We start from the raw sequence: 71,314 nt of genomic DNA on the forward strand, positions 1-71,314 counted from the left end.
CGTACCCCGGCCACCAGCTCTGCACCCTCCGCTGCAACTTGCCCATCCTTCCAGTTCTGCCAATAACTGGAACTAACTGCAAATATCTCTGAAGCTGGAGACACTTATCTCCCTCACTATCAGTTGTCAGAGCAGCTTACCGATCACTGCACCTGTACACAGCCCATCTGTAATTAGCCCACCCAACTACCTCATCCCCAAATTGTTATTTACATTGTTATTTATTTTTCTCATCTGCACCCCAGTATCTCTATTTGCACATCATCTTCTGCACATCTATCACTCCAGTGTTAATACTAAATTGTAATTATTTTGCACTATGGCCTATTTATTGCATTACCTCCATAACTTACTACATTTGCACACACTGTATATTGATTTTCTATTGTGTTATTGACTGTACGTTTTGTTTATTCCATATGTAACTCTGTGTTGTTGTTGTTTTTATCGCACTGATTTGCTTTATCTTGGCCAGGTCGCAGTTGTAAATGAGAACTTGTTCTCAACTGGTTTACCTGGTTAAATAAAGGTTGAATAAAAAAAATACCATACAGAGAATTAGACAATGTAGGCTACCCCTCTGCATATTGGCTTATTTGCACATTCAAGCCTGTCTCAAAATACAACACTGCCCCTTTTAATTAAGAGATACGCTTTTTACCTGACTGGCTTTTCAAAGACAGCTTGAAATGTAGCCTACACGTTTTGTGCTCTTGTAGGAAGCTCGGCTCTGATCTGATCTGAAAAGCGCCTTCACTCGCGGGTGATTGACCACTGGTGGGCTACTCCTGCCAATAGAATTCTACTCCGTTGCGCTCTGGCTCTGCCTACAACAAAATCACCTGACTCAATCTTGCAAAGTTAGATTTGTTTTGGTTTGTTGCATTGAAAAGGGGCTGATATAATGTTGATTTGATCACAGAAATAATGTTGGTCTTTATAGTGCAAACTAATGGGGCGAACTCAGTGAAGTTCAATGTTGCGTTTTATTGCAAAGTAAAAAGTAGGCTCTGTTTTTTTGGATATTATTTGGCAAAAGACCCTGGAAAACTTCACAGAACAAGCACAATAACATGTTACCATGGCATGGATTCCTGAAAGAAAAGGCATTTGTTGTGTGGTGTTTTTATTGTGGGAACAGAAACAGCATGCTGTTGAGCAGCAAAGCACAGCTCAGAGCCAGCTACTGGCAGGCAGGGACACAGCTGGGCTGCTGACAAGGTCACCTCTCTCTCCCACTGGCCCATTGTTGATAAAGGTCAAGCAGCAGTCATTCAAAAGCCTTGCAGCTCTGACCTTCCCTCCCCTGCACAGCACACCACAACCACTACTATTATCAGCCCTGTGGAACAACCACTGCTATTGTCAGCCCTGTGGAACAACCACTGCTATTGTCAGCCCTGTGGAACAACCACTGCTATTGTCAGCCCTGTGGAACAACCACTGCTATTGTCAGCACCGTGGAACAACCACTGCTGTTGTCAGCCCTGTGGAACAACTACTGCTATTGTCAGCCCCGTGGAACAACCACTGCTGTTGTCAGCCCCGTGGAACAACCACTGCTGTTGTCAGCCCTGTGGAACAACTACTGCTATTGTCAGCCCCGTGGAACAACCACTGCTGTTGTCAGCCCCGTGGAACAACCACTGCTGTTGTCAGCCCCGTGGAACAACCACTGCTATTGTCAGCCCCGTGGAACAACCACTGCTGTTGTCAGCCCCGTGGAACAACCACTGCTGTTGTCAGCCCCGTGGAACAACCACTGCTGTTGTCAGCCCTGTGGAACAACCACTGCTGTTGTCAGCCCTGTGGAACAACCACTGCTGTTGTCAGCCCTGTGGAACAACCACTGCTGTTGTCAGCCCTGTGGAACAACCACTGCTGTTGTCAGCCCTGTGGAACAACTACTGCTGTTGTCAGCCCTGTGGAACAACTACTGCTATTGTCAGCCCTGTGGAACAACCACTGCTGTTGTCAGCCCTGTGGAACAACTACTGCTGTTGTCAGCCCTGTGGAACAACTACTGCTATTGTCAGCCCTGTGGAACAACCACTGCTATTGTCAGCCCTGTGGATCACTTAAAGCTTGTTTATTATTTTTGTGTATGTAGGCGGCTGTGTCCTTGGCAGAGATTCAATCTGATTGCGTTTTGTCAGCTATGCACCTTTTTAAAAGCAATTTTATTTCAGCATCCGCGGAGACCACATTCATGGTAAATGTGCCATGTCTGCTCAATCAGAAATTACCTTTTAAATGTCAAGCGTGCTATAACGCAGATATACTGCTGATCAGATTGAATCCAAGCCCTTGTCTTTTTATTTTCTTGTGCTGGTGGATGTTGTAGTTTCCACGGTAACAACTGACATGGAGAAAGTTTAAAAAAGGGTCTTCAGTTCTAACCTCCTCAATCTTCAGGTGGACACTGACGTCCACTGACGTCCATTTCATTGCGCTCAACTACTTTCAATGTACAGATCAGTGCAGATGAAAGACAGGGAGCATCTTCAGACTATTGAGAAGCACCTTCAGTCTGCTCTGGGCATTTCTACTATGGCTTTTACTTTGAGGACATCTACTCATGCTATATGCTTCTTTCATATAGCCCTTCACTTGCCAACATTCTAAAATGCAACCGCGTGACAGCTAACAGCCATTCAGAGTGACTTGTGGTTGAGGCCTGTAGTTCTGGTGTTTCATTTCTCATCCTATAGGACCACAATAAGCAATTTTGTATTTGAGGGCCTTTGTCAATTGAAATGTAGTGACTTATCAGACCACAAGATGGCATTAAATGTCAACTGTTTTACCCATAGACTATAAACCACACACTGCATTTAGGATAAAAAAATATGTAATAAAGAACTTTATTTCTCCAGAGGGAACTTCATTTGTAGTGCCAGATACGAGCACATAAAAATACAGTTCTGGACCAGTTGGTTAGCCAGTTCTTGTGACACTTCTATAGGGCCTGGCTCTTGGGTTAGGTTAGGACATAGAAGGCCAGCCGTGGCCCGGTGGGCTGCTCTGGAGGGTGGCGGGGCGGGCAGCCAGCAGCAGCAGCAGGCAAGTGAGGACCTCCAGGCAGAAGGAGAGCCAGGCCAGGCCCAGGGACCAGCCGAAAGAAGTGCTGACCACCTGGGCCAGATGCTCAGCCCCCACCAGCCTCTCAGTCTCTGCCAGCGCCTGCTGGGAGTAGCTGATGTACAGGCTGACACCGGAGAGGGTCAGGACACCTGAGGAAACACACACACACACCAGCTGGGAGTCATTGATGTAGATGGGGCTCACTTTGAAGTGTGTCAGCAATACCAGGTGTCGCAGGAGGGCCAAGAAGATCATCTGTAACCCCAGCCACCCAAGCCATGCCCTGTTCTCCCCGCTTCAATCACTCAGACACGGGCAGTATTTATTTGTATTTATTAAGGATCCCCATTGGGTCCTGCAACATTAAGGCAGTTATATACAATTTAAAATATTACATGACATGACATAACACTTTTCACAACACATTAAGTGTGTCCCCTCAGGCCACTACTCTACTACCACATACAGTTGAAGACGGAAGTTTACATACACCTTAGCCAAATACATTTAAACTCAGTTTTTCACAATTCCTGACATTTATTCCTAGTAAAAATTCCCTGTCTTAGGTCAGTTAGGATCACCACTTTATTTTAAGAATGTGAAATGTCAGAATAATAGTAGAGTGTGATTTATTTCACTTTGTTGTCCTTAAGCCATTTTGCCACAACTTTGGAAGTATGCTTGTGTCATTGTCCATTTGGAAGACCCATTTGCGACCAAGCTTTAACTTCCTGACTGATGTCTTGAGATGTTGCTTCAATATATCCACATAATTTTCCTTCCTCATGATGCCATCTATTTTGTGAAGTGCACCAGTCCCTCGTGCAGCAAAGCACCCCCACAGCATGATGCTGCCACCCCCGTGCTTCACGGTTGGGATGTGTTCTTCGGCTTGCAAGCCTTCCCCTTTTTCCTCCAAACATAACGATGGTCATTATGGCAAACAGTTCTATTTTTGTTTCATCAGACCAGAGGAAATTTCTCAAAAAAGTACGATCTTTGTCCCCATGTGCAGTTGCAAACCATAGTCTGGCTTTTTTATGGCGGTTTTGGAGCAGTGGCTTCTTCCTTGCTGAGTGGCCTTTCAGGTTATGTCGATATAGGACTCATTTTACTGTGGCTATAAATACTTTTGTACCTGTTTCCTCCAACATCTTCACAACGTCCTTTGCTGTTATTCTGGGATTGATTTGCACTTTTTGCACCAAAGTACGTTAATCTCTAGGAGACAGAACGCGTCTCCTTCCTCAGCGGTATGATGGCTGCGTGGTCCCATGGTGTTTATACTTGCGTACTATTGTTTGTACAGATGAACGCGGTACCTTCAGGCGTTTGGAAATTGCTCCCAAGGATGAACCAGACTTGTGGAGGTCTACAATCTTTTTTCTGAGGTCTTGGCTGATTTCCTTTGATTTTCCCATGATGTCAAGCAAAGAGGCACTGAGTTTGAAGGTAGGCCTTGAAATACATCTACAGGTACACCTCCAATTGACTCAAATGATGTCAATTAGCCTATCAGAAGCTTCTAAAGCCATGACATAATTTTCTGGAATTTTCCAAGCTGTTTAAAGGCACAGTCAACTTAGTGTATGTAAACTTCTGACCCACTGGAATTGTGATACATTGCACTATAAGTGAAATAATCTGTCTGTAAACAATTGTTGGCAAAATTACTTGTGTCATGCACAAAGTAGATGTCCTAACCGACTTGCCAAAACTATAGTTTGTTAACAAGGCATTTGTGGAGTGGTTGAAAAACGAGTTTGAATGACTCCCACCTAAGTGTATATAAACTTCGGACTTCAACTGTATCTACAATACAAAATCCATGTGTACGTGTGTATAAAGTACGTGTCTTATCATGTGTATGTCTGTCTGTGTCTGTCTCTTCACAGTCCCCGCTGTTCCATAAGGTGTATTTTTATGTTTTTAAAAATCTGATTCTACTGCTTGCATCAGTTACTTGATGTGGAATAGAGTTCCATGTAGTCATGGCTCTATGTAGTACTGTGGGCCTCCCATAGTCCGTTCTGGACTGTGAAGAGACCTTTGGTGGCATGTCTTGTGGGGAATGCATGGGTGTCTGAGCTGTGTGCTAGTAGTTTAAACAGACACCTCGGTGCATTCAGCATGACAACACTTCTTACAAAAACAAGTAGTGATGAAGTCAATCTCTCCTCCACTTTGAGCCATGAGAGATTTACATGCATATTATTAATGTTAGCTCTCCGTGTACATTTACGGGCCAGCCGTGCTGCCCTGTTCTGAGCCAATTGTAATTTTCCCAGGTCCCCCTTTGTGGCACCTGACCACACTACTGAACAGTAGTCCAGGTGCAACAAAATTAGGGCCTGTAGGACCTGCCTTGTTGAGAGTGCTGTTAAGAATGCAGAGCAACGCTTTATTATGGACAGACTTCTCCCCATCCTAGCTACTGTTGCATCAAGATGTTTTGACCATGACAGTTTACAATCCAGGGTTACTCCAAGCAGTTTAGTCACCTCAACTTGCTCAATGGCTACATTATTTATTACAAGATTTAGTTGAGATTTAGGGTTTAGTGAATGATTTGTCCCAAATCCAATGCTTTTAGTTTTTGAAATATTTAGTACTAACATATTCCTTGCCACCCATTCTGAAACTAACTGCAGCTGTTAAGTGTTGCAGTGATTTCACTCGCTGTAGTAGCTGACGTGTATAGTATTGAGTAATCCGCATACATAGACACACTGGCTTTACTCAAAGACAGTGGAATGTCATTAGTAAAGATTGAAAAAAGTAATGGGCCTAGACAGCTACCCTGGGGAATTCTACCTGGATTATGTTGGAGAGGCTTCAATTAAAGATCACCCTCTGTGTTCTGTTAGACAGGTAACTCTTTATCCACAATATTCAATGTAAATAGTCCGGGTAGCCATTTGATTAATTGTTCAGCAGTCTTATGGCTTGGGGGTAGAAGCTGTTAAGGAGCCTTTTGGACCTAGACTTGGCGCTCTCCGGAAACCGCTTGCCGTGCGGTAGCTGAGAGAACAGTCTATGACTTTGGTGGCTGGAGTCTTAGAAAAATGTTTGGGCCTTCCACTGACACCACCTAGTATATAGGTCCTGGATGGCAGGAAGCTTGGCTCCAGTGATGTACTGGGCCGTACACACTACCCTCTGTAGCGCCTTACGGTCGGATGCCAAGCAGTTGCCATACCAGGCAGTGACGCAACCGGTCAGGATGCTCTCGATGGTGCAGCTGTAGAACTTTTAGAGGATCTGGGGACCCATGCCAAGTCTTTTCAGTCTCCTGAGGGGGAAAAGGTGTTGTCGTGCCTTCTTCACGACTGTCTTGGTGTGTTTGGACCATGATATCTTTAAAAAATATATATATATATTTTTTGATAGTTTGTTGGTGATGTGGACACCAAGGAACTTGAAACTCTCGACCCGCTCCACTACAGCCCCATCGATGTTAATGGGGGCCTGTTCGGCCCTCCTTTTCCTTTAGTCCACGATCATCTCCTTTATCTTGCTCACATTGAGGGAGAGGTTGTTGTCCTGGCACCACACTGCCAGGTCTCTGACCTCCTCCCTATAGGCTGTCTCATCGTTGTCGGTGATCAGGCCTACCACTGTTACATCGTCAGCAAACTTAATGATGGTGTTGGAGTCGTGCTTGGCCACACAGTTGTGGGTGAAGAGGGAGTACAGGAGGGGACTAAGCACACACCCCTGAGGGAACCTGGTGTTGAGGATCAGCGTGGCATATGTGTTTTTGCCTACCCTTACCACCTGGGGGCGGCCCGTCAGGAAGTCCAGGATCCAGTTGCAGTTGCAGAGGAGGTGTTTAGTCCCAGGGTCGCCAATACCTCACGGAATTCAAAATTACAATACTTGTCTTTCATAATTTTATCAGTTATACTTTGATGTGTAGTGTCAATGTTTGTTGCTGCCATGTAATGCCTAATTGAGCTAATCTTGCCAGTGAAAAAATAATTAAAGTAATTGGCTATATCAGTAGGTTTTGTGATGAATGAGCCATCTGATTCAATGAATGATGGAGCTGAATTCGCCTTTTTGCCCAAAATTTAATTTACGGTGATCCAAAGCTTTTTACTATCATTCTTTATATCATTTATCTTTGTTTCATAGTATAGTTTATGTTTAGTCACATGATTTCTCAATTTGCAGTACGTTTGCCAATCGGTTGTGCAGCAAAACTTATTTGCCATTTATTTTGCATCATCCTTCTCAACCATACCATTTTTCAATTCCTCATCAATCCACTGGGATTTAACAGTTTTTTCAGCCATTGCGTTAATGGGTGCATGCTTATTAGTAACTGGAATAAGCAATTTCATAAATGTGTCAAATGCAGCGTCTGGTTAATCCTCATTACACAGCACAGCACAATTTTATTTAAATCAACAACACCGGAATCACTACAACATTTCTTGTATGACCTCTTATACACTATATTAGGCCCAGCCTTTGGAACTTTGGTTTTCCTAGATATGGCTACTATATTGTGATCATTACATCCAGTGGATTTGGATACTACTTTAAAGCAGCATTAGTCAAGATGTGATCAATACATGTTGATGATTTAATTCCTGTGCTGTTTGTAACTATCCTGGTAGGTTGACTGATAACCAGGTTGCAGGCACTGGTTACAGTTTGTAGCTTTTTCTTGAGTGGGCAAATTGATGAAAGCCAGTCAAATCACCCAGAAAATATACCTCTCTATTGATATCACATATCACCTGCTGCTCCCCCTATGGACATTCTCTCTCCTGCTGCCCCCCCCCAACAGACTTTTACTCTGCCCCCACCCCAACAACGTTCATCACTGTTGCAGTTGTTAGTATGTATACTACATTTTTATTTTCTATAGCTCCTGCTATGGTCAGTGGTGGAAAAAGTACCCAATTGTCATACTTCAGTAAAGGTAAAGATACGTTAACCTCTATGGGATCGGTGTCCCGTATATGGGACGGTTGATCTAACGTGCGCTAATGTGATTAGCATGACTGTTGTAAGTAACAGCAAACTTTCCAGGACATAGACATGTCTTATATGGGCAGAAAGTGCTTAGATTAAAAAAGACTAATTGCACTGTCCAATTTACAGTAGCTATTACAGTGAAAAAGTACCATGCTATTGTTTGAGGAGAGTGCACAACAACAAAAAACGTATCACGGCAACTGGTTTAATACATTCACCTCTGAAGGTAAATAATGTACTTATATTCAGTAATCTTGCTCTGATTTGTCATCCTAAGGGTCCCAGAGATAAAATGTAGCATAGTTTTGTTTAATAAAATCAATTTTTCTATTCAAATGTAGGAACTGGGTTCTATAGGATCAATCTGAAACTTCTCACACACATTGCTGACATCTAGTGGCCAATATCTAAATTGCACCTAAACTGCAATATTATATTGTCTCCTTTCTCTAGCATTTCAAAGACGATTAAAAAAAATAAAAAATCATCGAAAACACGTTTTTTTTGTTTGTATTATCTTTTACCAGATCTAATGTGTTATATTCTCCTACCTTAATTTCACATTTCCACAAACTTCAAAGTGTTTCCTTTCAAATGGTATCAAGAATATGCATATCCTTGCTTCAGGTCCTGAGCTACAGGCAGTTAGATTTGGGTATGTCATTTTAGGCTAAAATTTTAAAAAAGGGTCCGATCCTTAAGCGTTTAATAGAAAATGAGTCAAGTAAAAGTGAAAGTCTCCCAGTAAAATACTACTTGAGTAAAAGTCTAAAAGTATTTGGTTTTAAATATACTTAAGTATCAAAAGTAAAAGTATAAATCAAGGCCTCCCTTGTGGTGCAGCGGGGATGTCCTCGTTCCATTGCGTTCTAGTGACTCCTTATGAAGGCCAGGCGCATGCACGCTGACTTCGGTCGCCGGCTGTATGGTGTTTCCTCCGACACATTGGTGCGGCTGGCTTCCGGGTTAAGCGAGCAGTGCGGCTTGACAGGGTCGTGTTTTGGCGGACGCACAGCTCTCGACCTTTGCCTCTCCTGAGTCCGTACGGGAGTTGCAGCGATGGGACAAGACTAACTACCAATTGGATATCACGAAATTGGGGGTAAAAGTACAAAATAAATAGATAAATCATTTCAAATTCCTTACATTAAGCAAAGCAGACGGCACCATTTTCTAGTTTTTATTTATTTACGGATTGCCAGGGGCACACTCCAACACTCTTTACAAACTATGCATTTGTGTTTAGTGAGTCCGGCAGTTCAGAGGCATTAGGGATGACCAGGGATGTTCTCTTGATAAGTGCGTGAATTTGACAATTGTCCTGTCCTGCTAAGTATTCAAAATGTAACAAGTACTTTTGGGTGTCAAGGAAAATATATGTAAAAAGTACATTATTTTGGTCAGAAATATAAATAGTAAAGTACAGATACCCCAAAAAACAAGTAGTACTTTAAAGTATTTTTACTTAAGTACTTTATGCCACTGCCTATGGTCATCACCCTCACCCCCTCAATCAATCAATAAAATGTATTTATAGAGCCATTTTTACAACTGTTGTTACAAAGTGCTTATACAGAAACTGAGCCTAAAACCCCAAAACAGCAAGCAATGCAGGTGTAGAGGCATGGTGTCTAGGAAAAATTCCCTAGAAAGGCAGGAACCTAGGAAGACACATAGAGAGGAACCAGGCTTTGAGGGGTGGCCAGTCCTCTTCTGGCTGTGTCAGGTGGCGATTATAAGAGTACATGGCCATTAAGACCAGATTGTTCTTCAAGATGTTCATAGAAGACCAGCAGGGTCAAATAATAATCACAGTGGTTGTAGAGGGTGCAAGAGGTCAGCACTCGGGAGTTAATGTCAGTTTGCTTTTCATAGCCGAGCATTCAGAGGTCTAGACACCATGTGCGGGGGAGGGGGGTCCGGTGACTAGGTCAGGGTTCCATGGCCGCAGGCAGAACAGCAGAAACTGGGTCAGCAGCACGACCAGGTGGACTGGGGTCAGTCAGGAGTCATCAGGCCAGGTAGTCCTGAGGCATGGTCAACAGTCTTTACTCTGCCTCCACCCCAATGGACATGTATTTATTAAATCACTGCTATAGTTACAGTGGGGAGAACAAGTATTTAATACACTGCCGATTTTGCAGGTTTTCCTACTTACAAAGCATGTAGAGGTCTGTAATTTTTATCATAGGTACACTTCAACTGTGAGAGACGGAAAATCACATTGTATGATTTTTAAGTAATTAATTTGCATTTTATTGCATGACATAAGTATTTGATACATCAGAAAAGCAGAACTTAATATTTGGTACAGAAACCTTTGTTTGCAATTACAGAGATCATACGTTTCCTGTAGGTCTTGACCAGGTTTGCACACACTGCAGCAGGGATTTTGGCCCACTCCTCCATACAGACCTTCTCCAGATCCTTCAGGTTTCGGGGCTGTCGCTGGGCAATACAGACTTTCAGCTCCCTCCAAAGATTTTCTATTGGGTTCAGGTCTGGAGACTGGCTAGGCCACTCCAGGACCTTGAGATGCTTCTTACGGAGCCACTCCTTAGTTGCCCTGGCTGTGTGTTTTGGGTCGTTGTCATGCTGGAAGACCCAGCCACAACCCATCTTCAATGCTCTTACTGAGGGAAGGAGGTTGTTGGCCAAGATCTCGCGATACATGGCCCCATCCATCCTCCCCTCAATACGGTGCAGTCGTCCTGTCCCCTTTGCAGAAAAGCATCCCCAAAGAATGATGTTTCCACCTCCATGCTTCACGGTTGGGATGGTGTTCTTGGGGTTGTACTCATCCTTCTTCTTCCTCCAAACACGGCGAGTGGAGTTTAGACCAAAAAGCTATATTTTTGTCTCATCAGACCACATGACCTTCTCCCATTCCTCCTCTGGATCATCCACATGGTCATTGGCAAACTTCAGACGGGCCTGGACATGCGCTGGCTTGAGCAGGGGGACTTTGCGTGCGCTGCAGGATCTTAATCCATGACGGCGTAGTGTGTTACTAATGGTTTTCTTTGAGACTGTGGTCCCAGCTCTCTTCAGGTCATTGACCAGGTCCTGCCGTGTAGTTCTGGGCTGATCCCTCACCTTCCTCATGATCATTGATACCCCACGAGGTGAGATCTTGCATGGAGCCCCAGACCGAGGGTGATTGACCGTCATATTGAACTTCTTCCATTTTCTAATAATTGCGCCAACAGTTGTTGCCTTCTCACCAAGCTGCTTGCCTATTGTCATGTAGCACATACCAGCCTTGTGCAGGTCTACAATTTTATCCCTGATGTCCTTACGCAGCTCTGGTCTTGGCCATTGTGAAGAGGTTGGAGTCTGTTTGATTGAGTGTGTGGACAGGTGTCATTTATACAGGTAACGGGTTCAAACAGGTGCAGTTATTACAGGTAATGAGTGGAGAACAGGAGGGCTTCTTAAAGAAAAACTAACAGGTCTGTGAGAGCCAGAATTGTTACTGGTTGGTAGGTGATCAAATACTTATGTCATGCAATAAAATGCAAATGAATTACTTAAAAATCATACAATGTGATTTTCTCGATTTTTGTTTTAGATTCCGTCTCTCACAGTTGAAGTGTACCTATGATAAAAATTACAGACCTCTACATGCTTTGTAAGTAGGAAAACCTGCAAAATTGGCAGTGTATCAAATACTTGTTCTCCCCACTATATGTATATAGTGCTATTTCTATCGTTTTTTTTTATTTCACTTAGTCCTGCATGTTGGAGCTCGAAGCTTAAGATTTTCACTGTACCTTGCAATCACAACTGCAACCCTGTACATGTGACTATTAAACACTGAATCGGACACACACGAACAGTAAGGCATTGCTAATATACCAAATGTGCACAAAAGGAGTTGGACAGGGAGATTAAACATTCTGGTTCACGTAAGCACAAAGTAGGTATACGCGCTCACGCAGTACACCTGGCATGGAGAGCACTTTACAGGATCACCTCAATGAAGGACAAAGATGCCACAGCCACTTAGACAGCATCAATCAAAAAGGACAGTCAGGGAAAGAGGAACCTTTTGATGTTGTATTTTGTTTAATCTTTAATGGACTCCAGGCAGACTAGAGATATGAATACAACAGCATCAAAACTATAAAACCCACATATCACAATGGGAGAAACAAGAAGTAGGTGTCATCTGATGACATCAGAGTTTAAGAGCCCTCAGAGTCCCGTTACGTTGCCATGGAGAAACCTGTCTTTGGTTCCGGCTGAGAGGAATAGGCAAAGTCAATAAACTAGACATTTTTTGTATCCGGCTCCCTGCACCCAGCAGCACAAATCACCACATATTGCTGGCAGGGGGGCATAGTCTTCGTTTATCACTATATCATCCAAGGGTATCATGAGAGGAAGGAGTGGAAGGTGTGTGTGCGTGTAATTACACAGATGGTTTATTCATACAGGACTGAAATATTAAGAAGTGATCAGAATTACTTCCAATGAGGAGAAATCACCAGACAGCACCACAGGGAGTATAATCAACTGCTTATCAGCCTGTACAATGACTGGTGGAGATGATTTCGGGCTGAGACGTTAGTTCGTTAGCAGAAATGAACAGGACATTCAAATAAACAAGTTCTGGATATTCCCTGGTCTCTCAGGCATTTATTGCTTCCGAAGCATCACCCAGGTGGGTGCTACACTTTCGGTGGTGGATGTTCCAGTCTACCTACAGTGGAGTAGCTGTGCACATCAGAGACAGCCTGACGAAGAGCTCCGGGCAGGCCTGTCTGACTGAAGTTTCTCCCTCCCTGGCTGGACCATCAACGCCACCTCCACTCAAGCTCCTCCAGTCCTGAACTACATCATCATCATCATGTCTTCACTGACATTTTCAACCTCTCCCTGACAGTCTGTAATACCTACACGTTTCAAGCAGACCACCATAGTCCCTGTGCCCAAGAAAGCGAAGGTAACCTGCCTAAATGACTACTGTCCCGTAGCACTCACGTCGGTAGCCATGAAGTGCTTTGAAAGGCTGGTCATGGCTCAGATCAACACCATCATCCCGGAAACCCTAGACCCACTCCAATTCGCATGCCGCCCCAACAGATCCACAGATGATGCAATCTCAATTATACTCCACACTGCCCTTTCCCACCTGGACAAAAGGAACACCTATGTGAGAATGCTGTTCATTGACTACAGCTCAGCGTTCAACACCATAGCATCCACAAAGCTCATCACTAAGCTAAGGACCCTGGGACTCAACACCTCCCTCTGCAACTGGATCCTGGACTTCCTGACGGGCCGCCCCCAGGTGGTAAGGGTAACCAACAACACATCTTCCACGATGATCCTCAACACGAGGGCCCCTCAGGGGTGCGTGCTTAGTCCCCTCCTGTACTCAGTGTTCACCCATGACTGCGTGGCCAGGCACTACTCAAACACCATCATTAAGTTTGCTGACAACACAACAGTGGTAGTCCTGATTACCGACAATGATGAGACAGCCTATATGGAGGAGGTCAGAGACCTGGCAGTGTGGTGCCAGGACAACCACCTCTCCCTCAATGTGAGCAAGACAAAGGAGCTGATCGTGGACTACAGAAAAAGGAGGGCCGAACACGCCCCCATTCACATCGACTGGGCTGTAGTGGAGCGGGTCGAGAGTTTCAAGTTCCTTGGTGTCCACATCACCAACAAACTATCATGGTCCAAACACACCAAGACAGTCGTAAAGATGGCACGACAACACCTTTTCCCCCTCAGAACACTGAAAAGATTTGGCATGGGTCCCCAGATACTCAAAACGTTCTACAGCTGCACCATCGAGAGCATCCTGACCAGTTACATCACTGCCTGGTATGGCAACTGCTCGGATTCTGACCGAAAGGCGCAGAGGAAGGCCCAAAAAAAGGTCAAACTCCAGTCACCCAAGTCATAGACTGTTCTCTCTGCTACCGCACGGAAAGCGGTATCGGAGAGCCAAGTCTAGGTCCAAAAGGATCCTAAACAGCTTCTACCCCCAAGCCAAATCTTGTCGTGATGTGGGTTTTGTCCTATATTTTTATTTTATTTTTAATCCCAGCCCCCGTCTCCACAGGAGGCCTTTTGGTAGGCCTTCATTGTCAATAAGAATTTGTTCTTAACTGACTTGCCTAGTTAAAAAGGTTAAATAAATAATAGACTGGTGAACTATTAATCAAAACCAAACTATTTACATAGACAACCCCCCTTTGTTTTTACACTGCTGCTACTCGCTGTTTATTATCTATGCATAGTCACTTTACTGCTACCTACATGTACAAATTACCTCGACTAACCTGTACCCCTGCACATTGATTTGGTATCGGTACCCCCTGTATATAGCCTCGCTATTGTTATTTTATTGTGTTACTTTTTATTGTTTTTTTACTTTAGTTTATTTATTGAGCTGCATTGTTGGTTAAGGGCTTGTAAGTAAGCATTTCACGGTAAGGTCTACACCTGTTGTATTCGGCACATGTGACAAATACATTTTGATTTGATCTAGGTGTGGAAGACCATCTCATCAAATGCCAGCTCCCTGACTTTGTTTGTTTGTTTTTTAAAGTGATTGAGAGTCTGTGTGATAGAGAGAGAGAAGACAGAAGAACGATAGAGAATACAGAAGAGCGATAGAGAGAGAAGACAGCGATAGAGAGAGAGAGAAGACAGCGATAGAGAGAGAGAGAAGACAGAAGAGATATAAAGAGAGAGAAGAAATAGAGAGAGAGCAAGAAGAGCGAGAGAGAGAAGACAGAAGAACATTAGAGAGAGCAGACAGAAGAGCGATAGAGAGAGAGAAGACAGAAGAGAGAGATAAATATATAGAGAGAGAAGACAGAAGAGCGATAGAGAGAGAGAAGACAGAAGAGCGATAGAGAGAGAGAAGACAGAAGAGCGATAGAGAGAGAGAAGACAGAAGAGCGATAGAGAGAGAGAAGACAGAAGAGCGATCGAGAGAGCGAGTAGACAGAAGAGCGATATATATAGAGAGAGAGAAGGATGAGAGAAGTCACAATAGTGACATAGTGACCACAGCTGAGAGAGAACGATACCGGGCACACAAACCAAGTCCACAGAGATAGAAAGTCAAATCTAAATCTAAATCATTTTTCACACTTTGCCATGTGCTGTTGATTAGGGCTAAAGGTATGAAGAGTCTTGTTCGTTAACTCTGTTCTCCTGCATCACAAGGCTTTCTTTATCAGGGTTATTCTAGGCCTGACTGGCGGGGTCACGGGAAGAGAAGGGCAGTAGTTGGGAGGGACATGCCATAGTTAGAATTAATAGAATCTAGAATGTCCGCTCCACTAATTCTAAGGCGACGCCCATTGGTCAGGAGCTGAGCATTTGCCGGGCTGGAGCCGCTGCATTGGTCACTCTTAATTGGATAAAAACAGGGAATCCATCTCTCTCCCTACCCTCATCTCTCCCTACCCTCATCTCTCTCCCTACCCTCATCTCTCTCCCTACCCTCATCTCTCCCTACCCTCATCTCTCGCCCTACCTTCATCTCGCCCTACCTTCATCTCTCCCTACCCTCATCTCTCACCCTACCCTCATCTCTCTCTACCTTCATCTCTCTCCCTACCCTCATCTCTCTCCCTACCCTCATCTCTCTCCCTACCCTCATCTCTCTCCCTACCCGCATCTCTCTCCCTACCCTCATCTCTCTCCCTACCCTCATCTCTCTCCCTACCTTCATCTCTCCCTACCCTCATCTCTCTCCCTACCCTCATCTCTCTCCCTACCCTCATCTCTCTCCCTACCTTAATCTCTCCCTACCTTCATCTCTCTCCCTACCTTCATCTCTCCCTACCCTCATCTCTCTCCCTACCTTAATCTCTCTCCCTACCCTCATCGGATGAAGAAGTGACGCACGACAGACGCCTAGTTTCCTGAAATCTCAGTCACTCTCTCAAAGCCCATAACCCCATCTCTCTCCCTACCCTCATCTCTCTCCCTACCTTCATCTCTCTCTACCTTCATCTCTCTCTACCTTCATCTCTCTCCCTACCCTCATCTCTCTCCCTACCCTCATCTCTCTCCCTACCCTCATCTCTCTCCCTACCCTCATCTCTCTCCCTACCCTCATCTCTCTCCCACAGCTGAGAGAGAACGATACAGGGCACACAGACACAAACCAAGTCCACAGAGATAGAAAGTCAAATCTAATTCCAGTCTTGATCCCATTTTTCACACTTTGCCATGTGCTGTTGATTAGGGCTAAAGGTATGAAGAGTCTTGTTCGTTAACTCTGTTCTCCTGCATCACAAGGCTTTCTTTATCAGGGTTATTCTAGGCCTGACTGGCGGGGTCACGGGAAGAGAAGGGCAGTAGTTGGGAGGGACATGCCATAGTTAGAATTAATAGAATCTAGAATGTCCGCTCCACTAATTCTAAGGCGACGCCCATTGGTCAGGAGCTGAGCATTTGCCGGGCTGGAGCCGCTGCATTGGTCACTCTTAATTGGATAAAAACAGGGAATCCATCTCTCTCCCTACCCTCATCTCTCGCCCTACCCTCATCTCTCGCCCTACCCTCATCTCTCTCCCTACCCTCATCTCTCGCCCTACCCTCATCTCTCTCCCTACCTTCATCTCTCCCTACCCTCATCTCTCTCCCTACCCTCATCTCTCTCCCTACCTTAATCTCTCTCCCTACCCTCATCTCTCGCCCTACCCTCATCTCTCGCCCTACCCTCATCTCTCGCCCTACCTTCATCTCTCTCCCTACCCTCATCTCTCCTTACCCTCATCTCTCCTTACCCTCATCTCTCTCCCTACCTTCATCTCTCCCTACCCTCATCTCTCCCTACCTGCATCTCTCTCCCTACCTTCATCTCTCTCCCTACCCTCATCTCTCTTCCTACCCTCATCTCTCTTCCTACCCTCATCTCTCTTCCTACCCTCATCTCTCTCCCTACCCTCATCTCTCTCCCTACCCTCATCTCTCTTCCTACCTTCATCTCTCTCCCTACCCTCATCGGATGAAGAAGTGACGCACGACAGACGCCTAGTTTCCTGAAATCTCAGTCACTCTCTCAAAGCCCATAACCCCATCTCTCTCCCTACCTTCATCTCTCCCTACCCTCATCTCTCTCCCTACCTTCATCTCTCTTCCTACCCTCATCTCTCTCCCTACCCTCATCTCTCTCCCTACCCTCATCTCTCCCTACCCTCATCTCTCCCTACCCTCATCTCTCCCTACCCTCATCTCTCACCCTACCCTCATCTCTCTCCCTACCCTCATCTCTCTCCCTACCCTCATCTCTCTCCCTACCTTAATCTATCTCTACCCTCATCTCTCTCCCTACCCTCATCTCTCTCTACCTTCATCTCTCTCCCTACCCTCATCTCTCTCCCTACCCTCATCTCTCTCCCTACCCGCATCTCTCTCCCTACCCTCATCTCTCTCCCTACCCTCATCTCTCTCCCTACCTTCATCTCACCCTACCCTCATCTCTCTCCCTACCTTAATCTCTCTCCCTACCCTCATCTCTCTCCCTACCTTAATCTCTCTCTACCCTCATCTCTCTCCCTACCTTCATCTCTCCCTACCCTCATCTCTCTCCCTACCCTCATCGGATGAAGAAGTGACGCACGACAGACGCCTAGTTTCCTGAAATCTCAGTCACTCTCTCAAAGCCCATAACCCCATCTCTCTCCCTACCCTCATCTCTCTCCCTACCTTCATCTCTCTCTACCTTCATCTCTCTCTACCTTCATCTCTCTCCCTACCCTCATCTCTCTCCCTACCCTCATCTCTCTTCCCTACCCTCATCTCTCTCCCTACCCTCATCTCTCTCCCTACCCGCATCTCTCTCCCTACCCTCATCTCTCTCCCTACCCTCATCTCTCTCCCACAGCTGAGAGAGAACGATACAGGGCACACAGACACAAACCAAGTCCACAGAGATAAAGTCAAATCTAATTCCAGTCTTGATCCCATTTTTCACACTTTGCCATGTGCTGTTGATTAGGGCTAAAGGTATGAAGAGTCTTGTTCGTTAACTCTGTTCTCCTGCATCACAAGGCTTTCTTTATCAGGGTTATTCTAGGCCTGACTGGCAGGGTCACGGGAAGAGAAGGGCAGTAGTTGGGAGGGACATGCCATAGTTAGAATTAATAGAATCTAGAATGTCCGCTCCACTAATTCTAAGGCGACGCCCATTGGTCAGGAGCTGAGCATTTGCCGGGCTGGAGCCGCTGCATTGGTCACTCTTAATTGGATAAAAACAGGGAATCCATCTCTCTCCCTACCCTCATCTCTCGCCCTACCCTCATCTCTCGCCCTACCCTCATCTCTCTCCCTACCCTCATCTCTCGCCCTACCCTCATCTCTCTCCCTACCCTCATCTCTCCCTACCCTCATCTCTCTCCCTACCTTAATCTCTCTCCCTACCCTCATCTCTCGCCCTACCCTCATCTCTCGCCCTACCCTCATCTCTCGCCCTACCTTCATCTCTCTCCCTACCCTCATCTCTCCTTACCCTCATCTCTCTCCCTACCTTCATCTCTCCCTACCCTCATCTCTCCCTACCTGCATCTCTCTCCCTACCTTCATCTCTCCCTACCTTCATCTCTCTCCCTACCCTCATCTCTCTTCCTACCCTCATCTCTCTTCCTACCCTCATCTCTCTCCCTACCCTCATCTCTCTCCCTACCCTCATCTCTCTTCCTACCTTCATCTCTCTCCCTACCCTCATCGGATGAAGAAGTGACGCACGACAGACGCCTAGTTTCCTGAAATCTCAGTCACTCTCTCAAAGCCCATAACCCCATCTCTCTCCCTACCTTCATCTCTCCCTACCCTCATCTCTCTCCCTACCTTCATCTCTCTCCCTACCTTCATCTCTCTCCCTACCCTCATCTCTCTCCCTACCCTCATCTCTCCCTACCCTCATCGGATGAAGAAGTGACGCACGACAGACGCCTAGTTTCCTGAAATCTCAGTCACTCTCTCAAAGCCCATAACCCCATCTCTCACACTCTCCTTAAGGCAAATAACCTTCAAATAACCCTTTCTCCTCCTCTGAAGCTGGCTGAAGCCTTTTCCCGCCATGATTATTGTCCAGTCATATGGCAGAGTGCTGCAAAGAAAGACCTAGTTAAGCTGCAGCTGGCCCAGAACAGAGCGGCACGTCTTGCTCTTCATTGTAATCAGTGGGCTAATATTAATACTATGCATGCCAGTCTCTCTTGGCTAAGAGTTGAGGAAAGACTGACTGCGTCACTTCTTGTTTTTATAGAAACATTAATGTTGGAAATTCCAAATTATTACACACATCATTGACACACACACTTACCCCACCAGACATGCCATCAGAGGTCTTTCACAGTCCCCAGGTCCAGAACAAATTCAAGGAAACGTACAGTATTATACAGAGCTATGAGTGCAAGGAACTCCCATCTTATATAGCGCAAGTGAACAGCAGACCTGGTTTCAAAAAACAAATAACGCAACACCTCACGGCACAACGTCTCTCCCCCATGTGACCTACTTGTTGTGTGTATGTACTGACATGTATGTGGAACTGAGATGCACACACACTACATGTTAATGTTTTTACATGTATGTAAATTGTAAAGTATTTTGTCTGTCTTTTTCGTTACATGTCGGACCCCAGTAAGACTAGCTGTCTCCATTGGCGTCGGCTAATGGGGATCCTAATAAATCTAATCAAGTCAAATCATTTATTGCGCTCCAGTACCTTCCCACATCCTCTTCTCTCCACTCCCCCCCACCCTCATGCTATTACTCAAATTACTTTTATTTCTTTCAGTGAATAGAACAGAATCATTACTCAGCAGTTCCCTTTCATCAAAATGAAATTAGGTGGTGAAAGTGTGTGAAGAGTTGGGTGTGTGTGCATGCATGTATGTGAAGCCAGAGTGATATTGCAGTGTTGGCTGTCCCCAAAGAACAGTAACAGATATACTAATACTGGTAATCCATCCACTATCTGGGAGATATACAAACCAACATTTCCAGTAAGTACGTGAGAGAAATGGACAGGCAGCAGTGAAGGAGAGAACATCTTCATCCATCTTAAAGTCTTCTTTCCTCTGTGGTCAAATCAAACCCATTATCATCAGCCTAGCTCTAGCCACAATAACAAGACCTTTCCCGGTTGTTCTATGATGCTGAGCCAGATGGTGCGAGACCTGCTGTATCTGTGCTCTAACCACATCACCACCCTCTCACTTGAGCTGTGAAACTACAGGGGTGCATCTCAATCATCTAAAATGTAATTACCTTGGCACTTCATCTAGTCTCCTTTGTAAGATTGAGATGCACATTACTTAAAGTGTCTGGGCTCTAATGCAGCGTTTCCCAACTCCAGTCCTCAAGTAGCCCAACAGCACACTTTTTGGTTGTAGCCCAAGACAAACTCACCTGATTCAACTCATTGAGGGATTGATGATTAGTTGAATCAGGTGAGTTTGTCAAGGGCTACAACAAAAATGTGTGTTGTTGAGGGTACTGGAGAACTGGAGCTGGGCTGTTGGGGTACTGGAGGACTGGAGCTGGGGTTACTGGAGGACTGGAGCTGGGGGTAGTGGAGGACTGGAGCTGGGGGTTTCCAATGTTTCCAATGTTATTTCACACTTAAGAGTACCTGTAATTATGCCAGCTAGCTACCTACCATTCAGCTGTTTTTCTAACCTCATTATCTGAAGCGTTAACATTAGGTAGTTAGTAGCTACTGTACTCAAAATGTAGCTAGCTTGTTGCTACCTGGATAGCTAACTAGACAATAGCTGGAACGACCTAGCTGTAATGTTTGGAGACGCTTTCTCTCCGTTGGGACAGACGCGAACTGGCTAAATCGATTCAGTAGCTAGCTTTACACTTAACTAGCTAACAGTAGCTACTATGGGTAAGTTATAACCTACATTTATTTTAATTTAATTTTTACATACTGGTAACCAGAGTCGTTCAAAAGGAATTCAAGACATAGGTGACCAGTTAACATTAGCTTGGTTCTCTCTGTGTGTTTCATACCGTGGGAGGAGGGGTTGGTTCGTTGACAGAGAGCAATGGCTAGCTAATATGCTAACTATTCTAGCTAGCTAACTAACTGGCTGAATAAGATGACGACGTTCTCACTCAAACTGTCAAAACTAACCCCAAAACTTTACACAACGTTAGACACGGACACGAATGATCTGTTTAGCGTGTTAACACACTATTAGTAGTTTGTTGTAACCAAGTATTGGTGTTAAACCGTGTTATTGGAAGCTAGCATGCTAGTTAGCTATGGCGTCATAGGATACGGTGCCCTGGGTGGTTTTCACGGAAGAATACTGCACCAAGTTAGCTAGCTGAATAAACAAAGTTAGAGTCTATTCCTAGAAAATATTGAACCACTGTAGTTTACAACAATTATAATTTCTAAAATGGAAGTTGGGAGTTATATTTGAGTGTTTCAGTGAAACGTAAGTGAGAGAGGCCCCGCTCTCTCGCTTTCCCAGATGTTTAGTTAATTTCATTCCGATCTCCTTTGCATTATTGTAGCCTGTCAACTATGTGTCTGTCTATCACTGTTCTCTCCTCTCTGCACAGGCCATACAAATGCTTCACACCGCGTGGCTGCTGCCACTCTAATCTGGTGGTCCCTGCGCGCATGACCCACGTGGAGTTCCAGGTCTCCGGCAGCCTCTGGAACTGCCGTTCTGCGGCCAACAAGGCAGAGTTCATCTCAGCCTATGCTACCCTCCAGTCCTTCGACTTCTTGGCGTTGACGGAAACATGGATTACCACAGAAAACACTGCTACTCCTACTGCTCTTTCCTCGTCTAATCATGTGTTCTCGCATACCCCGAGAGCATCTGGTCAGTGCAGCGGTGGCACAGGAATCCTCATCTCTCCCAAGTGGACATTCTCTCTTTTTCCCCTGACCCATCTGTCTATCTCCTCATTTGAATTCCTGTTGAGGGTACTGGAGAACTGGAGCTGGGCTGTTGAGGGTACTGGAGGACTGGAGCTGGGGATACTGGAGTTGGGCTGTTGGGGTACTGGAGGACTGGAGTTGGGGCTGTTGGGGTACTGGAGGACTGGAGTTGGGGCTGTTGGGGTACTGGAGGACTGGAGTTGGGGCTGTTGGGGTACTGGAGGACTGGAGTTGGGGCTGTTGGGGTACTGGAGGACTGGAGTTGGGGCTGTTGGGGTACTGGAGGACTGGAGTTGGGGTACTGGAGGACTGGAGTTGGGGTACTGGAGGACTGGAGTTGGGGCTGTTGGGGTACTGGAGGACTGGAGTTGGGGCTGTTGGGGTACTGGAGGACTGGAGTTGGGGCTGTTGGGGTACTGGAGTTGGGGCTGTTGGGGTACTGGAGTTGGGGCTGTTGGGGTACTGGAGGACTGGAGTTGGGGCTGTTGGGGTACTGGAGGACTGGAGTTGGGGTACTGGAGGACTGGAGTTGGGGCTGTTGGGGTACTGGAGGACTGGAGTTGGGGCTGTTGGGGTACTGGAGGACTGGAGTTGGGGCTGTTGGGGTACTGGAGGACTGGAGTTGGGGCTGTTGGGGTACTGGAGGACTGGAGTTGGGGTACTGGAGGACTGGAGTTGGGGTACTGGAGGACTGGAGTTGGGGGCACTGGAGGACTGGAGTTGAGGGCACTGGAGGACTGGAGTTGGGGGCACTGGAGGACTGGAGTTGGGAGCACTGGAGTTGGGCTGTTGAGGGTACTGGAGAACTGGAACTGGGCTGTTGAGGGTACTGGAGGACTGGAGTTGAGGGTACTGGAGGACTGGAGTTGAGGGTACTGGAGGACTGGAGCTGGGGTTACTGGAGGACTGGAGCTGGGGGTACTGGAGCTGGGGATACTGGAGTTGGGGATATGGGAGTACTGGAGTTGGGGATATGGGAGTACTGGAGTTGGGGATATGGGAGTACTGGAGTTGGGGGCACTGCAGGACTGGAACTGGGGGTACTGGAGGACTGGAGCTGGGGGTACTGGAGCTGGGGATACTGGAGTTGGGGATACAGGAGTACTGGAGCTGGGGGCACTGGAGGACTGGAGCTGGGGGCACTGGAGGACTGGAGCTGGGGGCACTGGAGGACTGGAGCTGGGGACACTAGAGGACTGGAGCTGGGGACACTAGAGGACTGGAGCTGGGGACACTAGAGGACTGGAGCTGGGGACACTAGAGGACTGGAGCTGGGGACACTAGAGGACTGGAGCTGGGGGTACTGGGGGACTGGAGCTGGGGATACTGGGGGACTGGAGCTGGGTGTAGTGGAGGACTGGAGCTGGGGGTAGTGGAGGACTGGAGCTGGGGGTAGTGGAGGACTAGAGCTGGGGGTAGTGGAGGACTAGAGCTGGGGGTAGTGGAGGACTAGAGCTGGGGGTAGTGGAGGAATGGAGCTGGGGGTAGTGGAGGAATGGAGCTGGGGGTAGTGGAGGAATGGAGCTGGGGGTAGTGGAGGAATGGAGCTGGGGGTAGTGGAGGAATGGAGCTGGGGGTACTGGAGGAATGGAGCTGGGGGTACTGGAGGACTGGAGATGGGCTGTTGGGGTACTGAGGACTGGAGTTGGGGGTACTGGAGGACTGGAATTGGGGGTACTGGAGGACTGGAATTGGGCTGTTGGGGTACTGGAGGACTGGAATTGGGGGTACTGGAGGACTGGAATTGGGGGTACTGGAGGACTGGAGTTGGGGGTACTGGAGTTGGGCTGTTGGAGGAGTTGGGCTGTTGGGATACTGGACGAAGTGGAGGACTGGAACTGGGGATAGTGGAGGACTGGAGGTGGGGATAGTGGAGGACTGGAGCTGGGGTATTGGGGGACTAGAGTTGGGGGTACTGGAGGACTGGAGCTGGGTTACTGGAGGACTGGAGCTGGGTGTACTGGAGGACTAGAGCTGGGTGTACTGGAGGACTAGAGTTGGGGATACTGGAGTTGGGGCTGTTGGGGTACTGGAGGACTGGAGCTGGGGTATTGGGGGACTAGAGTTGGGGGTACTGGAGGACTGGAGCTGGGTTACTGGAGGACTGGACCTGGGGGTAGTGGAGGACTGGACCTGGGGGTAGTGGAGGACTAGAGTTGGGGGTAGTGGAGGACTAGAGTTGGGGATACTGGAGTTGGGCTGTTGGGGTACTGGAGGACTGGAATTGGGGCTGTTGGGGTACTGGAGGACAGGAGTTGGGCTGTTGGTGTAGTGGAGGACTGGACCTGGGGGTACTGGAGGACTGGACCTGGGGGTACTGGAGTTGGGCTGTTGGGGGTACTGGAGGACTGGAGTTGGGAACCACTGCTTTAAAAGGCTATATGGATGGAAGTATGTTGCATTGGAGTGAATTTTGGACTTGGGCCTGTAGGTGTTAGGTTGCCTTGCCCTTGTCCCAGATCTACTTGTGTGCCATAATGTCAACTTCTTGTCATGCCAAACATGACAATGAGTAACAAGGAGCTGGCATGGCAGCACAATCAGACTGGCTGTAAGACCGAGAGATGGAGGCCACACTTACTGCAGAGGAAGAGATAGGAGGCGGTGACAGTGAGGAGAACGGTACTCCGGGCCAGGGAACTGATCAATCCACAGATGCCTCCGAACAGTATAAGGACCAGGCTAAGAGGCAGTAGGACCACGATCGCACTGTGCATGTCTAGGGAAACACAGACACAACATTCCAGCTATAGGAGCACCAACTATAGGAGCACACTTGACACACAGATAGAGGCTTCATCAATAACAGAATCTATTCAAAATGTCCCAAAATAACAACAGCTCTAAAGTGTTTTATTCTACAATGGTTATTTATTAAGGTGATAATGGACAGGGAACTCACTCAACATGCGCATCTCAGGTTCAGAGTAGTTGGAGGAGTTAAATGTGAAAGAATACACCTTTTGACCTGGAAAGATGGATGATTATTCAGTTTGTGACAATAAAACAGTGTCTTGCTACAGGAAAGATGTCGGATAACAAATAGGCCTAGCCTACCTGATACTATAAAGTCATCCATCTAAGCAAGGCATTGATTTCATATTACAAAATTCACATGCATAGGAATACATACACACCTTCGTAAGTTATCCATAGTCCGGAATGGGAATCCAAAACCTTTGTATTGGTCCGGTTGGTTCTGTTCACCTTAATAATGTACCAATAGTCGCTCCCGATAGCTGCCGCCAGGAACGCAAAGCTGAGGATACCGAAGATGCCCGCGATGATCACCAGAGAACGGAAGGACTGCTTCATCTCGCCTGATTGATGTAAGGTATTTGCTCAGAGATAAATAAATAAAAAACGTGCGCCTCGATTAAACTCCCCACCGATATAATGCCAGTAAAAGGCTAAAGTATTTCAGATTAAATTTAGTTAGTAGTAAAATATCACAACTAATAAAAATCATCTGCACTGCGAGGTCGCACTGGTTATCGTTATTCCCATATCTCCAGGATGACGCGTTCACGGTGTATCCTGTTCACGGCTCAAGAGCTTCAACAACGTTACGAGGTTGAGGCGTGAAGCAGGATTGACCACTAAGGCTGAGTTATAAAATCGTTTTTTCCAAGCAGTGGCAGAGTACATAGCAGGCGGGTCCTTTTCTTGCATGGGCACCAGGCGCACAAGTGTCTCTCTCTCCCCCTTTACGCATGGCTATTACACACAACTGGTGCCAAACACTAAAATATTGTAGCGATCCGCGATGCATAGTTGTTTGCCTTTCAAGCCAGCGACCCGGGTTAGCTTCCCTACCCCGCAATATGTTAGCAGGTTTACCAGTAGATCCTCACATACCCAGTTTATATAATCTTATATCAAATGAACACAATATATGACAAATAGAACATGAGTCAAATTGGGAAATAAAATATTTATTGATAATAACACACCTACCTAATGCTGAGAGACAGAATATGTACACTAGGCTACTGCACTACCAGTGATTACTCGAGCAGAAAAACATTTGTAAAGTACTCAAACAGGTCCACAGTCTCTTCCCCATCACTCTTCATCCATGGCAGTCTTGATGATCTCACCTCTTCTGCTTTTTGCCGCCTCCTCAAACTTAGTGATGGCCTCATTGCATGCCTTTTTCTGTGAGTGGAAAATAGAAAACATTTCAATCTGGTGTTCATCATAACTTTCCACACACACACGTTTCTCCCAGATACAGTCTACCTGTATTTTCCACTCAGCGATATGCCTGTATTTATAAGAGACATTTGACCGCAACGTCACCTGATGCATGGTCTGCTGCATTATTATTTTCACATAAGATTCTCAGCACTAGTGGAGACCTGGGATTGAGTGTTTTATCTGCATCTAAACTATATGTACTCCTGTTAGTTTTAATGCGCATCACTGCATCAAAAGGTTGGCTGGTCCTCATTAAAGTCCTGTAGATCACTTCCTTCCTTTTTTTTTTTTACAAAGCTCTACTATACAAGCTTCCGACTTACCTAACTTTGTTGTTAAAGTATAAAAAAACATGATACCAAACCTGTTCAGAGGGTTGGTTAACTCTTGAGATACCTCGGGTCTCCACCAAACTAGGTAAATCCGCTTTTAGTTTTAACGCTCCACATTTTTGCAATAACTTACAAAATTCACTACATTTGGATTCCCTGGTGCCACTAGGGCAGTTTAAAACCCTGATAAATTAGTTCACCAAGGTGTGCAATTGTTTTGATTGACTTTAATCATTTGTTTATGATGCCTTTGATGTTCTAATGTACTTGTTATTGTATCTTGTAGTTTAATATTTTATTTGATGTCCTCAGGGCACCATTGAAAATGAGACCCTGGTCTCAATTGGGCTCCCCTGATTAAATTAAAGTTAATAGAATATGTAGTTGTTGATATTCTTGTTCTACCCATATACAGTAAAATCACACAATAGGAGGAGCACTAAACCTACTTAGTTAACATAATTATACCCATTGACAATATTAATATTGGGATTTCCAAAGACCTAGTCCTAGCTCAACTTACAATGTGGAATTTCTGCTTCTCTTTCTGGAGTTTGAGGAACTCTTCCACAGTCAGGTCGTTCACGCTCTTCTTCAGGGAGATGAAGTTGCAGCTGGGTGAATGGGACTTATGCTCCTTCCTGAAACAAGAGTCATGCCATGATGAGAAGAAAACATTAGCAATGGGATCAATAGAAACAACAATACTAAATTGTATCCCGTTTCTAGTGTAGCAATTGAAGAGGAACAGCAAGAACAGAGATTGAACTAGCCTCGGCTCCCAGGTCTTCACTCACTGGGCAGAGGCTAAACATTCACTACCGGTAGCCCGATTCATTATCTGGTGATAGCTAGGTGGTAGTGTGTTCAGATTTCTAGCACCTGAGGCATGCGAACATGTAAATACATGCACGCGATGCATGCATACCAGCCGAGGCCGTGCATGTTTACATGGTTTTGCGCATGCTTCAGGTGACATTTTATCTACAATTTCCAGCTACACAAATAACCCACTAGACAACCAGTAGAGTTCAATTTTTTTTTATTTTAATCAACATTCTGTCTCGCACAGGTCCTAAAAAGGACCCTTCTCAAATGATTGTATTGCTATATCTCAGACAGTATGTTAGTGTTACCTAGCCATCACCAGTTGATGAAGCAGGCTTTAACAAGCAACCTTGTAGTTACACACAAACCTCTTCAGAGTATGTAGCTAGCTAGCCCAAGAATGTACTCTTAATGAGCGTAGGCACGCTGCCATTACTCCTTAAGGTCGGGGTCTAAGGACCTTGTGTTATTTTCAGAGGTAAACTGGCTCTGGCAGCCAAAACAGCCAATTCTCAACTGCCGACTCTCTCCATTGACCGGAACACCCTGGAAGTCTGACAGTCAGAGTCCTGGGGGTCACCATCCAGAACAACTTACAATAGGACAGTCAAGTGGACCACATGCGGACATCTGCCAATAGGAAGCTGTTTGCTCTGCAGTGTCTGAAGAAATGTGGCTATATGCACCCTGTACTGGCAGTTCTCTGCCTACAGACCAGGCCGAAACGCACACAGAAACAGCCTGTAAGATCATCCTTGGCCAGAGGTACTCAGGGTACACAGAGGCACTCCGTCCCCTCAGCTTGTGAACCCTATCTGACAGACACACTAAACTGTGCCTTGACTTTGCCAGAAAGCTGCTAAAGACCAACTTCAGGGCCTGGTTACCCCTGCCCGGAGGAGCTCACAGGTCGTCATTAAAGGAACTCAACAAACTGGCCATCCCAAGATGTATAACAGGGAGATAAAGGAGATCACCAATACCTTATCTGAGCAGGCTCCTAAATGAAAACGGATTTGAGATTTTAGCGGAGACATTTTTGTTACACACAGGTGTTCGGAGTACACTAGATGGCTTATTAGTAAAGGTGGTCGCCTCTTTCTTCCAATCTGGCTTCCGAAAGCGCTGTAATGGAGATATGGCCTTGTGGGAACGCTAACCCTAGAAGGTGTATAGTAATTTAACCTTTTGTTTTCGGAAAATAATCTCTCGCTGATATGAAAGTGAACTACGTTCGCAAAGACGTACCGCAAGCGATGCGTGTTCACTTTCAGACCGAGCGTCGGGGCTCTTAAGAAAAGCCCTGGAAGAAGATATCTTCATCATTAGGCGCTAAAGGCAGTTAGCGTCTATGCATGGGGTAGTAGCTAGCTAATTAGCTTAAACCCTTGCCATGCGAGGAGGCTAGTAAATAATAATAAAATGACAAATAACCAATCTAGGCTTCTTTAGCCATGAACATTGTCCTACAACTCACTCTGGGTCATCGTCTGGCTCCCAACCCTCCAGTTCTTTGAGACAGAAGAAGCACTTGGCTATGTCCGGGCTGTTCTCTGTTGGGGTGTGGATGAATCCAGCTTTGGCCATCTGGAATGCACAGCAGGGAAGTAACGTTAATGGTGGTAACGTTATCGCTAGTAGATTAGACCAGAGTGAAACAATAGCATAATTTAGTGTAACCTAACTGAGATAAAAGTTTATCACCAAATAATGGACAACTTTGTGCAGTTAGCTAGTTACTACGTGCATTTCTGAAAGTCATGGTCGAGCTAGTTAACGTTAGCCAGTTTGTTTTGCTAGCTAGTTAACTACGTTCGCAATGCTAGACACTTACGTTCTCTGGAGTGCAAGCGCACCCCTCTTCGAACGGCCACCCCACGTAGGTATTCAATCTGGTTTCATAAAAGTACATTTTTGTATGGTCTTCACTAAAGGGATTCATAACGCTTTCAACCAAGAGTTTAAAATAGCTAGCTAAAAACAAAAAAGCTCACGATATCTACACACGAAGCGAACAAAAATGGTTTTGAAATTTTGGCGGACGTTTGCCTGCGATGTTATGATTGGTGGGTGGCTAGGCGCGTCATGAGGTTATAGGTCGGTCTTAGTGCTTGGGTAATGTAGTTTTGAACGCTGATTGGTCAGAAATGTTCGCGTTTTTTGCACCGTTAATAACTGGCTGATGCATTTTCAAGCAAGCTACAGCACCTAAACTACCTACAAATAGTTATTATGGGCATAACTATGTAGAAAATAAGTTACTTGAAAAGTGTCGTACTGCTACCAGAATCTTCCTTGGCTCTGGCCAGTTATTTTTTTCCAGTTCTCGGCTATGGAGGCTAGATGTGCTTTTGAGACTTGGGCTGAGTTCGGATGCTGGTCTGGAGCAGATGTGTTGATTTGTACTGGGCGCGAGGAGGTGTACGACTTCAACACAAGAGCTGAAACTGACGGTAGGCTGAATCTCAAACCAAAAACTTTGCCCACTTCAATTTACTAAAGGTGACAAGGAACTGATTATTGATGAACGCTGTTTACACTTGGGTGAATAGCAGGTGAACTGATTATGATAAACACTGAGGTGAATAGGTAATACAATTAACGGATTATTGATGAACACTGACCTGAATAGCAGCAGGTAAAAAATGACAAGGAACTGATTATTGATTAACACTGAGGTGAATAGCAGGTGAACTGATTATTGATGAACACTGAGGTGAATAGCAGGTGAACTGATTATTGATTTTATCGGAACCTTTTTTTTTTCCCGGAACCCAGGGACTGGGCTTGAGACAGGCCCTACAGCGGGCACAGGTGAGACCAGGCTTACAACCAACTTTTGGGGCCTCAAATTTTTTTTATTTAACCTTTATTTAACCAGGTAAGCCAGTTGAGAACAAGTTCTCATTTACAACTGCGACCTGGCCAAGATAAAGCAAAGCAGTGCGATTAAAAACAACAACACATAGTTACATATGGGGTAAACAAAACATAAAGTCAAAAATACAACAGAAAATATATATACAGTGTATGCAAATGTAGCAAGTTATGGAGGTAAGGCAATAAATAGGCCATAGTGCAAAATAATTTAATTTAGTATTAACACTGGAATGATAGATGTGCAAGAGAAGATGTGCAAATAGAGATACTGGGGTGCAAATGAGCAAAATAAATAACAATATGGGGATGAGGTAGTTGGGTGGGCTAATTTCAGATGGGCTGTGTACAGGTGCAGTGATCGGTAAGGTGCTCTGACAACTGATGCTTAAAGTTAGTGAGGGAGATAAGAGTCTCCAGCTTCAGAGATTTTTGCAGTTCGTTCCAGTCATTGGCAGCAGAGAACTGGAAGGAATGGCGGCCAACGGAGGTGTTGGCTTTGGGGATGACCAGTGAGATATACCTGCTGGAGTGCATACTACGGGTGGCTGTTGCTATGGTGACCAATGAGCTAAGATAAGGTGGGGATTTGTCTAGCAGTGATTTATAGATGACCTGGAGCCAGTGGGTTTGGCGACGAATATGTAGTGAGGACCAGCCAACAAGAGTGTACAGGTCACAGTGGTGGGTAGTATATGGGGCTTTTGTGACAAAACGGGTGGCACTGTGATAGACTACATCCAATTTGCTGGATAGACTACATCCAATTTGCTTAGTAGAGTGTTGGAGGCTATTTTGTAAATGACATCGCCGAAGTCAAGGATCAGTAGGATAGTCAGTTTTACGAGGGCTTGTTTGGCAGCATGAGTGAAGGAGGCTTTGTTGCGAAATAGGAAGCCGATTCTAGATTTAACTTTGGATTGGATTGGAGATGCTTAATGTGAGTCTGGAAGGAGAGTTTACAGTCTAACCAGACACCTAGGTATTTGTAGTTGTCCACATACTCTAGGTCAGACCCGCCGAGAGTAGTGATTCTAGTCGGGTGGACGGGTGCCAGCAGCGTTCGATTGAAGAGCATGCATTTAGTTTTACTAGTGTTTAAGAGCAGTTGGAGGCTACGGAAGGAGTGTTGTATGGCATTGAAGCTCGTTTGGAGGTTTGTTAACACAGTGTCCAATGAAGGGCCAGATGTGTACAAAATGGTGTCGTCTGCGGAGAGGTGGATCTGAGAGAGTCACCAGCAGCAAGAGCGACATCATTGATATACACAGAGAAAAGAGTCGGCCCGAGAATTGAACCCTGTGGCACCCCCATAGACTGCCATAGGTCCAGACAACAGGCCCTCCGATTTGACACATTGAACTCTATCTGAGAAGTAGTTGGTGAACCAGGCGGGGCAGTCATTTGAGAAACCAAGGCTATTTAGTCTGCCAATAAGAATGCGGTGGTTGACAGAGTCGAAAGCCTTGGCCAGGTCGATGAAGACGGCTGCACAGTACTGTCTATTATCGATCGCGGTTATAATATAGTTTAGGACCTTGAGCGTGGCTGAGGTGCACCCATGACCAGCTCGGAAACCGGATTGCATAGTGGAGAAGGTACAGTAACATAAGGGTTGACATCTGGTAACATAAGGGTTCCTCAGTGTGTCTATAGCCTTACCTCTTCCTCCTCCTCTTCCTCCCCCCTGCCAGGCCCTATCTGAGCATCTGCAGGAGGCTCGTATCCCAGAAGCCATTGGACTGGGGACGACCACGGGACAGACCACCAAGACACTGTTCATCGTTTACCGGCAACTCAAGGAGAGAACCCCTTCCTCATCCTCTGACACTGGTACCATCCCACATACGCTCCTCATCCTCTGACACTGGTACCATCCCACATACGCATGACTGTAAGTCGCTTTGGATAAAAGCGTCTGCTAAATGGCATATTATATTATTATTATTATATACGCTCCTCATCCTCTGACACAGGTACCATCCCACATACGCTCCTCATCCTCTGACACTGGTACCATCCCACATACATTCCTCATCCTCTGACACCGGTACAATCCCACATACGCTCCTCATCCTCTGACACTGGTACCATCCCACATACGCTCCTCATCCTCTGACACCGGTACAATCCCACATACGCTCCTCATCCTCTGACACTGGTACCATCCCACATACGCTCCTCATCCTCTGACACTGGTACCATCCCACATACGCTCCTCATCCTCTGACACTGGTACCATCCCACATACGCTCCTCATCCTCTGACACTGGTACCATCCCACATACGCTCCTCATCCTCTGACACTGGTACCATCCCACATACGCTCCTCATCCTCTGACACTGGTACCATCCCACATACGCTCCTCATCCGTAACATCTTCATCCACTCATATACAATCCTCTCATCCTCATCTTCGTTCTCAATACACAACCCCACACTCACTCTCCAACACCTTGCCTGTAAAGGAGAAATTAATGACTTTTTGTCTCCCTCTGCTGTTTCTGTACCCCAACAGCATTTATTTATTTCTGTTAATGTTGAATGGTCAAGTCATGCTTGCAAATGTGTACATACCAAGGGCTGTTGTATATTTGATATGTGTTGTGTGTGCATTATAATGTACCTGTAAAATTAAAACAATTGATTTGAAGATAGTCACTTCACTGACAACAAGACAACATTATCCACACACAAAACATACCTTTTACACATCTCAGAGATAATTTTTATTATCGTTTTTTCAAAGCTTTTCAGAAAGAGTAAATCAATAAATAAATATTACAAAGGAATGAAACAACAAACGTTGTAGATTACTAGCACTATACTCTTTCTAGATGACCGTGTAGTCTTGTTACAGCTGACGTGTTACTGTAAGGTTGGTTTGCAGGGGAAACCCTGTACAAATCTCAAATGACACCCGTCACACTCCTATTTCTCTTATTTCCCATATAGAGGGCTCCAACTTATGACTGCAAGCCATTAACCTATGTGGCTGTGGTCCGAAGTAGGCCTACTGCCCTAGATTGGGAATAGTGTGACATTTGAGATGCAGCCGCCTATCATGCTTGCTAATGCGAGTATCCTTTGACAATGCTACGATGCTAAGGAAGCTATCCGCTAACGATGACTCGGCTACGATGAGTTGAGGACTTTCTGAGTTCATTATTACACATCTCTCAAAACTGTCACTCGCTTACAAAAGTCAGAATTGGTAAAAAAAGGGAAAAAAGTGAATGGAAGAATGGAAAGGGAGGATTAGGAAAACCACAGAGTAGAGAATGAGAGGGGTGGAAGAGAGGAAGGATTGGGAGAGGGTGCAATAGATAATTGGTTTAAGGTCTCTATAGCTATTTGTAGCAGTGTGTAGATAGTAGTTACAGTTGAAGTGGGAAGTTTACATACACCTTAGCCAAATACATTTAATCTCAGTTTTTCACAATTCCTGACATTTAATCCTAGTACAAATTCCCTGTCTTAGGTCAGTTAGGATCACCACTTTATTTTAAGAATGTGAAATGTCAGAATAATAGTAGAGAGTGATTTATTTCAGCTTTTATTTATTTTACCACATTCCCAGTGGGTCAGAAGTTTACATACACTCAATTAATATTTGGTAGCATTGCCTTTAAATTGTTTAACTTGGGTCAAACGTTTCGGGTAGCCTTCCACAAGCTTCCCACAATAAATTGGGTGAATTTTGGCCCATTCCTCGTGACAGAGCTGGTGTAACTGAGTCAGGTTTGTAGGCCTCCTTGCTCGCACACGCTTTTTCAGTTCTGCCCACACATTTTCTATAGGATTGAGGTCAGGGCTTTGTGATGGCCACTCCAATACCTTGACTTTGTTGTCCTTAAGCCATTTTGCCACAACTTTGGAAGTATGCTTGGGGTCATTGTCCATTTGGAAGACCCATTTGTGACCAAGCTTTAACTTCCTGACTGATGTCTTGAGATGTTGCTTCAATATATCCACATAATTTTTCTTCCTCATGATGCCATCTATTTTGTGAAGTGCACCAGTCCCTCGTGCAACAAAGCACCCCCACAGCATGATGCTGCCAACCCATGCTTCACGGTTGGGATGGTGTTCTTCGGCTTGCAAGCGTTCCCCTTTTTCCTCCAAACATAACGATGGTCATTATGGCCAAACAGTTCTATTTTTGTTTCATCAGACCAGAGGACATTTCTCCAAAAAGTACGATCTTTGTCCCCATGTGCAGTTGCAAATCGTATTCTGGCTTTTTTAATGGCGGTTTTTGAGCAGTGGCTTCTTCCTTGCTGAGCGGCCTTTCAGGTTATGTCGATATAGGCCTCGTTTTACTGTGGATATAGATACTTTTGTACCTGTTTCCTCCAGCATCTTCACAAGGTCCTTTGCTGTTGTTCTGGGATTGATTTGCACTTTTCTCACCGAAGTACGTTCATCTCTAGGAAACAGAATGCGTCTCCTTCCTGAGCGGTATGACGGCTGCGTGGTCCCATGGTGTTTATACTTGCGTACTATTGTTTGTACAGATGAACGTGGTACCTTTAGGCGTTTGGAAATTGCTCCCAAGGATGTACCAGACTTGTGGAGGTCTAAAGTTTTTTTTCTGAGGTCTTGGCTGATTTCTTTTGATTTTTCCATGATGTGAAGCAAAGAGGCACTGAGTTTGAAGGTAGGCCTTGAAATACATCCACAGGTACACCTCCAATTGACTCAAATGATGTAAATTAGCCTATCAGAAGCTTCTAAAGCCATGACATCATTTTCTGGAATTTTCCAAGCTGTTTAAAGGCACAGTCAACTTAGTGTATGTAAACTTCTGACCCACTGGAATTGTGATACAGTGAATTATAAGTGAAATAATCTGTCTGTAAACAATTGTTGGAAAAATTACTTGCCTCATGCACAAAGTAGATGTCCTAACTGACTTGCCAAAACTATAGTTTGTTAACAAGACATTTGTGGAGTGGTTGAAAAACTAGTTTTAATGACTCCAACCTAAGTGTATGTAAACTTCCGACTTCAACTGTATGTAGTAAAATAATATTATAATATATCATAATAATAATAATAATAATATATCATAATAATATAAAATATATCATAATCATAATAATATATCATCATAATAATAATATAATATATGCCATTTAGCAGATGCTTTTATCCAAAGCGACTTAGTCATGTGTACATAAATTTTATGTATGTGTGGTCCCGGGAATCAAATCTACTATCCTGGTAGCGCCATGCTCTACCAACTGAGCTACAGAGGACCAGTAGAAACCAGAAGAAACTTCAAAACGGGAAACCCAAGCCATGACTACTCCTCTGTGTGTGGACAATGGAAATAGTAGTAGTTTAATTACTGCCGTATCATGAATAGTGGTGTTGTAGCTAAAACAATGTTGCAAAATGAAAACCCAAGCCATGACTACTCCTCTGTGTGTGTCAGTATGATAGTTACCCTGAACCTTGACTTTCACTAGTAACATGTTGATTAAAAATAACATATTAAAGTTCTCATAGGCCTGTAATGCATAACGTTGTTTGGACACTGAACAGTGTTGACGCCAACAAACATCACATATTTTTCTGACCAGGCTCTTCTTAACTGAAAACATGGGACCCCTGCTCCCTCTTCTGTCTTCTCCCCGCCTCCCCTGTGAAAATAGTATTTTTTTATCTCTTTGTGCCATCTCCTGTGGCTGGCATGCCAGGAGTAGGTTGATGGGGGTGATACAGGGCCAGAAAGGGCCCTATGGGGGAGGGCAGAAGTTGCCACTAACTACTGGTCCAGGGTCAGATATTCTTTACCAATCTATTAATTAATCTTAGGACATGGGGGTTAGGGTAATGTGGTAATGTGCCCCAATCTGATCCTAGATCTGTGCTTGGGGGTAACCTCTACATCCAGCAGGGTAGGAGAGTAGTCCCCATATAGTCCTGGATCAGTACTCCCAGAGGGCAGAGCTGTCCGGGGTAGCCCCATCGCCCTTCAGCGTGCCCCCCTGGCCTCGCAGGTATCTGCCGTTTTTGCATCGGATGGAGATGCGTCCGTGCTCCAGGAACTCAAAGGAGAAGTCATCTGGTGTCTCTCCGTCTGAACACACCAGACCACTGCTGTTGACATACCAGAACCTCCCTCCCACACCTGAGAGAGAGAGAGAGAGAGAGAGAGAGAGAGAGAGAGAGAGAGAGAGAGAGAGAGAGAGAGAGAGAGAGAGAGAGAGAGAGAGAGAGAGAGAGAGAGAGAGAGAGAGAGAGAGAGAGAGAGAGAGAGAGAGAGAGAGAATGGACTGGCAGCACTATACGAAAGGCCTTTACACATCAAGACAGATTAAAGTAGAAAACAATAGATTAAAAATAAGCAGTTGCACGAAACTTCTTAATTATTTATTAAAAAACACATTGAATTCTATGCAGTAAGCTATAATGTGTATATCATAACCTCACCTTTGATGTGGTAGGCCCCGTCACTGAAGTGCAGTGTGAAGATGTCATAGACTGATCTGTTGGCATCCAGCGTGTTGGAGTGCTTATGGTGGCAGATGAAGCCGTTCTCCCCTCGCAGGATCAGCATGGGACGGTTTATCAGCTTCAGAACCAACTTCTCATCCTCACCTGATCAGGGAGGAGAAAAAGGTAGACAAGAGAGGGAGGGGAAAGAGGTAGACAAGAGAGGGAGGGGAAAGAGGTAGACAAGAGAGGGAGGGGAAAGAGGTAGACAAGAGAGGGAGGGTAAAGAGGTAGACAAGAGGGAGGGGAAAGGTAGACAAGAGAGGGAGGGGAAAGAGGTAGACGAGAGAGGGAGGGGAAAGAGGTAGACAAGAGAGGGAGGGGAAAGAGGTAGACAAGAGAGGGAGGGGAAAGAGGTAGACAAGAGAGGGAGGGGAAAGAGGTAGACGAGAGAGGGAGGGGAAAGAGGTAGACGAGAGAGGGAGGGGAAAGAGGTAGACAAGAGAGGGAGGGGAAAGAGGTAGACGAGAGAGGGAGGGGAAAGAGGTAGACAAGAGAGGGAGGGGAAAGAGGTAGACGAGAGAGGGAGGGGAAAGAGGTAGACAAGAGAGGGAGGGGAAAGAGGTAGACGAGAGGGAGGGGAAAGAGGTAGACAAGAGAGGGAGGGAACGAGGGGGAAGGAGGAGGGAGAAGGAGGTAGAAATGAAGTTGTTTACCTGGCGCCGACGAAGATGGCGGCCTCGTGACTAGCTCGTAGGAAACTTTGCGGTAACTCACCAGCATTACGACCAGGAATACGACTTTCCCGAAGCAGATCCTTTGCTTGCTCTCCCCAGAGCAACTGAACTGATTCCAGCGGCTGACCCAAAACATCACCGGCGGCGGAGAGGCTCTCAGAGCGGCCTGCTGGTTCGACTTAGGAGGCGCGCACACCACCCACAGCTTCCGAGTATATTACTTGCTAATGTTCAATCTTTGGTTAACAAGACATGGCTCTCTTGGGATATTCTGTCGGAATAGGTCCAGCCAGAGGGGTTCTCAGTTCATCGCGCAGAAGGGAATAAATATCTCTCCGGGAAGCAGAAGGGCGGAGGTGTGTGTTTCATGATTAACGACTCATGGTGTAATTGTAGTAACATACAGGAACTTGAGTCCTTCTGTTCACCCGACCTAGAATTTCTCACAATCAAATGCCGACCGTATTATCTCCCAAGATAATTTTCTTCGGTTATAGTCACGGCCGTGTATATCCCCCCTCAAGCCGATACCATGACGGCCCTCAAATAACTTCACTGGACTTTATGCAAACTGGAAACCACATATCCTGAGGCTGCATTTATTGTAGCCGGGGATTTTAACAAAGCAAATTTGAGGACTAGGCTGCCGAAGTTCTATCAACATATCGACTGTTGTACTCGCGCTGACAAAATCCTCAACCATTGCTATTCGAACTTCCGGGATGGTTATAAGGCACTCCCCCGCCCTCCTTTCGGCAAATCTGACCACGACTCCATTTTGCATCTCCCTTCCTATAGGCAGAAACTCAAACAGGAAGTACCCGTGCTAAGGGCAATTCAACGCTGGTCTGACCAATCGGAATCCACGCTTCAAGATTGTTTTGATCACGCGGACTGGGATATGTTCCGGGTAGCTTCTGGAAATTTTTTAAATGAATACACTGAAACTGTGAGTGAGTTTATCAGAAAGTGTATAGGTGATGTTGTGCACACTGTGACTATTAAAACCTTCCCTAACCAGAAACCGTGGATAGATGGCAGCATTCGCGCTAATCTGAAAGCGCGAACCACCGCATTCAACCATGGCAAGGTGACTGGGAATATGGCAGAATACAAACAGTGTAGCTACTCACTTCACAAGGCAATTAAGCTGGCAAAACATCAGTATAGAGACAAAGTGGAGTCGCAATTCAACGGCTCAGACACGAGACGTATGTGGCAGGGTCTACAGACAATCACGGACTACAAAAGGAAAACCAGCCACGTCGCCGACACCAACGTCTTGCTTCCGGACAAGCTAAACACCTTCTTCGCCCGCTTTAAGGATAACACAGTGCCACTGACGAGGCCCACTACCAAGGACTGTGGCCTCTCCTTCTCTGTGGCCGACGTGAGTAAGACATTTAAGCGTGTTAACCCTTGCAAGGCTGCCGGCCCAGACGGCATCCCTAGCCGCGTCCTCAGAGCATGCGCAGACCAGCTGGCTGGTGTGTTTACGGACATATTCAATCTCTCCCTTTCCCAGTCTGCTGTTCCCACATGCTTCAAGATGGCCACCATTGTTCCTGTACCCAAGAAAGCAAAGGTAACTGAACTAAATGACTATCGCCCTGTAGCACTCACCTCTGTCATCATGAAATGCTTTGAGAGACTAGTCAAGGATCATATCACCTCTACCTCACCTGTCACCCTAGACCCACTCCAATTTGCTTACCGCCCCAATAGATCCACAGACGATGCAATCGCCATCACACTGCACACTGCCCTATCCCATCTGGACAAGAGGAATACCTATGTAAGAATGCTGTTCATTGACTATAGCTCAGCATTCAATACCATAGTACCCTCCAAGCTCATCATTAAGCTTGAGGCCCTGGGTCTGAACCCCGCCCTGTGCAACTGGGTCCTGGACTTCCTGACGGGCTGCCCCCAGGTGGTGAAGGTAGGAAACAACATCTCCACTTTGCTGATCCTCAACACTGGGGCCCCACAAGGGTGCGTGCTCAGCCCCCTCCTGTACTCCCTGTTCACCCATGACTGCGAGGCCAAGCACGCCTCCAACTCAATCATCAAGTTTGCAGACGACACAACAGTAGTAGGCTTGATTACCAACAATGGCGAGACCGCCTACAGGGAGGAGGTGAGGACTCTGGGAGTGTGGTGCCAGGAAAATAACCTCTCACTCAACATTAACAAAACAAAGGAGATGATCGTGGACTTCAGGAAACAGCAGAGGGTGCACCCCCCTATCCACATCGACGGGACCGCAGTGGAGAAGGTGGAAAGCTTCAAGTTCCTTGGCGTACACATCACTGACAAACTGAAATGGTCCACCCACGCAGACAGTGTGGTGAAGAAGGCGCAACAGAGCCTCTTCAATCTCAGGAGGCTGAAGAAATTTGGCTTAGCACCTAAAACCCTCACAAACTTTTACAGTTGCACAACAGAGAGCATCCTGTCGGGCTGTATCACCGCCTGGTACGGCAAGTGCACCGCCCGCAACCGCAGGGCTCTCCAGAGGGTGGTGCGGTCTGCCGAACGCATTACCAGGGGCAAACTACCCACCCTCCAAGACATCTACATCACCCGATGTCACAGGAAGGACAAAAAGATCATCAAGGACATGCCTGTTCACCCCGCTATCATCCAGAAGGCGAGGTCAGTACAGGTGCATCAAAGCTGGGACCGAGAGAATTAAAAACAGCTTCTATCTCAAGGCCATCAGACTGTTAAATAGCCATCACTAGCACATTAGATGCTGCTGCTGCCTATTGAAATCACTGGCCACTTTAAGAAATGGAACACTAGTCACTTTAATAATGTTTATACATCTTGCACTACTCATCTCATATGTATATACTGCATTCTATTCTATAATATTCTACTGTATCTTAGTCCATGCCGCTCTGTCATTGCTTGTCCATATATGTATATATGCTTAAATCCCATTCCTTACTAGTCTTGTGTGTTTTAGGTATATGTTGTGAAATTGTTAGATATTACTGCACTGTCGGAGCTAGAAGCACAAGCATTTCGCTACACCTGCTATAACATCTGCTAAACACGCATATGTGACAAATAAAAATGGATTTGATTTTAAGGAAAGGGATCTTAGGTTTAAAGAGTATAAGAAGCATGGAACCCACTCAAACACTTTCACACAAACATACACACACTGACCTACGGAGTCGCTGACGGCTGCCAGTTGGCCGTTTTTCTTGGTGCAGATGTATTTCCCGTTACTGGCTTGTAGTGCCACCCTGCGGCCCATCCACTCCACTGCAAACATGGTGTTGGCAGACCTGGAGAATAAATGTTTATGGTTGTGGCTAGAGATGGGGTTAGGGTTGTGGCTGGAGGTGGGGTTAGGGTTGTGGCTAGAGATGGGGTTAGGATTGTGGCTGGAGGTGGGGTTAGGGTTGAGGTGAAGGTGGGGTTAGGGTTGAGGTGGAGGTGGGGTTGTGGCTGGAGATGGGGTTAGGGTTAAAGCTAGGGTAATCTAGTGGACAGACTGTTGACAGACTCACATAGCATAAGATGGTATCGTAGCATCTGTCAACAGACTGCAGGATTTGACGACTAACAAGGAATTTTGTTTCCAGTCTGCTGGATTTTATTTTCTTCTTCACTGATCATTTGGACAAATCACAATTTCACTGGTGTTTGTATCTTTCTCATTTCGGAATGGGAGGGGACATTTGGCCCGTGCTTGGCTGAGAGTACATCTTCCCCTGAACCTTATCCAGCATCTGACGCAATTATTTTAGTTCTGGGTTTCAGAGATTAAGGCTAGGGTTAGGGTAGCAGCTGGAGCTAGGGTTGTGGTTGTGGCTGGAGGTGGGGTTAGGGTTGTGGCTGGAGGTGGGGTTAGGGTTGTGGCTGGAGGTGGGGTTAGGGTTGTGGCTGGAGGTGGGGTTAGGGTTAGGGTTAGGGTTGTGGCTGGAGGTGGGGTTAGGGTTGTGGCTGGAGGTGGGGTTAGGGTTAGGGTTGTTGCTGGAGGTGGGGTTAGGGTTAGGGTTGTGGCTGGAGGTGGGGTTAGGGTTAGGGTTGTGGCTGGAGGTGGGGTTAGGGTTGTGGCTGGAGGTGGGGTTAGGGTTGTGGCTGGAGGTGGGGTTAGGGTTAGGGTTGTGGCTGGAGGTGGGGTTAGGGTTGTGGCTGGAGGTGGGGTTAGGGTTGTGGCTGGAGGTAGGGTTAAGGTTAGGGTTGTGGCTGGAGGTGGGGTTAAGGTTACCTCTCTGTGGCCGTAGTCTGGATGCCTCCATGGGCCTCCAGGGCCCAGTATTTCCCCTCGTTAGTCCGGAACAGACACTTCCTGCTCTCCTTGTCTATCTCCATCTGGAACGTCTCCAGGTCTGTCTCGTCCTCCTGATTGGCCAAGATGCTCACTCCTGGGAGGGGCCAGAGGTGTGACATCAGTTAAGTTCATTTTATGATATGTTCAGTCCGAAATCAATCCAACTGAACGTTTTATTGATACCCATAGCCGCCAATACAGGCTGTCTGAAATCCATGGGCACACACTCTTACACACTCACATGTGGATGGTCCAATATACTGTCAAAGACCTCTGTCCATTATGCAGAATGCTAATAGCATTAACATTAATTACATACTGAACCAAAATATAACCGCAACATGCAACAATTTCAAAGATTTTAGTGAGTTACAGTTCATATAGGGAAATAAATTCATTAGGCCCTAATCTATGTATTTCACATGACTGGGAATACAGATATGCATCTGTTGGTAACATATACCTTTTTTTTTTAAAGGTATGGGCGTGGATCTGAAAACCAGTCAGTATCTGGTGTGACCACCATTTGCCTCATGCAGCACGACACATCTCCTTTGCATAGAGTTGATCAGGCTGTTGATTGTGGAATGTTGTCCCACTCCTCTTCAATGGCTGTGCTAAGTTGCTGGATATTGGCGGGAACTGGAACACGCTGTCGTACACGTTGATCCAGAGCATCCCAAACATGCTCAATGGGTGACATATCTGGTGAGTATGCAGGCCATGGAAGAACTGGGACATTTTCAGCTTCCAGGAATTGTGTACAGAAATGAACATTCCATTTTCTGGCAACAGCTCTGGTGAAAATTCCTGCAGTCAGCATGCCAACAGCACGCTCCCTCAAATTTTGAGAAATCTGTGGCATTGTGTGTGTGACAGAATTGCACATTTTAGAGTGGCCTTTTATTGTCCCCAGCATAAGGTGCACCTTTGTAATGATCATGCTGTTTAATCAGCTTCTTGATATTCCATAACTGTCAGGTGGCTGGATTATTTTGGCAAAGGAGAAATGCTCACTTATAGGGATGTAAACAAATTGGCACAACATTTGAGAGAAATAAGCTTTTTGTGCATATGGAACATTTCTGGGATCTTTTATTTCAGCTCATGAAACATGTTGCGTTTATATTTTTGTTCAGTAGAGCTTGAGAGCCATTCACTAGTATACTGTACATTCCTTTTTTATTCTCCGGGGTGAAAACCATTTTAGTTACCTAAAACCATGCTTTACCATATAGCACTGCTTATGTTTTTTATAAGGCCTTTACACACTGACCTATAAAAACATGTGGCTTGAAACAGGCACATCCAATCAAATCAAAGTTTATTGGTCATGTACTCAGATTTGCAGGTGTTATAGCAATTGCAGAAAAATGCTTATGTTACTAGCTCCAACAGTGCAGTAGAATGTCTAGCAAATACAATACAAATAAAATCAAACAAGGAATCAAGAAATAACAATCCAGAGTAGATATATTAGAGTGAGAATGTGTCAGAATCCAGAATATAAATACATGATGTGTATAGACAGTATAGAATCTGGAAAATAAAATGGTATGTCCAGTAGTAGGTATATTAGGATGAGCTACAGTGAGGGAAAAAAGTATTTGATCGCCTGCTGATTTTGTACGTTTGCCCACTGACAAAGAAATGATCAGTCTATTATTTTAATGGTAGGTTTATTTGAACAGTGAGAGACAGAATAACAACAACAAAATCCAGAAAAACGCATGTCAAAAATGTTAGAAATTGATTTGCATTTTAATGAGGGAAATAAGTATTTGACCCCTCTGCAAAACATGACTTAGTACTTGGTGGCAAAACCCTTGTTGGCAATCACAAAGGTCAGACGTTTCTTGTAGTTGGCCACCAGGTTTGCACACATCTCAGGAGGGATTTTGTCCCAGGCCTCTTTGCAGATCTTCTTCAAGTCATTAAGGTTTCGAGGCTGACGTCTGGCAACTCGAACCTTCAGCTCCCTCCACAGATTTTCTACGGGATTAAGGTCTGGAGACTAGCTAGGCCACTCCAGGACCTTAATGTGCTTCTTCTTGAGCCACTCCTTTGTTGCCTTGTCCATGTGTTTTGGGTCATTGTCATGCTGGAATACCCATCCACGACCCATTTTCAATGCCCTGGCTGAGGGAAGGAGGTTCTCACCCAAGATTTGACGGTACATGGCCCCGTCCATCGTCCCTTTTGATGCGGTGAAGTTGTCCTGTCCCCTTAGCAGAAAAACACCCCTAAAGCATAATGTTTGGGGTCATAGGCAGCATTCCTCCTCCTCCAAACACGGCGAGTTGAGTTGATGCCAAAGAGCTCGATTTTGGTCTCATCTGACCACAACACTTTCACCCAGCTCCTCTGAATCATTCAGATGTTCATTGGCAAACTTCAGACGGGCATGTATATGTGCTTTCTTGAGCAGGGGGACCTTGCGGGCGCTGCAGGATTTCAGTCCTTCACGGCGTAGTGTGTTACCAATTGTTTTCTTGGTGACTATGGTCCCAGCTGCCTTGAGATCATTGACAAGATCCTCCCGTGTAGTTCTGGGCTGATTCCTCACCGTTCGCATGATCATTGCAACTCCACAAGGTGAGATCTTGCATGGAGCCCCAGGCCGAGGGAGATTGACAGTTATTTTGTGTTTCTTCCATTTGCGAATAATCGCACCAACTGTTGTCACCTTCTCACCAAGCTGCTTGGCGATGGTCTTGTTGCCCATTCCAGCCTTGTGTAGGTCTACAATCTTGTCCCTGACATCCTTGGAGAGCTCTTTGGTCTTGGCTATGGTGGAGAGTTTGTAATCTGATTGATTGATTGCTTCTGTGGGCAGGTGTCTTTTATACAGGTAACAAGCTGAGATTAGGAGCACTCCCTTTAAGAGTGTGCTCCTAATCTCAGCTCGTTACCTGTATAAAAGACACCTGGGAGCCAGAAATCTAGAGTGCATTTGGATGATCCAGAAGAGGATTGGGAGAATGTCATATGGTCAGATGAAACCAAAATATAACTTTTTGGTAAAAACTCAACTCGTTGTGTTTGGAGGACAAAGAATGCTGAGTTGCATCCAAAGAACACCATACCTACTGTGAAGCATGGGGGTGGAAACATCATGCTTTGGGGCTGTTTTTCTGCAAAGGGACCAGGACGACTGATCCGTGTAAAGGAAAGAATGAATGGGGCCATGTATCGTGAGATTTTGAGTGAAAACCTCCTTCCATCAGCAAGGGCATTGAAGATGAAACGTGGCTGGGTCTTTCAGCATGACAATGATCCCAAACACACCGCCCGGGCAACGAAGGAGTGGCTTCGTAAGAAGCATTTCAAGGTCCTGGAGTGGCCTAGCCAGTCTCCAGATCTCAACCCCATAGAACATCTTTGGAGGGAGTTGAAAGTCCGTGTTGCCCAGCGACAGCCCCAAAACATCACTGCTCTAGAGGAGATCTGCATGGAGGAATGGGCCAAAATACCAGCAACAGTGTGTGAAAACCTTGTGAAGACTTACAGAAAACGTTTGACCTGTGTCATTGCCAACAAAGGGTACAGTGGGGAAAAAAAGTATTTAGTCAGCCACCAATTGTGCAAGTTCTCCCGCTTAAAAAGATGAGAGGCCTGTAATTTTCATCATAGGTACACATCAACTATGACAGACAAAATGAGAAAAAAAAATCCAGAAAATCACATTGTAGGATTTTTAATGAATTTATTTGCAAATTATGGTGGAAAATAAGTATTTGGTCAATAACAAAAGTTTCTCAATACTTTGTTATATACCCTTTGTTAGCAATGACACAGGTCAAACGTTTTCTGTAAGTCTTCACAAGGTTTTCACACACTGTTGCTGGTATTTTGGCCCATTCCTCCATGCAGATCTCCTCTAGAGCAGTGATGTTTTGGGGCTGTCGCTGGGCAACACAGACTTTCAACTCCCTCCAAAGATTTTCTATGGGGTTAAGATCTGGAGACTGGCTAGGCCACTCCAGGACCTTGAAATGCTTCTTCCGAAGCCACTCCTTCGTTGCCCGGGCGGTGTGTTTGGGATCATTGTCATGCTGAAAGACCCAGCCACGTTTCATCTTCAATGCCCTTGCTGATGGAAGGAGGTTTTCACTCAAAATCTCACGATACATGGCCCCATTAATTATTTCCTTTACACGGATCAGTCGTCCTGGTCCCTTTGCAGAAAAACAGCCCCAAAGCATGATGTTTCCACCCCCATGCTTCACAGTAGGTATGGTGTTCTTTGGATGCAACTCAGCATTCTTTGTCCTCCAAACACGACGAGTTTAGTTTTTACCAAAAAGTTATATTTTGACCATATGACATTCTCCCAATCCTCTTCTGGATCATCCAAATGCACTCTAGGAAACTTCAGACGGGCCTGGACATGTACTGGCTTAAGCAGGGGGACACGTCTTGCACTGCAGGATTTGAGTCCCTGGCGGCGTAGTGTGTTACTGATGGTAGGCTTTGTTATTTTGGACCCAGCTCTCTGCAGGTCATTCACTAGGTCCCCCCGTGTGGTTCTGGGATTTTTGCTCACCGTTCTTGTGATCATTTTGACCCCACAGGGTGAGATCTTGCGTGGAGCCCCAGATCGAGGGAGATTATCAGTGGTCTTGTATGTCTTCCATTTCCTAATAATTGCTCCCACAGTTGATTTCTTCAAACCAAGCTGCTTACCTATTGCTGATTCACTCTTCCCAGCCTGGTGCAGGTCTACAATTTTGTTTCTGGTGTCCTTTGACAGCTCTTTGGTCTTGGCCATAGTGGAGTTTGGAGTGTGACTGTTTGAGGTTGTGGACAGGTGTCTTTTATACTGATAACAAGTTGAAACAGGTGCCATTAATACAGGTAACGAGTGGAGGACAGAGGAGCCTCTTAAAGAAGAAGTTACAGGTCTGTGAGAGCCAGAAATCTTGCTTGTTTGTAGGTGACCAAATACTTATTTTCCACCATAATTTGCAAATAAATTCATAAAAAATCCTACAATGTGATTTTCTGGATTTTTTTTCCTCAATTTGTCTGTCATAGTTGACGTATACCTATGATGAAAATTACAGGCCTCTCTCATCTTTTTAAGTGGGAGAACTTGCACAATTGGTGGCTGACTAAATACTTATTTTCCCCACTGTATGTAACAAAGTATTGAGAAACTTTTGTTATTGGCCAAATACTTATTTTCCACCATAATTTGCAAATAAATTCATTAAAAATCCCACAATGTGATTTTCTGGATTTTTTTTCCTAATTTTGTCTGTCATAGTTGATGTGTACCTATGATGAAAATTACAGGCCTCTCTCATCTTTTTAAGTGGGAGAACTTGCACAATTGGTGGCTGACTAAATACTTTTTTCCCCCACTGTATATGGAGCATTAGTCTCAAGGTTTGATAGACAAAGACACACACATCACTAGCCCTTTGTAACCAAAATAGGAAGTTTGATTTGGCCATGCTGTAACCTATTAACCCATTAATTAATTAATGTTCAACACAAAATGTGATCCTTTTTCGTGGTATCCATGTTTTGGTTTGTATTAGGAAACAAACAATAGCACAACACCACAGCAAAGCCCTGGTGAAACAGACTGTGGAGGTCTAATGCCAACATTAGACGTATCCCAGAATATCCCTAAATCATTTTGTTAATCCTTTAATGACCCCTCTAGGCCCCGTCCACTCCTTCTCCCCCTCCCTCTCTATCTATCCCCCTCTCTCTCCCAGTGGGGCCCTGCTCTAAGCAGCTTTGGAGTGCCGATCTGCCAATCCATCCAATCCCCAAATGAAAGAATAAGAAAAGAGAGCAGATTGTTTGGACCATGCTCAGTGGGAGAGGCAGACGCTTCCACTCCAACCACCGAACGGACACCAGTATGAACACACGTAGGCAGATTCAGCCCCTTCACTTGACCAACCAATCTACTACAATGGGGTCCTCCTTAGTTACGTTCAGCTTTCTAAAGCAACTATAAGCCTATCACAGTATAGGAGTCTAAAAAAACCTCTTCTCTATTTTATCACCAGGGCTGGTTTGTTTGATCAGATTCTCATCTCAGCAGTGCGTCACGCTTTATTGTCCATTTTACACCACACCATCACCATAACAGTTTACTGAGCTCAGCTGTGATCAGACTACAGCCCATCTAGAGAGACAAGAGGAGAGAGGAAGAAGACCGGTATCAATAGAAGATGATATAACTATCTGATATCTTGAAAGGCGTTGCTGACACCACAGTTGGTCCAGCATATCAGATGCTGCCATTTAGATGGTGCCATAGTGTTGCACACTGACTGCTACGTAGCATAGGGCAGTGGATTTAGACTACTAGGGGATGCCCAGACGTTTAGCAATTTTGTTGTAATCCTGAACTAGCTGTCCTGATTCACTTAGTCAAGGGCTTGATGATTTAGGGTAGTGTGCTGATATAAAGAACGCCATGCTGCTTGCTTAGCGAGTACCACTTCCTCCCGATTCGGCCCATACCTGGCGCAACCCCAGGACCTCTGCCTTGCTAGCACACGTGACCGCCCTCCTGAAGCGTCTTACCAGTCGGCGTCACGTGAAGGAGTGCTTCAGGCTGAGGAGTGCATTTCACACATCCTCAAGTGCTACGCTAGCCTAGTGTAAGGTTTGGAACAGACCCCAGACCCATCTCCACTAGCCCAGTGTAAGGTTTGGAACAGACCCCAGACCCATCTCCACTTCCTGGTGTTGGCCTACCTGGAAACCCGCCCGCCCACCTGCCTGCCAACCCTAAACTGGATCAGGCACGACTAATCCATCAGAGAGTTTCTCTGCCACCCATTATTAATGGTAAAGTGATGCCCACTATCCCCCTCTTCCTCTCTCCATCCCTCTCTCTCCCCTCTGTATCCTTCTCACTTGCTCTCCTCCATGTCTGCTATTCTCATTTTCTTTATCTTTCTTTATTTCACTGCCTCCTTTAACTGTCTATCAGACTGTTCCAGGATTGTGTGTGTGTGTGTGTGTGTGTGTGTGTGTGTGTGTGTATTTGAGCGTTCGTCTCTTTTTCACCTTCCGGCCAGAGCAGATCAGTGTATCCCAGGGAGGACAGAGAGGTGACGACAGATATGATAGCAGATCACACACCCCACGTTAACAGAACGAGAGAGCGAAGACAGGAGAGAGAAACAGAGGGAGAAAGAGAGTGAAAGAGAGGAGTTGGGCTGACGAGAGAGAGAGAAATATAAAGTCCGTTTCGGAGCCAAGTTTTCACTAGTTTTGTGTGTTTGTAAGCTAGTCTGATGGTGACACGTCTGCTCTTCAGGGAGAACTGGCAGTGCTGTAGATTTATGTGAGAGTACACATAGAGAAGGTGTGCAGCACACCTGTCTGACATCTATTGTCCTCAGGTATAGAGTCCTCACACATAGAGAAGGTGTGCAGCACACCTGTCTGACATATATTGTCCTCAGGTATAGTCCTCACACTCTGTCCTCCTCTCTGTTCTCTCTCTCCTCTCTGCTCTCCTCCTCTCTGCTCTCTCTCTCTCCTCCTCTCTCTCTTCTCCTCTCTGCTCTCTCGCTCCTCCTCTCTGCTCTCTCTCCTCCTCTCTGCTCTCTCTCTCCTCTGCTCTCTCGCTCCTCCTGTCTGCTCTCCTCCTCTCTGCTCTCTCTCTCCTCTTTGTTCTCTCTCTCTCCTACTCTCTGTTCTCTCTCCTCCACCTCCTCCTCCTCTCTGCTCTCGCTCCTCTCTGTTCTCTCTCCTCCTCTCTGCTCTCTTTGCCTCCTCTCTGCTCTCCCTCCTCCTCTCTGCTCTCCCTCCTCCTCTCTGCTCTCTCTCACCTCCTCTCTGCTCTCTCTCTGCTTTTCTCCCTCTCTCTGCTCCCTCTCCTCCTCACCGTTCTCTCTCTCTCCTCCTCCTCACTGTTCTCTCTCCTCCTCTCTGTTCTCTCTCTCCTCTCTGCTCTCTCTCTCTCCTCCACTCTGCTCTCTCTCTCCTCTCTGCTCTCTTCCTCTGCTCTCTCTCCTCCTCTCTGCTCTCTCTCCTCCTCTCTGCTCTCTCTCCTCCTCACTGCTCTCTCTCCCCCTCTCTGTTCTCTCTCTCCCCCTCTCTGCTCTCTCTCTTCTCCTCTCTGCTCTCTCTCCTCCTCTCTGCTCTCTCTCCTCCTCTCTGCTCTCTCTCCTCCTCCTCTCTGCTCTCCCGACCCCAACTTTGAATAATACCATTGCTCTAGATTCTAGGAATAGATTCACTCTAGATTCAATCTCAATTTTAAGAGATGAGATTCTAATAACACGGTAGATTCTGGAATCAGTTACCGGGTCTATGATAATACAGTTGTTTGTGGCTCGGGCAATGGGAAAGAGGCATGTACAAAAAGAGCACTATGCTGCAGTGGGTTTCAAAAGCACTCAAGTTAAAGGGATACTTCAGGATATCTAGTGATCCAATTGACATTTTAGTCATTTCGCAGATGCTCTTATCCAGAGCGACTTACAATTAGTGAGTGCATACATTTTTCATACTGGCCCCCCGTGGGAAACGGACCCACAACCCTTGCATTGCAAGCGCCATGCTCTACCAACTGAGCTACAGGAGGGCCAATACAGTTGAAGTCGGAAGTTTACATACACCTTAGCCAAATACATTTAAACTCAGTTTTTCACAATTCCTGACATTTAATCCTAGTAAAAATTCCCTGTCTTAGGTCAGTTAGGATCACCACTTTATTTTAAGAATGTGAAATGTCAAAATAACAGTAGAGATAATGATTTATTTCAGCTTTTATTTCTTTCATCACATTCCCAGTGGGTCAGAAGTTTACATATACTCAATTAGTATTTGGTAGCATTGCCTTTAAATTGTTTAACTTGGGTCAAACGTTTCAGGTAGCCTTCCACAAGCTTCCCACAATAAGTTGGGTGAATTTTGGCCCATTCCTCCTGACAGAGCTGGTGTAACTGAGTCAGGTTTGTAGGCCTCCTTGCTCGCACACGCTTTTTCAGTTCTGCCCACAAATGTTCTATAGGATTGAGGTCAGGGCTTTGTGATGGCAACTCCAATACCTTGACTTTGTTGTCCTTAAGCCATTTTGCCACAACTTTGGAAGTATGCTTGGGGTCATTGTCCATTTGGAAGACCCATTTGCGACCAAGCTTTAACTTCCTGACTGATGTCTTGAGATGTTGCTTCAATATATCCACATAATTTTCTTTCCTCATGATGCCATCTATTTTGTGAAGTGCACCAGTCCCTCGTGCAGCAAAGCACCCCCACAGCATGATGCTGCCACCCCCGTGCTTCACGGTTGGGATGGTGTTCTTCGGCTTGCAAGCCGCCCCCTTTTTCCTCCAAACATAACGATGGTCATTATGGCCAAACAGTTCTATTTTTGTTTCATCAGACCAGAGGACATTTCTCCAAAAAGTACGATCTTTATCCCCATGTGCAGTTGCAAACCGTAGTCTGGCTTTTTTATGGCGGTTTTGGAGCAGGGTGCAGGCCAGGCAGCAGGCTGTTAGCCAACCTGCCAGCTTAGTGGAGTCTGCCAATAGCATAGTCAGTGTAGTCAGCTCAGCCATACCCATTGAGACTGTGTCTGTGCCTCGACCTAGGTTGGGCAAAACTAAACATGGCGGTGTTCACCCTAGCAATCTTATTAGGATAAAGACCTCCTCCATTCCTGCCATTATTGAAAGAGATCGTGATACCTCACATCTCAAAATAGGGTTACTTAATGTTAGATCCCTCACTTCAAAGGCAGTCATAGTCAATGAACTAATCACTGATCATAATCTTGATGTGATTGGCCTGACTGAAACATGGCTTAAGCCTGATGAATTTGCTGTGTTAAATGAGGCCTCACCTCCTGGTTACACTAGTGACCATATTCCCCGTGCATCCCGCAAGGGCGGAGGTGTTGCTAACATTTACGATAGCAAATTTCAATTTACAAAAAAAAAATGGCGTTTTCATCTTTTGAGCTTCTAGTCATGAAATCTATGCAGCCTACTCAATCACTTTTTATAGCTACTGTTTACAGGCCTCCTGGGCCATATACAGCGTTCCTCTCTGAGTTTCCTGAATTCCTATCAGACCTTGTAGTCATAGCAGATCATATTCTAATTTTTGGTGATTTTAATATTCACATGGAGAAGTCCACAGACCCACTCCAAAAGTCTTTCGGAGCCATCATCGACTCAGTGGGTTTTGTCCAACATGTCTCTGGACCTACTCACTGCCACAGTCATACTCTGGACCTAGTTTTGTCCCATGGAATAAATGTTGTAGATCTTAATGTTTTTCCACAAAATCCTGGACTATCGGACCACCATTTTATTACGTTTGCAATCGCAACAAATAATCTGCTCAGACCCCAACCAAGGAGCATCAAAAGTCGTGCTATAAATTCTCAGACAACACAAAAATTCCTTGATGCCCTTCCAGACTCCTTCTGCCTACCCAAGGACGTCAGAGGACAAAAATCAGTTAACCACTTAACTGAGGAACTCAATTTAACCTTGCGCAATACCCTAGATGCAGTTGCACCCCTAAAAACGAAAAACATTTGTCATAAGAAACTAGCTCCCTGGTATACAGAAAATACCCGAGCTTTGAAGCAAGCTTCCAGGAAATTGGAACGGAAATGGCGCCACACCAAACTGGAAGTCTTCCGACTAGCTTGGAAAGACAGTACCGTGCAGTACCGAAGAGCCCTCACTGCTGCTCGATCATCCTACTTTTCCAACTTAATCGAGGAAAATAAGAATAATCCAAAATTTCTTTTTGATACTGTTGCAAAGCTAACTAAAAAGCAGCATTCCCCAAGAGAGGATGGCTTTCACTTCAGCAGTAATAAATTCATGAACTTCTTTGAGGAAAAGATCATGACCATTAGAAAGCAAATTACGGACTCCTCTTTGAATCTGCGTATTCCTCCAGGGCTTAGCTGTCCTGGATCTGCACAGCTCTGCGAGGGCCTGGGATCGGGAGAGACACTTAAGTGTTTTAGTACTATATCTCTTGACACAATGATGAAAATAATCATGGCCTCTAAACCTTCAAGCTGCATACTGGATCCTATTCCTACTAAACTGCTGAAGGAGCTGCTTCCTGTGCTTGGCCCTCCTATGTTGAACATAATAAACAGCTCTCTATCCACCGGATGTGTACCAAACTCACTAAAAGTGGCAGTGATAAAGCCTCTCTTGAAAAAGCCAAACCTTGACCCGGAAAATATAAAAAACTATCGGCCTATATCGAATCTTCCATTCCTCTCAAAAATTTTAGAAAAAGCTGTTGCGCAGCAACTCACTGCCTTTCTGAAGACAAACAATGTATACGAAATGCTTCAGTCTGGTTTTAGACCCCATCATAGCACTGAGACTGCACTTGTGAAGGTGGTAAATGACCTTTTAATGGCATCAGACCGAGGCTCTGCATCTGTCCTCGTGCTACTAGACCTTAGTGCTGCCTTTGACACCATCGATCACCACATTCTTTTGGAGAGACTGGAAACCCAAATTGGTCTACACGGACAAGTTCTGGCCTGGTTTAGATCTTACCTGTCGGAAAGATATCAGTTTGTCTCTGTGAATGGTCTGTCCTCCGACAAATCAACTGTACATTTCGGTGTTCCTCAAGGTTCCGTTTTAGGACCACTATTGTTTTCACTATATATTTTACCTCTTGGGGATGTTATTCGAAAACATAATGTTAACTTTCACTGCTATGCGGATGACACACAGCTGTACATTTCAATGAAACATGGTGAAGCCCCAAAATTGCCCTCGCTAGAAGCCTGTGTTTCAGACATAAGGAAGTGGATGGCTGAAAACTTTTACTTTTAAACTCGGACAAAACAGAGATGCTTGTTCTAGGTCCCAAGAAACAAAGAGATCTTCTGTTAAATCTGACAATTCATCTTGATGGTTGTAAAGTCGTCTCAAATAAAACTGTGAAGGACCTCGGCGTTACTCTTGACCCTGATCTCTCTTTTGACGAACATATCAAGACTGTTTCAAGGACAGCTTTTTTCCATCTACGTAACATTGCAAAAATCAGAAATTTTCTGTCCAAAAATGATGCAGAAAAATTAATCCATGCATTTGTTACTTCTAGGTTAGACTACTGCAATGCTCTATTTTCCGGCTACCCGGATAAAGCACTAAATAAACTTCAGTTAGTGCTAAATACGGCTGCCAGAATCCTGACTAGAACCAAGAAATTTGATCATATTACTCCAGTGCTAGCTTCCCTACACTGGCTTCCTGTTAAGGCAAGGGCTGATTTCAAGGTTTTACTGTTAACCTATAAAGCGTTACATGGGCTTGCTCCTACCTATCTTTCCGAGTTGGTCCTGCCGCACATACCAATACGTACGCTACGGTCACAAGACGCAGGCCTCCCTAATTGTCCCTAGAATTTCTAAGCAAACAGCGGGAGGCAGGGCTTTCTCCTATAGATCTCCATTTTTATGGAACAGTCTGCCTACCCATGTGAGAGACGCAGACTCGGTCTCAACCTTTAAGTCTTTACTGAAGACTTATCTCTTCAGTAGGTCATATGATTGAGTGTAGTCTGGCCCAGGAGTGTGAAGGTGAACGGAAAGGCTCTGGAGCAACGAACAGCCCTTGCTGTCTCTGCCAGGCCGGTTCCCCTCTCCACTGGGGTTCTCTGCCTCTAACCCTGTTGCAGGGGCTGAGTCACTGGCTTGCTGGTGCTCTTTCATGCCGTCCCTGGGAGGGGTGCGTCACTTGAGTGGGTTGAGTTACTGACGTGATCTTCCTGTCTGGGTTGGCGCCCCCCTTGGTTTGTGCTGTGGTGGAGACCTCTGTGGGCTATACTCGGCCTTGTCTCAGGATTGTAAGTTGGTGGTTGAGGATATCCCTCTAGTGGTGCGGGGGCTGTGCTTTGGCAGAGTGGGTGGGGTTATATCCTTCCTGTTTGGCCCTGTCCGGGGTTTCTTCGGATGGGGCCACAGTGTCTCCGGACCGCTCCTGTCTCAGCCTCCAGTATTTATGCTGCAGTAGTTTATGTGTCGGGGGCTGGGGTTAGTTGGTTATACCTGGAGTACTTCTCCTGTCTTATCCAGTGTCCTGTGTGAATTTAAGTATGCTCTCTCTAATTCTCTCGTTCTCTCTTTCTCTCTGAGAACCTGAGCCCTAGGACCATACGTCAGGACTACCGGGCATGATGACACCTTGCTGTCCCCAGTCCGCCTGGCCTTGCTGCTATTCCAGTTTCAACTGTTCTGCCTGCGGTTACGAAACCCCTACCTGTCCCAGACCTGCTGTTTTCAACTCTTAATGATCGGCTATGAAAAGCCAACTGAGAGACCTGAGCCCTAGGACCATACGTCGGGACTACCGGCCGTGGTGACTCCTTGCTGTCCCCAGTCCGCCTGGCCTTGCTGCTATTCCAGTTTCAACTGTTCTGCCTGCGGTTATGGAACCCCTACCTGTCCCAGACCTGCTGTTTTCAACTCTTAATGATCGGCTATGAAAAGCCAACTGAGATTTATTCCTGATTATTATTTGACCATGCTTGTCACTTATGAACATTTTTGAACATCTTGGCATGGTTCTGTTATAATCTTCACCCGGCACAGCCAGAAGAGGACTGGCCACCCCTCATAGCCTGGTTCCTCTCTAGGTTTCTTCCTAGGTTTTCGCCTTTCTAGGGAGTTTTTCCTAGCCACCGTGCTTCTACACCTGCATTACTAACTGTTTGGGGTTTTAGGCTGGGTTTCTGTACAGCACTTCGAGATATTAGCTGATGTAAGAAGGGCTATATAAAATAAAATTGATTGATTGATTGATTCCTTGCTGAGCGGCCTTTCAGGTTATGTCGATATAGGACTCGTTTTACTGTGGATATAGATACTTTTGTACCTGTTTCCTCCAGCATCTTTACAAGGTCCTTTGCTGTTGTTCTGGGATTCATTTGCACTTTTCGCACCAAGTACATTCATCTCTAGGAGACAGAGCTTGTCTCCTTCCTGAGCGGTATGACAGCTGCGTGGTCCCATGGTGTTTATACTTGCGTACTATTGTTTGTACAGATGAACGTGGTACCTTCAGGCGTTTGGAAATTGCTCCCAACGATGAACCAGACTTGTGGAGGTCTACAATTTATTTTCTGAGGTCTTGGCTGATTTCCAATGATGTCAAGCAAAGAGGCACTGAGTTTGAAGGTAGGCCTTGAAATACATCCACAGGTACACCTCCAATTGACTCAAATGATGTCAATTAGCCTATCAGAAGCTTCTAAAGCCATGTATCATTATCTGGAATTTTCCAAGCTGTTTAAAGGCACAGTCAACTTAGTGTATGTAAACTTCTGACCCACTGGAATTGTGATACAGTGAATTATAAGTGAAATAATCTGTCTGTAAACAATTGTTGGAAAAATTACTTGTGTACAAAGTAGATGTCCTAACCGACTTGCCAAAACTATAGTTTGTTAACAAGAAATCTGTTGAGTGGTTGAAAAACTAGTTTTAATGACTCCAACCTAAATGTATGTAAACTTCCGACTTCAACTGTACTTCCCCAGAGTCAGATGAACTTGTGTATACTATTTTTAAGTCTCTGCGTGCAGTTTGAAGGAAGTTGCTAACTAGCATTTGCGCAATTACTGGAAGTCTATGGTAACTGCTAGTTAGCATTTGCTCACAAAACTACCTCTAACTTCCTTCATTACCCATAATTATGGAACAGTCCCTATCGGCTGTCAATCATCCCTATCGGGTGGCAGTGGTATGGGTCCATGCATATTAAATACGTCCACTCATGTATTTCCTGTACATCTGAAAGCTCAGTTGCCACAGTAGGTATCAAGTGGTACGAGAATTAGGTGGCGGTAGTAGTACTAGTAGTAGTAATATTAGCAGTAGTAGTAGTAGTAGTAGCAGTAGCAGGAGCAGTAGTAGTAGTAGTAGTAGCAGGAGCGGTAGTAGTAGTAGCAGTAGTAGTAGTAGCAGGAGTAGTAGTAGTAGTAGTAGTAGTAGTAGTAATATTAGCAGTAGTAGTAGTAGTAGCAGGAGCAGTAGGAGTAGTAGTAGGAGGAGGAGGAGGAGGAGGAGGAGGAGTAGTAGGAGGAGGAGTAGTAGTAGTAGTAGGAGCAGTAGTAGTAGTAGTAGTAGCAGGAGTAGTAGTAGCAGTAGTAGTACTAGTCCCCTGTAGCTCAGTTGGTAGAGCATGGCGATTGCAACGCCAGGGTTGTGGGTTCGTTTCCCAAGGGGGGCCAGTATGAAACATGTATGCACTCACTAACTGTAAGTCGCTCTGGATAAGAGCGTCTGCTAAATGACTAAAATGTAAATGTAGTAGTAAATGTATTTGAGCCACTCAACAGATTTCTTGTTAACAAACTATAGCAGGAGAAGCAGGAGTAGTAGTAGTAGTAGTAGTTAGAGTAGTTTTAGAGAGGAGAGGGAGTGAAAAACTAAAAACAGAAAGAGCATGTAAGAGGTGTGTATTGTATATATATGTGTGTTTGATGCATATGTTCATACCGTGTTTCCTCTACTGTGTATGCTGTGTATGTTTTACCTTGCCGTATAGACACATATTTACTGTTGGCTGCCATCAGCACCACCTGAGGGTGGCTCTCCTCCAGGTCAAACAGCTCGTCCTTCCCCGGCTTGCTGCACCTGCCAGACCTCAGTGTCCCCGTGGGGCCCATTGGACTCAGGTACTTCCCCTCACAGTCCTTAAACGCCAGCTTCCCACACTTCAGCTCCAGCGTGTACCCTGTGTCCCTCCCGCTCTCCGCTGACAGCTTCCCGTCATTGCCTAGGTAACGGCTGTCGCAGGTCTTGAGCCGGTACTTCCCATCCAGGTAGACAAGCGTCAGGAGCGCTGCCACGCCCCAGGGAATGTTCCGGTCCACGGCGATCTCGCTGTCGTCAGGAGACAGGTGGGCGTAGCGCTTGCGGGCCACACTGAGCAGGTTGGCCTGCGGGTGGAGCGCCAGGTGTACTGCCCACAGCTCCGCCTCTGTGATCCCCTGGGTGAAGCAGGACAGGTAGTCCCGGGAACCTCCGAAGAACCTCAGATAGGGTTCCGACTGCAGTGCCCAGCGGCCGTCTGATTGGGCAGCGATCAGGAAGCGGCAGTCTGTGTTCTGGCCCTCGGCCTCGCAGGTGACCTTGCCATCCTTGTCGGAGGCCAGGTAGCGGCCCAGGTGGCTGCGGAAGTAGACCACCTGGGGGTCCTGGGAGTCCTGCTCTAACGTCCACACTTGCTTCCTCTTCAGACTGGGGGCCGACGCATTCACCTGATGGAGGAGAGATCACTGTCAAACAGAGCACTGGGAAGAGCTCCACTTGTCTCGCTCAGTCCTTCCCTCTTCTCCGGTCTTCCTCCTTTCAAACTCTTACCTGCTTTAGATAAACTTATTTGGCATCTACTCTACTCTGGCATGAAAACGACAGAGGAGTTGGCTGAAGCCAGACCAGACTGGCACCAGTCTAGACATGAACACAGTAAGACTAAGCTGTGTCAGATGAGGTATCTCACCTTGAAGCCAAAGGCCTCTGCGGTGAGGTAGCAACTCTCATGATTGATCAGACCAAACTGCAGCTTCAGCGGACGGTTTGTCCCATTAGTGGGCATCCTGACCTGGGGAGGGGGAGAGTGGAGGAGGGGGAGAGTGGAGGAGGGGGAGAGTGGAGGAGAGGGAGAGTGGAGGAGGGGGAGAGGGGGAGGGGGAGGAGGGGGAGAAGAATGTGTGGCAGCGGGAGAGAGGGGGAGAGTGGGGAGGGGAGGGTATGGGGGAATGACAAGTATGGCGAGAGGTGAGGTAAAAGGGGTGGGCAGAATGAGGCAATGAAATATGAGAATAAATCAATGAAGAAGGTAGCTATGTAATGCAGGGACTACACATTCCTGCTTCTCTGTCGTTTAAAAAAAGATGTTTACATATATTTATAATCTACTTACTGTGGTTATGTGGTTCCTTTTCTGTAGTTTCTGTGATTCCTACGCTCCTAATTCCCAGATTAAAATTACTCCTCTTCTTATTCTGTCTCTCGTCTCTCCTCCTTCTTTCTCGTTCTGTCATTCAGGGCTCCTGGGTTTTTCCCTTCGGTTTCCTAATCAGGATTATAGTAGTTAGCAGGACTCAACACTGCAATCCAACTAGTGACGTCACCCTCTCCCCCTCTCCTCTCACAACATCCCTCTTTCAGACTACCTCCCCCTCTCCTCTCGCAACGTCCCTCTTTCAGACTACCTCTCCCCCTCTCCTCTCGCAACGTCCCTCTTTCAGACTACCTCTCCCCCTCTCCTCTCACAACATCCCTCTTTCAGATTACCTCTCCCCCTCTCCTCTCACAACGTCCCTCTTTCAGACTACCTCTCCCCCTCTCCTCTCACAACGTCCCTCTTTCAGACTACCTCTGCCCCTCTCACAACATCTCTTTCAGACTACCTTTCCCCCTCTCCTCTCACAACGTCCCTCTTTCAGACTACCTCGCCCTCTCTTCCTCTATGTATCTTTTCCCTCTTCTTTCTCTCACTGTTTTAATGTCTGCCTCCCACTGTTTCACTCAATGACTCTCTTCCTCTATGCTTCACTCACTGTCTGCCTATTTGCCGGTCTGCCTGCCCCCAGTCTCTCTCTCTCTTTCTCTGTTTCTCTAAATCCCTGTTCTTTCTGTCTCTCCCAGTTCCTGTCTATGAGATTACTGAGCCACTGATCTCATGACCAGTCTCCAACCCTGGCCTTAGTGACCAGTCACCCAACCAGTCAGCCAGTTAGTCAGTCAGCCAGTCAGCCCGACACCCAACCAGTCAGCCCGTCAGCCAGTCAGTCAGCCAGTCAGTCACGAAACCAGTCAGTCCGTCAGCCAACCAGTCAGCCAGTTAGTCAGTCAGCCAGTCAGCCCGTCAAATAGTCAGTCACCCAACCAGTCAGCCAGTTAGTCAGTCAACCAGTCAGCCCGTCAACCAGTCAGTCACCCAACCAGTCAGCCAGTCAGCCAGTCAGTCAGTCAGTCAGCCAGTCAGCCAGATACACCCAGCTTTATGGTCCTTACCTTCTCATTCACCTCTTCATCTCTCTCCCTCTCTTCTCACTGCTCTGTCACTTTCTGCCTCTCCCTCTCTTCTCACTGCTCTGTCACTTTCTGCCTCTCCCTCTCTGCTCACTGCTCTGTCACTTTCTGCCTCTCACTCTCTTCTCACTGCTCTGTCACTTTCTGCCTCTCCCTCTCTTCTCACTGCTCTGTCACTTTCTGCCTCTCCCTCTCTGCTCACTGCTCTGTCACTTTCTGCCTCTCCCTCTCTGCTCACTTTCTGCCTCTCCCTCTCTGCTCACTGCTCTGTCACTTTCTGCCTCTCCCTCTCTGCTCACTGCTCTGTCACTTTCTGCCTCTCACTCTCTTCTCACTGCTCTGTCACTTTCTGCCTCTCCCTCTCTTCTCACTGCTCTGTCACTTTCTGCCTCTCCCTCTCTTCTCACTGCTCTGTCACTTTCTGCCTCTCCCTCTCTTCTCACTGCTCTGTCACTTTCTGCCTCTCTCTCTCTTCTCACTGCTCTGTCACTTTCTGCCTCTCCCTCTCTGCTCACTGCTCTGTCACTTTCTGCCTCTCACTCTCTTCTCACTGCTCTGTCACTTTCTGCCTCTCACTCTCTTCTCACTGCTCTGTCACTTTCTGCCTCTCCCTCTCTTCTCACTGCTCTGTCACTTTCTGCCTCTCCCTCTCTGCTCACTGCTCTGTCACTTTCTGCCTCTCCCTCTCTGCTCACTGCTCTGTCACTTTCTGCCTCTCCCTCTCTTCTCACTGCTCTGTCACTTTCTGCCTCTCCCTCTCTTCCGTTCTTTTTCTCCTTCTCTTCCTCTTCTTTCACTCCTCCCCCTTTATTCACGTTCCAGTTTCATTCTTGACCAGGAGCACATTTGATCAGGCCGTCCCTTAAATAGGCACATCCTAGGGCGGCACAACCTCCTTTTACATCTCCAACTCCTAAACACCCAAACATAAGAGCGTCTGCTAAATGACTGTAAATGTAAAAAAATCTCTACGGAACAAACATTAACCCTCCATCTCTACGCTACAGCAAAGCCATGGAACAAACATTAACCCTCTGTCTCCCTCTCTCTCTCTCTCTGATGTGGTGTACATACAGGATGTAATCTTGTCCTTCTCTGGCTTTATTCTTCTCTGCTCCTCTCCTCGATGAGAGAGGTGGAGTGACAAAGCCAAGGTAACCAGTAACAATGCATAGGCACGCCACTCCCCCCACACACCTTGAGCGTCGGGTAACCAGAGCCCACCCTGTGCCTCTGTGGCAGTGGCTCTCCTTACTGCCTGGGTGGAGTACAGTTACACACCTTCTCTGAGCTCTGTGGGTCAGCTTTAATGGAGCACATGTGTGAGAGGAGAGAGAAATAGAGGGAAGGAGAGAGAGGTAGAGGGAAGGAGAGAGAGAGAAGGAAAGGGAGATAGAGGGAAGGAGAGAGAGATAGAGACAAGGAGAGGGATACGAAGGAAGGGATGAATTTGAATTAAAAAATGTGAATTTCATAGAGGGGGAGGAAGGTGAAAAGTTGAAAGAAAGAAGAGAGGAAAGAGAGGTGTGTGTAAAGAGGTGTGTCCATTCCTTAACCCTTCTCCTCCCAGTGATCCCAAACTGGTTAATCTACTACCAGTTACCCCTCCCCCTGACCAGTTGCGCACCACACACACACACACACACACACACACACACACACACACAAACACACAGACACACTTGGGTGAGAGGACAGAGTTCATGGTAAACTCCTCCTCCACAGGTTTACTCTTTCTGTGACCCAGATTTGAACTGCTGGCCTTTACCCAAAATGTGATAAAATACATGCAACACACACACACACAGAAACACACACACACACGGCGGCAGGTAGCCTAGCGGTTAGAGCGTTGGGCCAGTAATGAAAGGGTTGCTAGTTCAAATCCCTGAGCAGACGAGGTGAAGAATCTGCCGATGTGCCCTTGAGCAATGTATTTAACCCTAATTTATTCAGGGTCGCCGTTGAGACTCTCCTAGGGAGAGTTCGGATATAATTTTTATTTACGCATGCTTATTAATACACACTTGTCTATGTGTGAAATAGGATAAATACACCCCCACACACCACTATGAACCTTGTCATGGGCAGATAAGGTGAATGATCTACCGGAGCTACAGAAGGCCGCTATCGGTAGTAAAGGCCCAGTGCACTACTTTTGTGAGAATTTATTATTTGTTTTAAAAAAACTTTAAAAACATTTGTTATGATTTTTCAGGGCAAGCACAGACGTACAGCACCCCTACTTCCCACCGCTATGCTCTCACTACCATATTTGGTGGTGAGAAAACGTTCTAAGGATGCTTCAGCTTTATAGCCCCTGTGACATGTCTGGGATACCGCCTTCTGTCTGTGGCCTAGTGATCAGTCACTGAGACTGGATGCTCAGCAGATCAAACACTGGTCAGCGCCCAACAATGCCAGCAGAGGGAGCTCTTGCTACACACACAGACGGCTTGACAACATCTCAATCCATTACAAGTACTGACAAGCAGATGAAGTTTCTGGACAACTTTTCTTAGCAATATCTTTTAAGTACTATCCGTCTATTTAGATCAAACTGTTGTTATCAATATCTTGTGATAGCATCTGTTTCCTCTACTAGTGCATTATTTACAAATACCCCTACTTATGGCAGATAATATAGAACAGGGAAACATTAATAAAAGAGGACATCCATCTGATAGCCCAGAGAGAAATACACCAGACTAGATTCTAACAAGCAGTCATCTGCTGTTGCAGACTGGGATGTCCAATCTCTATTATATTTCTAGAGCCGCTGGGTTCAATTGGTCCTCTTGGTAAGGAGATCTGGAGTGGTTGTGTGTGTGTGTGTGACTAGTCTACATAGGGTGAACTCAATACTCCTTATCTAGGAAATAACAGAGATGAATTGGAAATCAGAATCTCACAATACCATACCTGAGCCCTCATCAAGGATAAGAAGCAAGCACAGATGTACTCAAGCACACACACACACACACACATACACATACACATACTCAAGCACACACACACACACTTGAATAACAATACATATGATTTAATAAAAAGTAGGCTTCTATTTACTATATTTTTATAATTGTCACCATTATATTTCCTCCTCATGTGGACCCTATCCCACGCGTCATCAGCTCTTCTCTGTGGCCGGGGGGCGATGTCATCGTCTGCTGATGTTCCGTAGCTCTCGCTGTCGTTGGCACAGCAACGGCTGTCGATGGCCAACCAGATGTTATTGTGGGATGGCGGCTGTGCCAGGTTCACCGTGGCAACTGTAGAATGGTGCTTTAGAAGCCATTACAAGGCATAACTGCTCTCCTCTGATGACTCTCAAATAGCTATCATTACACCTCCTCCAAGAAAAGAGGATGGAGAGAGGGAGGGAGGAAGAGGAGGAGAGAAAGGGGGGAGAAGATAGAGGGAGGGTGAGAGAGGATATGAGACATTCCAGGGAAAAAGGGGAGAGAACATGAGAAAGGAAAGAACAGGGCAGACAGAGACGGGGACAGAGTTAACAGCCCCTTGTCTTTTCTAGCCTATGAAGTGCTATTCGACTGTGTCCATGGTCTGCACGTCCCCTACCCCTACATCCCTCTCTCACCCCTATCATACCTTGTCAATCCCTTTCCCCTTTCTCAGCCTAACCCTCCCTTAACTCTCTCTCTCTCTCAGCCTCACCTTATCTCCCTGATTTCTCTCTCTCTCAGCCTCACCCTCTCCTCCCTGATTTTTTTCTCACTCTCTCAGCCTCACCCTCTCCTCCCTGATTTCTCTCACTCTATCAGCCTCACCCTCTCCTCCCTCCCTCTCTCAGACTCACCCTCTCCTCCCTCCTCTCTCAGACTCACCCTCTCCTCCCTCCTCTCTCTCAGCCTCACCCTCTCCTCCCTCCCTCTCTCAGCCTCACCCTCTCCTCCCTCCCTCTCTCAGCCTCACCCTCTCCTCCCTCCTCTCTCTCAGCCTCACCCTCTCCCCCCTCCTCTCTGACTCACCTTCTCCTCCCTCCTCTCTCAGCCTCACCCTCTCCTCCCTCCTCTCTGACTCACCCTCTCCTCCCTCCTCTCTGACTCACCCTCTCCTCCCTCCTCTCTGACTCACCCTCTCCTCCCTCCTCTCTGACTCACCCTCTCCTTCCTCCTCTCTGACTCACCCCTCCTCCCTCCTCTCTGACTCACCCTCTCCTCCCTCCTCTCTCAGACCCACCCTCTCCTCCCTCCTCTCTGACTCACCCCCTCCTCCCTCCTCTCTGACTCACCCTCTACTCCCTCCTCTCTCTGACTCACCCTCTCCTCCCTCCTCTCTGACTCACCCCCCTCCTCCCTCCTCTCTGACTCACCCTCTCCTCCCTCCTCTCTGACTCACCCCCTCCTCCCTCTCTCAGCCTCACCCTCTCCTCCCTCCTCTCTCTCAGCCTCACCCTCTCCTCCCTCCTCTCTGACTCACCCTCTCCTCCCTCCTCTCTCAGCCTCACCCTCTCCTCCCTCCTCTCTGACTCACCCTCTCCTCCCTCCTCTCTTAGCCTCACCCTCTCCTCCCTCCTCTCTCTCAGCCTCACCCTCTCCTCCCTCCTTCCCTCTCTCAGCCTCACCCTCTCCTCCCTCCTCTCTCAGACTCACCCTCTCCTCCCTCCTCTCTGACTCACCCTCTCCTTCCTCCTCTCTGACTCACCCTCTCCCCCTCCTCTCTCAGCCTCACCCCTCTCCTCCCTCCTCTCTCAGACCCACCCTCTCCTCCCTCCTCTCTGACTCACCCCCTCCTCCCTCCTCTCTCTGACTCACCCTCTACTCCCTCCTCTCTGACTCACCTTCTCCTCCCTCCTCTCTCAGCCTCACCCTCTCCTCCCTCCTCTCTCAGCCTCACCCTCTCCTCCCTCCTCTCTTAGCCTCACCCTCTCCTCCCTCCTCTCTCTCAGCCTCACCCTCTCCTCCCTCTCTCAGACTCACCCTCTCCTCCCTCCTCTCTGACTCACCCTCTCCTTCCTCCTCTCTGACTCACCCTCTCCCCCCTCCTCTCTCAGCCTCACCCTCTCCTCCCTCCTCTCTCAGACCCACCCTCTCCTCCCTCCTCTCTGACTCACCCCCTCCTCCCTCCTCTCTCTGACTCACCCTCTACTCCCTCCTCTCTGACTCACCTTCTCCTCCCTCCTCTCTCAGCCTCACCCCCCTCCTCCCTCCTCTCTCAGCCTCACCCTCTCCCCCCTCCTCTCTGACTCACCTTCTCCTCCCTCCTCTCTCAGCCTCACCCTCTCCTCCCTCCTCTCTGACTCACCCTCTCCTCCCTCCTCTCTGACTCACCCTCTCCTCCCTCCTCTCTGACTCACCCTCTCCTCCCTCCTCTCTGACTCACCCTCTCCTTCCTCCTCTCTGACTCACCCCCTCCTCCCTCCTCTCTGACTCACCCTCTCCTCCCTCCTCTCTCAGACCCACCCTCTCCTCCCTCCTCTCTGACCCACCCCCTCCTCCCTCCTCTCTCTGACTCACCCTCTACTCCCTCCTCTCTCAGACCCACCCTCTCCTCCCTCCTCTCTGACTCACCCTCTCCTCCCTCCTCTCTGACTCACCCTCTCCTCCCTCCTCTCTTAGCCTCACCCTCTCCTCCCTCCTCTCTCTCAGCCTCACCCTCTCCTCCCTCCCTCCCTCTCTCAGCCTCACCCTCTCCTCCCTCCTCTCTCAGACTCACCCTCTCCTCCCTCCTCTCTGACTCACCCTCTCCTTCCTCCTCTCTGACTCACCCTCTCCCCCCTCCTCTCTCAGCCTCACCCTCTCCTCCCTCCTCTCTCAGCCTCACCCTCTCCTCCCTCCCTCCCTCTCGCAGCCTCACCCTCTCCTCCCTCCTCTCAGCCTCACCCTCTCCTCCCTCCCTCTCTCATCCTCACCCTCTCTACCTTACCCCATCCCTCTAACAGCCTCACCCCTTCTCCCAGTCCGTTTCTCCCTCTCTCACAACCCCTCTTCTGTCGTTCTGTCTTTTTACTCTCCTTCTCTCTGCCTATTACCATCTCTCCATCATTATGTCATTCTCCTCCTTTCCTTTCACACTCTATCTCCCTCCTAGACTCTATCCCCTTCTTTCTCTTCCTCATTCAATCTCTTTCTCTGTTTTCCAACTGACAGCAGACCTCTCTCTGTCTTTTGCCCTGATCCCTCTCTCTCCTCTTTCTCCATCCCTCTCTCCCAAACCCGACTCCTGTCCATGGGGACAGACTTTTGGGACGGACAGGATGAAAGAAATCTCTGTTCTCCTCTGTCAGTCTTACCCTGTCAATAGTCTCTCTCTCTCTCTCTCTCTCTCTCTCTCTCTCTCTCTCTCTCTCTCTCTCTCTCTCTCTCTCTCTCTCTATATCTCTCTCTCTCTCTCTCTCTCTCTCTCTCTCTCTCTCTCTCTCTCTCTCTCTCTCAAGCCACGTCTGACAGCTGTAGTTCCACATGTCTCCACTAAGAGGCAGTATTAAGCTATTCTACCATAGAGCCAGACTGAAGAACTAGAATATGTTTTTAGAGAAAATAAAATGATTGATGCTTGGTTTGTCAGACTTGGTGCCTGTGTGACTGAGCGGCTCAGAAAGGGAAGGCAGGAATCTCTCAACTATTTTTAATTGCTGTTTTATTGCCCTCTGCTTCCTTAATGGGGGCCTTCCAGAATCATAAGTGAACTCAAAGATGTCAACAGGTGGATGTTATCTGCCCTAAATCATCACTGCAATTAAATGAGAGAGAGAGAGAGAGAGAGAGAGAGAGAGAGAGAGAGAGAGAGAGAGAGAGAGAGAGAGAGAGAGAGAGAGAGAGAGAGAGAGAGAGAGAGAGAGAGAGAGAGAGAGAGAGAGAGAGAGAGAGAGAGAGAGAGAGAGAGAGAGAGGGAGAGAGAGGAGAGAGAGAGAGAGAGAGAGAGAGAGAGAGAGAGAGAGAGAGAGAGAGAGAGAGAGAGAGAGAGAGAGAGAGAGAGAGAGAGAGAGAGAGAGAGAGAGAGAGAGAGAGAGAGCTGAACGACAACCTATCAATATGTGTCCATAACAAAAACACACTCAATTAGGCAACATGTTCAAATACTAGCAAACTTCCTTATCTTGCACCATCACCTATCTGGTTTCTCTCTTGGTTTACTTGCCTTTTCCTACATGCTTAGGCTACTTGTTCATCACCTGCTTTCCTTCCTAGTAAGGAGAAAAACATCTGGATTTGACTTGGCCTGTGTAAGGCCTAACTCTGTCTCTCAGATTGAATTTGTCTTAATTTCTTGACGTTTTGTTGTGCCTAACTTTGTCTAACTAACCACATTCATTCACATGATTTCATTAAGCCTACTAATAGCTCAGTTTAGGCTGTAAGACCATTCGCTTACTATGCCATATTCCTGTGGTAGTAAGGGGTTAACAAATCGTAAACCGATGACTGAGGGACTGTATGAAATTGGGAACCAATCCGTCCCGAGATTAACACCTGATTCTTCCCTGATTGGCCAGACCAGCTTCAACGCATGGTCGGTGTTATTTGGGACTCACGCCCCACGTGGGGTAAATACCAAAACTTGCCTGCTCATTGGTTAAATTCGAAGATCCGTTCCCTTATAACAATTTGATTGGTTTAACCGTTCACGATCTGCTTCTCCTTTCCTTGTTTTCAGCACGAACAGAAATGTCCCTCTCGCGAGCTCCGTGGGCCCGAGCCCCTGTTCATCCCTTCACACCTTTCAAGAGGCGCGAACACAGATCTGACATTTCGCGCCGGTCCTCTTAACAACCGCAATATGATTTCTTTTAAAAACATGATTATTAGATATGATATTACCTCCGTATGGTATGTGCGATGCAAACGGCCGCCGCCTTCACAATCTGTAATCTAGAGGCCATTATTTCGTTTTATTGCCAATTGCCTGAAACATATTCCCTTCTCTCTCTCGTTCCCTTTTCTCTCTTTATAAAGCCAACAGTAGTAGCTCCCTCACTCCCGCAACTAGGGCTACACAATAACCATTTTACAGTGGAATCAAATGTTTGTCACAACAGCCAACCCGGACAGACAATCAATCAAGCCATTTTACTCTGTCTGCTGGGTCTGTCTACTAGTGATCAGTCTGCTCTTAACTGAGATTGCGCTCACCCTAAAATGCACTGTAAACCAGAATAGGCTGTCATATGCCCGTTCAAGTAAGGACATTGGATTCAAAAGGTAGCCTATTTAAAAGCAGTTTAAGTTGTATTATCTGACAACAAATTGCCTACATTTTCCCTTCATCAATAGGACTACACACACCGTTCATGTGTGGCAGACACAGGGCCTTGTTGAGATGCAAGAAACGTTATGTGGCACTGGCAGATCTGACAAACGCTCAACAGGGACGTTAACATTTAAACGACCTTTAATTAATTAATTAATTAATTAATTAAATTAATGAATATTAACATGAAAGTAAACTTAATTAAATATAGTGTGTGTTGGTCTACTTAAAAACACATCATTGACTATGACTGACCATGTTTCATTTTCCCCATGCAGGCCTCAGATAGAGCCCATTTTTAGTGGCCCTCAGTCGGGTTGCTCTCTTCCTTGGGCCCCTCTCCTCCTCCAGTCCCTGGGTCCCGGTTAAAGAAAAGTAGGAGTTTCCCATAACCACAGATCTAGGATCAGATCCAACCCAAACCAGCTACTATCCTTAACCATTAGGAGGATTACAAAATATCTGACCTGTGGTTTAGGAGACCTAGTCAGCATCCACCCAGAGAGCTGCTTGCCTGCACTGGCGAGGACTGAGGAATGAGACTCCCCTGTGTGCCCCAGCAATTGTTGTCGTGGCAATGGAAGTGGTGGTGGTTACCAGGGTGACGGTGGTTGCTTGTCTAACCCGTCCCCCTCGTGCTGTCACGGACATTATTGATGCATGCTGCTGATCGGTATTGTGGGAGTGCAGGAGGGAGGGCAGAGAGGATGACGATTAATGAGTTCATGAGGATCTAAAAACTATTTTTTATCTCGACCCTCCTTCACGCTCTCGCTGTCCCTTTCTCTCTCTCTCCCCTCTCTGTTTCTCTCTCTCTCTCTCTCTCTCTCTCTCTCTCTCTCTCTCTCTCTCTCTCTCTCTCTCTCTCTCTCTCTCTCTCTCCCCTCTCTGTTTCTCTCTCTCTCGCTCTCTCTCTCTCTCATTCTCCCTCCTCTTCCTCCCTCCTCTTCCTCCCCTGCCCCCTCCCATCCTTTATCGCTTTCTCTGCTCTTCACTTTTCACGGGTGTCTGTCTTGTATGAGTGTGCATTACGAATGTGCGTGTCTCGTGATCCATCATGACAAAATACTCTCTCTCTCTCTCTCTCTCTCTCTCTCTCTCTCTGTCTCTCTCTCTCCCGTACACAGACAGACACACAGAAGTTTTGCTCATGCATCCACTCACATTCTCACACACCTTTTCCTCACACACCGTAACAGTTTAAGTCACTCCTGCTTATTCACCAGCACTTGCTGACACACTCACACACACACTGCCCTGCTGTTATGCCTGAAGCTAAGAGAGGCAGCAAGATTAAAAACGAGCCCTACCTCCCTATAGACAGCCCCAAATATGCACAGTTTGGAGAGAGAGGGCAAAGTGAGGGGAGAGAGAGAAGAGAGAGAGTAGTGGGGAAGGAGAGAGAAGAGATGGGTGAGAATGAGGGTGAGGTAGAGAGAGCGTGTGAAAGAATGAGCGAGAGGGTACTTTGACAGTGGGTTGGTAGCTCTCACTTTCTTCCGCTAAAGCACTCACATAACCTTTTAGGCCCCCCATCCCCAAAACTCTCCATGCACACACACACACACACCAGCGTGGATTAATGTGTTTCTTACAACTATTTCATTTATTACTGTCAGAGGCTTTTTGCGATGAGGACATTTTTCAGGTTGCTAACTATTATTCCCCCAGGATATGTTTTTTTGTCTGTCTGTCTTTCTGTCTGTCTTTCTTTCTTTCTTTCTGTCTGTCTTTTTCTTTCTTTCTCTACACCTTATGTCATCTCCCATTCTTATTTAATTATTGAAATGAGTATTGGCATATGGAAATGTGTTAACACAGTTTTTGGATCTAGTGGGGAACAAATGACATGCTTATTTAGAATTCTGGTTTGTCTTTTGGTTAGTTTTCATGTTTTTTTCCCTGCCGTCTTTCCAGACTGAGCAATTCATTCTGTCTGTTAGATATTAGGTTATCTTTGGGATGCTCTGAGCATTCATCTATAACACTCAAACAGCCAAAGGAGGAAACCAGGGCCAATGTGTGGTACATTGAAAGACAGACAGAGAGAGGCAGATAAATAGACAGAGAGAGATGGACAGTTTCAACGTGTGGAACTGTTAAACGGAAGACATGCCTGCACCATTAATGTGGTCCAACCATCACAGGACAATACAGGACGTCACACATCAACCATCACAGGACACCAGACATTCTGTTTGTCCCTGTCAGTAAATTCACTGAGCACACACCTCACTCTCTCTCTGTAAGTATGCCTTATTATAATTGTACCTTTGTAAAAATAAATTGTTTGGGTTGTGTTTTAATATTAAAGTATGTTTTGGATATGAATCTGAATGTAAGACATACATTTGGACTATAGTTTCATACACTGCAATAAATGTTTTATTTTCACATGAGAAAATAAAGTATGGTTACAGTTTTCCTCAATCGCCTACAAGGGTTTTTGGAACTGTGGTCAAACTTACCTATATAGCAGAACAATAATGATCAAATACATTTGCCAAACCTCTGATCACTTTCTTACCTTTGTATCTGGATTGCATATTTTAGACTCCTTTTTGCAAAACTGAAATGAAAATGGCATCATTGAATACATTTTTCACTGTAAAGTGTTTTGTTCTTAGAATATTTTTCACCAAATCTCAATTTTTTATGTAAATGGCATGTTATAGAAGGGTACAGACATTTTTTGTGTGTGATTTGACTTGGTTTTGAGAAACTATCCCCTCCCGCAATAGACTTCCTCATTGCTCGTTCTGCAGTATGGGGGCCATGGAAAAACCTGAACAAAGGCTCCAAAAACACCCAAATACGTCCTTTTAGAAACAGCAAAGCTCTCAATATAGTGATGCAGGTCTTTAGATGATGTACACCTACCGGCGGCAGGTAGCTTAGTAGTTAAGAGCGTTGTGCCAGTAACCGAAAGGTTGCTGATTCTAATCCCCGAGCCGACTAGGTGAAAAATCTGTCTGTGCCCTTGACAAGGCACTTAACCCTAATTGCTCCTGTAAATCGCTCTGAATAAGAGCGTCTGCTAAATGACTTAAATGTCAAATGTACACATGAAATTGTGTCATTCCTAACTTCCTAAATTGTGTCATTCCCTACGAGCTGTTTGATTTAGTAAAAATATTGTGAACCAATACTTGTTTTGATTAGAAGACAAATGTGTACAGATTTGTTCTCTGTTTCCAGCAATCTGTCAAATGTAAATCACTCCATCAGTGCTATATCATGTACAATATAGGGAAAGATCTAGGCAATTGAGAATGTCAAATTTCTATGATATTTATTTACAGCATTGCGGACATGCAGAGATGCAGATAATAAAGTTGGGTTACTTCTCAGCAGGGGTTGGAACCAAAATGATTTTTGAATTG

The 71,314-nt window shown here is 46.3% G+C and overlaps 3 protein-coding genes across 3 annotated transcripts; all 3 read right to left on the reverse strand.

Moving 5' to 3' along the window:
• Positions 1-2,956: 2,956 nt before the first annotated feature.
• LOC121577583 (transmembrane protein 235-like) lies at positions 2,957-25,565 on the reverse strand. Its single transcript, XM_041891313.2, has 4 exons — positions 25,111-25,565; positions 24,876-24,941; positions 24,555-24,692; positions 2,957-3,233 (listed from the first exon to the last, which is right to left on the reverse strand). Exons 1-4 carry the CDS (start codon positions 25,286-25,288, stop codon positions 2,986-2,988), a joined length of 630 nt encoding a protein of 209 aa, XP_041747247.2. The 5' UTR covers positions 25,289-25,565; the 3' UTR covers positions 2,957-2,985.
• Positions 25,566-25,892: 327 nt separating this feature from the next.
• birc5a (baculoviral IAP repeat containing 5a) lies at positions 25,893-29,393 on the reverse strand. The gene is made up of 4 exons (XM_041891399.2): positions 29,168-29,393; positions 28,811-28,920; positions 27,029-27,146; positions 25,893-26,131 (listed from the first exon to the last, which is right to left on the reverse strand). Exons 1-4 carry the CDS (start codon positions 29,273-29,275, stop codon positions 26,039-26,041), a joined length of 429 nt encoding a protein of 142 aa, XP_041747333.1. The 5' UTR covers positions 29,276-29,393; the 3' UTR covers positions 25,893-26,038.
• A 6,013-nt stretch (positions 29,394-35,406) lies between these two features.
• LOC121577475 (fascin-2-like) lies at positions 35,407-58,865 on the reverse strand. The gene is made up of 7 exons (XM_041891218.2): positions 58,603-58,865; positions 58,180-58,281; positions 57,211-57,937; positions 41,624-41,780; positions 40,573-40,694; positions 36,653-36,820; positions 35,407-36,350 (listed from the first exon to the last, which is right to left on the reverse strand). Exons 2-7 carry the CDS (start codon positions 58,273-58,275, stop codon positions 36,148-36,150), a joined length of 1,473 nt encoding a protein of 490 aa, XP_041747152.1. The 5' UTR covers positions 58,276-58,281; positions 58,603-58,865; the 3' UTR covers positions 35,407-36,147.
• Positions 58,866-71,314: the final 12,449 nt, after the last annotated feature.

This window comes from Coregonus clupeaformis, chromosome 1, assembly GCF_020615455.1.
Source record: "Coregonus clupeaformis isolate EN_2021a chromosome 1, ASM2061545v1, whole genome shotgun sequence".
Lineage (NCBI taxonomy): Eukaryota > Metazoa > Chordata > Actinopteri > Salmoniformes > Salmonidae > Coregonus > Coregonus clupeaformis.

What these genes read in the sequence shown, in the direction of transcription:
- LOC121577475 (XM_041891218.2), bottom strand. Translation starts at nt 58,275, where the DNA reads ATGCCCACTAATGGGACAAACCGTCCGCTGAAGCTGCAGTTTGGTCTG. An exon ending in CAGAGGCCTTTGGCTTCAAG is followed by an intron (nt 57,938 to 58,179) that starts GTGAGATACCTC and finishes CTCCTCCATCAG; the next exon opens with GTGAATGCGTCGGCCCCCAG. An exon ending in CGGGGCCTACCACATCAAAG is followed by an intron (nt 36,351 to 36,652) that starts GTGAGGTTATGA and finishes TCTCTCTCTCAG; the next exon opens with GTGTGGGAGGGAGGTTCTGG.
- LOC121577583 (XM_041891313.2), bottom strand. Translation starts at nt 25,288, where the DNA reads ATGAAGCAGTCCTTCCGTTCTCTGGTGATCATCGCGGGCATCTTCGGT. An exon ending in ACCTGAGATGCGCATGTTGA is followed by an intron (nt 24,693 to 24,875) that starts GTGAGTTCCCTG and finishes GTGTTTCCCTAG; the next exon opens with ACATGCACAGTGCGATCGTG. An exon ending in CTCCTATCTCTTCCTCTGCA is followed by an intron (nt 3,234 to 24,554) that starts GTAAGTGTGGCC and finishes GTGTTTCCTCAG; the next exon opens with GTGTCCTGACCCTCTCCGGT.
- birc5a (XM_041891399.2), bottom strand. Translation starts at nt 29,275, where the DNA reads ATGAATCCCTTTAGTGAAGACCATACAAAAATGTACTTTTATGAAACC. An exon ending in GCGCTTGCACTCCAGAGAAC is followed by an intron (nt 28,921 to 29,167) that starts GTAAGTGTCTAG and finishes TGTGCATTCCAG; the next exon opens with ATGGCCAAAGCTGGATTCAT. An exon ending in AGAAGCAGAAATTCCACATT is followed by an intron (nt 26,132 to 27,028) that starts GTAAGTTGAGCT and finishes TTCCACTCACAG; the next exon opens with AAAAAGGCATGCAATGAGGC.